General features: G+C 48.9%; 1 protein-coding gene and 5 non-coding genes across 6 annotated transcripts in view; 5 read left to right on the top strand and 1 right to left on the bottom strand.

The window, feature by feature from the left end:
• LOC148143052 (uncharacterized) overlaps positions 1 to 7104 on the bottom strand; it is a 15155-nt gene extending 8051 nt beyond the window's left edge. The window contains exon 1 of the mRNA XM_087975778.1: positions 7053 to 7104. The gene's annotated coding sequence lies outside the window, so the exon portion shown is untranslated. The remainder of the gene's footprint in view (positions 1 to 7052) is intronic.
• A 14310-nt stretch (positions 7105 to 21414) lies between these two features.
• trnam-cau (transfer RNA methionine (anticodon CAU)) lies at positions 21415 to 21486 on the top strand. The gene has a single exon. It is a non-coding gene; the product is annotated as a tRNA-Met (tRNA).
• A 2975-nt stretch (positions 21487 to 24461) lies between these two features.
• trnam-cau (transfer RNA methionine (anticodon CAU)) lies at positions 24462 to 24533 on the top strand. Its single transcript has one exon. It is a non-coding gene; the product is annotated as a tRNA-Met (tRNA).
• A 2975-nt stretch (positions 24534 to 27508) lies between these two features.
• trnam-cau (transfer RNA methionine (anticodon CAU)) lies at positions 27509 to 27580 on the top strand. Its single transcript has one exon. It is a non-coding gene; the product is annotated as a tRNA-Met (tRNA).
• A 2975-nt stretch (positions 27581 to 30555) lies between these two features.
• On the top strand, positions 30556 to 30627 carry trnam-cau (transfer RNA methionine (anticodon CAU)). The gene has a single exon. It is a non-coding gene; the product is annotated as a tRNA-Met (tRNA).
• A 15163-nt stretch (positions 30628 to 45790) lies between these two features.
• trnam-cau (transfer RNA methionine (anticodon CAU)) lies at positions 45791 to 45862 on the top strand. The gene has a single exon. It is a non-coding gene; the product is annotated as a tRNA-Met (tRNA).
• Positions 45863 to 71401: the final 25539 nt, after the last annotated feature.

Here is a 71401-nt window from a genome sequence, read left to right as displayed (position 1 = left end):
CAGTAAAAAACTATTTCTAAATAAAAAAAATATAAAACGTATCTAAGTGGAGACTTTCCCCCTTGTTCCCAGGGGGCATCACTTCCTCTCCAAAAATCCCTCATATCCTCTCCCAACCGATGCCCCACCCTTGACCCAGGCACTCCTCAATCAAATGAGGAAAATTCAAATATAATACAAAGCTAGAGTTAACAGTGAGCACCCCACCCCCACCCCTACCAACACCTGGGTATATTTGGTAATGTTAATACCATATATAAACATATAACTATAAAATTACCAGTTCAACAAATAATAATTAAATATGATAATACAAAATAACGAAGGGAAAAACAACCCCGCTCCTAAAGACAGAGGTAAAATCGAATAAGGTAACCACCTCCCCCCACCAACATTAACCAAATCCCCCAGCTTACATATACATATATATACACACACACACACACACATATACATACACCTCTCATATATACATAAAATAATAACAGAAAACAACTCCAAGGCGGGGGGGGGAGGGGATATAAACCAAAACGGGGGGGGGGAAGGCAGACCAACATCCATTATGTCCTACAGTTTATCTAAGAGAGTCCAAGAATTCCTTAGCCTTTTCTGGTGATCCAAAGTTATATACAGATCCTTCATGGTTAAAGCGTAACATCGCTGGGTAGCGTAAGGAGTACTGTACATTTAAGTCCCTGAAACGCTTCTTCGCCTCGTCGAATGCCTTCCTCTTTCGAACCAGAGCCGGGGAAAAGTCCTGAAATAGCATGATCTTGGATCCTTTGTAGATCATAGCTTGGGGGTCTTTTCCGAGATTTCTAGAGGCTTCTAGGAGTATCTGCCTCTCCTTGTAGCTCTGCAGCCGGAACAGGACCGGGCGTGGGCGCTGGTTCGAGCCGGGCCCGCGTATTGCTACCCGGTATGCCCATTCCACCCTTACCTGGCCTGATCCAGCTTGCAGATTTAAAAGTTGTGGCAGCCACTGCTCCAGGAATGCTGTAAGCTGGCCTTCCTCTTCCCGTTCGGGAAGGCCCAGCAAACGAATATTTTTTCGGCGACCTCGATTATCGAGGTCGTCAATATGATTTTCCAAGGTCCGGACTCGCTGCTCGAGAGTCCGGACCTGATCCACGGCCGATTGAGCGGTTGTCTCCGAGGTCGCGGCCTTTAGCTCCGCCCCTCCGACTCGGCGTTGAATTTCTTCAATTTCACGGTCGTGCTTCTTCAGCGCGGCCGACAACGACTCCCAACGATTTCTGGATTCGACGATAAAGGCATCGATCTTCGAGTCAAGCTTGGAAAGCATTTCTGCAAGGCTTGCTACTGTTGGTAAGTCCCCCGGGGCGGCTGTGGACGCCTCTGCTGCAGCTGGAGAGTGTGGGGGAGGGGTTCCTGCTTGCTGAGAGCTGCGGGCTCCCTTCCCTTTAGTCATTTTAACTTAGGATAAAGTTGCTTAAATATAATATTGCACAACTAATTGAGTTACTAAACTGTTAAAAATGATTTATAAATGATTTGGTGAGCTTGGTAGGGGGTAGGTGACCCACTGTGCCCAAGTCTTGGGAGGAGCACTATAGACTCAGTCTTACTGGGTCGCCGCCATCTTGGATCCCCCCGTTGAATGCCTTTCTGAAGTCCATGGAGATCATGTCGACTGCTCTGCCCTCGTCAATCCCTTGCTGCTTCTTCAAAAAATTCAATCAAGTTCGTGAGGCATGATTTCTCACGCATAAAGCCATGCTGACTATCCCTAATCAGTCCTTGCCTTTCCAAATACATGTAAATCCTGTCTCTCAGGATTACCTCCAACCACTTGCCCTCCGGCAATGTCAGGCTCACTGGTTGATAGTTCCCTGGCTTTTCCTTGCAATCTTTCTTAAATATTGGTACCACGTTAGACAACCTCCAGTCTTTCATCACCTCACTTGTGACTACCGATGGTACAAATACCTCAGCAAGGGACCCAGCAATCACTTCTCCAGCTTCCCACAGAGTTCTAGGGTACAACTGTTCAGGTTCTGGGGATTTATCCACTTGCATGCATTTCAAGACATCCAGCACCACCTCCTTTGTAGTATGGACATTTTTACATTTTTCAAGATATCATCATCTGTTTCCACACATTCTATTTCTTCCATGTCCTTCCCTACAGTAAACACTGATGCAAAATACTTGTTTATTATCACCCCCAACTCCTGCAGCTCCACACATCGGCTGTCTTGCTGATCTTTGAGGGGCCCTGTTCTCTCCCCAGTTACCCTTTTCTCCTTAATGTATTTATAAAAACCCTTTGGATTCTCCTTAACTCTACTTGTCGAAGCTATCTCACGTTCCCTTTTTGCCCTCCTGAGTTTACTCTTAAGTATAATCCAACTGCTTTGTACTGTCAGGATTCACTCGATCTCTCCTGTCTATACTTGTCATATGCTTCCTTCTTTTTCTGAACCAAAAGCTCAATTCCTCTCGTCATTCAGCATTCACTACACCTACCAGCCTCCCCTTTCACCCTGGGTTCCAGATGAGAGTGGTGCTGGAAAAACACAGCAGTTCAGGCAGCATCCAAGGAGCAGGAAAATCGATGTTTTGGGCAAAAGCCCTTCATCTAATCTAGAATCTGGTTTCCAGCATCTGCAGTCCTTGTTTTTACCTAGTTTTTCCCCTTTCACCCTAACAGGAATCTACTGTCTCTGGACTCTGTTTCTTATTTTTGAAGGCTTCCCATTTTCTAGCCATCCCTTTTCCTGCGAACATCTGCTCCCAGTTAGCTTTTGAAAGATCTTGCCTAATACCAAGTTAGCCATCCTCCAATTTAGATCTGGTCTATAGTTTATCATCACTCTTTTATAGCTCATAGAATTATGGTCACTGGCCCCAAAGTGCTCCTCCACTGACAGCTCAGTCACCTGCTCTGCCTTATTTCCCAAGAGTAGGTCACGGTTTGCACCTTCACTAGTCAGAACATCCACTTACTGAATCAGAAAATTTTCTTGTACACATTTAAATTCCTCCTTAACTCTACTTGTCGAAGCTATCTCATTTTCCCTTTTTGCCCTCCTGAGTTTACTCTTAAGTGTACTCCAACTGCCTTTGTACTGCCTTTAAACACTATAGCAGTCCCAGTCTATGTTTGGAAAGTTAAAATTCCTGACCATAACCACTCTATTATTATTACAGATAACTGAAATCTCCTTACAATTTTTTTCTCAATTTCCCTCTGACTATTAGGGAGTCAGTAATAAAATCCCAATAAGGTGATCATCCCTTTTCTTATTTCTCAGTTCCACCCAAATAAGCTTCCTGCATGTATTCCCAGGAATATCCTCCCTAAGCACAGTAATATATCCCTTCTCAAAAAAGCCACTCTCCCTCCTCTCCTGTCCCCCTTTCTATCCTTCCAATACCATGTGTGTTCTAGAACATTAAGCTGCCAGTGCTGTCCATCCTTGAGCCATGTTTCTGTAACTGCCATGATATCTCAGTCCCAAGTTCCTAACCATCATCTGCCTTCCCTGTTTGGCCTCTTGCAATTGAAATAAATGCAGTTTAATTTACCAGTCCTACCTTGTTCTCTGCTTTGTTACTTCCTGCTCTGATTGTTTAACTCAGTCCCTTTCCCAACTGGACCAGTCACAGACTGATCTCTTTCCTCACTATTTCTCTGGGTCCCAGCAATCCCTGCCCCCCACCCACCCTACCTTACTAGTTTAAATCCTCCTGAGCAGTTCTCGCAAATCTCGCCGCAAAATATTAGTCCCCTTCCAATTCGGGTGCAATCCATCCTTCTTGTCCAGGTCTTTTCTACCCCAGAAGAGATTCCAATATTCACATTTTTGGATCCTTTCTCCCATGCACCAGTTCCTCAGCCACGCATTCATCTGCCCTGTCCACCTATTCTCACCCTCAATAGGAACATTCACCATTAACTGGTTAAGTCCTGGATTGCTTTCCTAAAATGCAACACCTCACGTTCGTCTAAATTAAACTCCATCTGCCAATCCTCGGTCCATTATTCCATCCGATCGATTATAATTTATAGCAAACTCTCTTTCCTCCCTTATTCCCTAAAAGCTGAAAATCTCCATCCCACACACTCTCCTTTCATTCTCATTTTACTGAACCTAATCCCTGCTCTGCCTCATCCTGGAAAGTCTGGTTCATGCTGATTAACAGGCCTACACTCAGGGGGGATTTAATTGAAACATAAGAATGCTGAATGGCTTGGACAGAGTGCATGTTGGGGGAGATGTTTCCAGTGGTAGGAGAGATGGGGACTCGAGGGCACAGTCTTCGAGTAAACGGAAGATCTTTTCGAACGGAGATAAGGAGAAACTTCTTCAGCCAGACAGTGGCGAATCTATGAAATTTACTGCCACAGAAAGCTGCGGTAGCCAAGTCACTGAGTATATTTAAGACTGAAACAGATGATAGGTTCTTGAGTATCAAGGGGAGAAAGCTGGAGAATGGGGTTGAGAAATTTATCAGCCCTGATTGAATGGTGGAGCAGACCCAGTGGGCTGATTGGCCTAATTTCTGCTCCTGTGTCTTATGGTCTCTTGCTGTTCTGGACACAGTGAGAGAAACTTGGGAGCAGGAGTAGGCCATTTGGTCTTTCAAGCCTGCACCAGCGTTCAACAGATCATGACTGGACATTAATCTACCTACATCTAGGTGGATACACTGGGATTTTTTTTCACTGGAGCATAGAGGTGACCTCACAGAGGATTATAAAATCACGAAGGATAGAGATGTCCTTTCGCTCAGATGTGAGCATCAAGATTAGGGAGCACATTTTTAAGGCGAGAGGAGAAAGATTTTAAAAAGACATCAGAAGCACCCTTTTTTTAAGAGAGTAGTTTGTGTGTGGAATGAATGTCCAGAGAAAGCCCAGAGGTCAGATCAGTTTTCCTTCGTGTGAATCCAAGGAAAGCGATGGGATCAGACGTAGGACCAGGCCGTGCACTCAGAGCATGGGCAGATCAACTGACAGAGGTCTTCTCGCACACCTTCAACCTCTCCCTGCAGCAGGCCATTGTCCCTGCCTGTTTCAAGAGGGCCAACATCATCCCTGTGCCTCAGAAGACTCATGCAGCACGTCTCAATGACTACCGCCCAGTTGCCTTAACTTCGGTGGTCATGAATTGCTTTGAAAAGTTGGTCATGGCATTAATCAACTCCAGCCTTCCCACTACTCTTGCCCCACTCCAATTTGCCTATCGGGAAATTGGGATCCACGTCAGATGCCATATCATTTGCCCTTCCCTCCTCCCTAGAACATCTTGACACCAAGAACAGGTACGTAAGAATCCTACTTGACTACAGTTCAGCCTTCAACACTGTTATCCCCTCGAGACTGATTACTAAACTTAGTGATCTCGGACTAAGCCCCACTCTCTGCAACTAGATCCTCAGTTTCCTGACCCACAGGCCACAATCAGTGAAGACTGGGGACAATATTTGATCCTCACTAACACTGGAGTCCTCCAGGGGTGCATACTCAGCCCCCTACTGTACTCACTGTATACCCATGACTGCGTCACCAAATACAAGACTAATGCCATTTACAAGTTCACTGGCACCACTATAGTCAGTCAAATCTCAGATGGCAACAAAACAGACTGCAGACGGGAGATGGAAGACCTGGAAAAATGATGCACTGAAAACAAACTAGATCTCAATGCTAGCAAAATCAAGAAACTAGTTATTGACTTTTGGCAGGATGTTACTCATGCCCCCATACACATTAACAGCACAGAGGTGGAATGAGAGGAGAGTGTCAAGCTCCTGGGAGTGGTCATCCACAACAAGCTGTCTTGGATGTATCACGACCTGGTATGGCAACTGTACCATTGAAGATTGGAGACGGTTACAGAGAGTGGTGAACTCAGCCCGGAAAATCACAAAGGCCAACCTCCCATCTATAGAATCCATCTACCAGGCCTGCTGTCAAGGGAAGCCGCCAGCATTCTGAAAGATCCATCCCACTCTGGCAATGTTTGTCTACAACCTCTACCATCGAGGAGAAGGTACAGAAGCCTGAACAAACGCACCAGCCAGTTTTGTAACAGTTTCTACCCTACTATTGTTAGAACACTGAATGGACTCTCAAACTCTCAGGATTTGCCTGAACCTTTGTTTTTGTTTTTGCCGCTGTTTACCTATTATTTACTATGCTACTTAACTGTGTGATCGCAAGACAACGCTTTTCACTGTGCCGCAGTACATGTGACAATAAATAAATTCAATTCAGTTCAAGTGGTGGATGTAGTCCAGTTAAAAGGGTTAAAAAGCATTTGGATCAGCACATGAATAGGAATGGTTCGGAGAGATGTGGGCCAAACACTGGCAGGTGCAACTAGTTTAGTTTGAGAACATAGTCAGCATGGACTAGTTGGATAGAACAGTCTGTTTCTGCACTGTCTGACTGTCTAACTGTTCTATACTGGTCTTAAACCCATTTTCTTGCCTCCCCCCATGACCATCCACTTCCTTGTTGTCGAAAATTCAAATGACCTCAGCCTTGAATATATTCAATGAACTCCCCCCCCCAACTGCAGGAAGACATCGCCACCTCTGAATTCTTCTTGCTAATGTACCACTTGTCTTGCTCATTGCTTGCTGGTATAGAAGGACGCTGAGGCCTGTTTGTACATCAACACATCATTCCTGATGAAGGGCTCGAGCCTGAAATGTCGAATCTCCTGCTCCTCAGATGCTGCCTGTACCTGCTATGCTTTTCCAGCGCTACACTTTTCGACTCTGATCTCCAGCATATGCAGTCCTCACTTTCTTCACATCCCAAAATATCACTATTTAAGGAATGCGTCTCCTTTCTGCTTTTTTTTTTAAAAAACAGCAAATGCGATAACTTCAAATTGTGCTACTACATTTGCCACGTGTTTGCTAACTAAGACACAATCTTGGACCAACTTTTCCAGACTCTCTCCCCTCGCCGGGATTCACTCCCTTTCCTTTCAATTGCTGCAAAACAAAAATTGAACCCCAGAATGAAATCAAATGGAAACGGGGGTAAGAAAAGAGAGTGCCGTACTCACAAATGTTCGACAGAGGAAAGAAGTTGCAGTCTCGGGTGAAGCTCAATCTTCATTCAGAGAGGAACAACAGCAGTAGCAGCTTCAGAAGCTCATGGGCAAACTTCCGTATTCAGACAATAGCAAGGCTCTGATTGACAAAGGAACCAGGCTCCTTCCGGTCATCCCGAGCTCCCCATTGGCCCATCAAAAGAAGGTCGCGGTCCGTAATTGCGGACAGCGTGGGGCATGCGCAGTTCTTATTAACGCCTTTGAACATGCGCAGTACTTACTGACACCGAGGCGTATGCGCAGTGTGGTCTGTGGCGATGCTGACAAGATTTTGTACCCGAATGTCAAATGTCAACAGGAGTTTAAAAAAAGCTGAAGCCATATTTTTTTAAACCTGTAGCTCGACATTTTATTGTGTTTGCATTTTGTGTGACTCCTCAACTTTTGAATGTCTTTTCCCTAGAGTAGGGGAGTCCCCTCGAGCATAGATTTCGGTTGAGAGGGAAAAGATTTAAAGGGACTCAGGGTCAGAAAAAAACAGTTTGAAAGTTAATTCCCCTCAACAAATGCCCCCTCTTATGCCCTGAACAAGATAGATTGTTCACAGCCTATTAATCATGAGTAGCAATGATGTTGTGAAACTTAGAAGGGTTCAAAAACGATTTACAAATATGTTGCAAAGGTTGGAGGGGTTCAGTTGCAGGGAGAGGCTGAATAGGCTGGAGCTGTTTTTCATACAGCGTTGGATGCTGAGGGTTTATAAAACCTTATAGAGATTTATAAAATCATGAGGGGCATTGATAGGTTAAATAAACAAGATCTTTTCGCTGGGGTGGGAGAGTCCAGAACTAGAGGGCATTCATTTTGGGTGAGAGGGGAAAGATATTAAAAGGACCTAAGGGGCAAATTTTTCACGCAAAGGGTGGTGCATGTATTGAATTAGCTGCCAGAAGAAGTGGTGGAGGCTGGTACAATTACAAAATTTAAAAGACATTTGGATGGGTATATGGGCCAAGATTAATTTAAGATACCTGGTCAGCATGGACCGACGGGTTTGTACAACTCTATGGTTCTATTTCTGCATAGTCAGAATCAATTTCACAAGACTAGGAATGGGCCATCCACAAATTACACCCTGTCCTCAACTGTGGACTAACTGGACATATTTGAATGCAAGTTTCAGAAAGATGTCTGCAGCTTTTCTATAAAGTTGAACATGCTTTCATGATATTTCTGAATATATAATTTTAGCTATTCTCAATTTTAAAGATCAGTCATTTCTCGTGCAGCCGTGTCTACCAGGTAGAGTCATCAACATCCATTCTCTTTCTCTCTTCCTAGAAGGGTTTGATACAGCGATCGAAGAGGGTTTGAGGCTTCCGCAAGGACAGGGAGTGGGTGGAAGAGAAGGAGAGAGAATGGACAGAGGGGGCAGAGTGTCAAGGGGTGAGAGAGATAATTGACAGGGGGACAGAGGGTGGGAGGATGAGAACACTGGGGGGAACAAAGGGTGATGGGGATGGAGAAGATTGTGGGGACCGATGGTGAGGGAAAGAGAAAGACTGGTGGGCAGAGGTGGGGAGGAAGAGAATGCAGGGCAGAGGGTGGGGGTTGAGAGAGAATGGACGGGGACAGTGGGTGAGGAGAGATTGGACAGGGGGGCAGAGGGTGGAGGGGAGAGACTACCCAAATCCCACCTTCCCCAGGACCGGTGTTGATATCTCACGAACTGGAACCCACTCCTCCCACAGCAGACCTGTGTCAATCATTTCTCAATATATACGTGGCAAAAGCAGTAGAATCATAATTCTGACAGGCCATTCGGCCCATCGAATTCACAATGACATTCCAAATAGCATCCCATCCAGACCCATCTGCTGACCCTACAGCCCTGCAGTTCCTCATGGCTAACCCACTCTAATCTGCACACTTCAGCAAGGCCAATCCACCCTAAACTGCAGATCTTTGGACTGTGGGAGGAAACCAGAGCACTCGCAGGTAACCGACACAGACACAAGGAGGAGGACGTGCCAAAGTCCACACACACAGTTGCCCAAGGATGGAATCAAACATGAACCCCTGGCACTGTGAGGCAGCGGTACTAACCACTGAGCCACTGTGCCGTCCAGAGTTAGCTTTTAACTTTTCACGCAGCCTCAGCAGAGGCTCTCTCCTGACATTTGTGGACCACACCTGCTGTAACCTCCCTTTCCCACATCTTGGGGCGGCACGGTGGCACAGTGGTTAGCACTGCTGCCTCACAGCGCCAGAGACCCGGGTTCAATTCCCGCCTCAGGCGACTGACTGTGTGGAGTTTGCACGTTCTCCCCGTGTCTGCGTGGGTTTCCTCCGGGTGCTCCGGTTTCCTCCCACAGTCCAAAAATGTGCAGGTCAGGTGAATTGGCCATGCTAAATTGCCCATAGTGTTAGGTAGGGGGTAAATGTAGGGGTATGGGTGGGTTTCGCTTCGGCGGGTCGGTGTGGACTTGTTGGGCCGAAGGGCCTGTTTCTACACTGTAAGTAATCTAATCTAATCTTCAGCCCTGAACACATTGGTTCTCAAATCCTGGCACCAGATAGACACCGATGTCATCTGGCCTCCTGATACCAATTGCGGAGACCGGAGACAATCCCTGTCACTATTCTGTCCCTTACCACCACCTCCCCAATGTTGTTCGTACTCCCAGCACCCAGCCAGTTCGATCTTCCACTCCCTTGCAGCCCTCTCTCAGATCCCCTTTACCTGCCTCATCCACGCTCACACCTCCTGAGTCAGTGGACAGGGTCAATCAGAAGGGTCTGTCCGGAGAGGAATGACCAACTCCTGAAATAAAATGTCTGGTTATTTTTTTCATAAAAGGTCTGCAGCCTGGCTTTCAGCTCCATTCTCTGAGCCAAATGTCCACCAGCATGTGTTTGCCCTGGATCACAGCATCCAGAGCCTCCCACCTTCTGCAAATCAAAAGACAAGTCCCACCTTGCACTCTCCAATGTTTGATGTGTAACTGCTTAATCATTTCTGGTGGCCGAGCAGAGGCTAAGTTCTACTTGGATTCCAAACTTGGGTATCAATAGACATGAGGATGGCTTCAAATGGACCTTGGGTTGATGTCACACTATATGTGACTCCACTACACTATACAGTCTCTCTCTCTCACTCACACACACACACACACACACACACACACTCATACACACACACATGCACGTAAATCAATAGGGTGAATTTGCGGAATTATATTTGCAAATACATTGTATTTTGCTCAAAAAGTGCACAATCTGCAGGCAGTCAATGCATGTAATAATTTTATAAATTCCTACTTTGGAAATAGAACCAGTCTGACTCAAGATTAGGATGCTGACAGACTTGAACCTCACACCTTCCATGCATTGTCTGAGCTGTCACTTCTTTCTTTAAAATAGAGTCATAGAGTCTTAGAGATGTACAGCATGGAAATAGACCCTTTGGTCCAATCCGTCTACGCCGACCAGACATCCCAACCCAATCTAATCCCACCTGCCAGCACCCAGCCCATATCCCTCCAAACCCTTCCTATTCATATACCTATCCAAATGCCTCTTAAATGTTACAATTGTACCAGCCTCCACGACATCCTCTGGCAGCTCATTCCATACACGTACCACCCTCTGCGTGAAAAAGTTGCCCCTTAGGTTTCTTTTATATCTTTCCCCTCTCACCCAAACGGAATGTCCTCTAGTTCTGGACTCCCCGATCCCAGGGAAAATACTTTGTCTATTTATCCTGTCCATGCCCCTCATAATTTTGTAAACCTCTATAAGGTCACCCCTCAGCCTCCGATGCTCCAGGGAAAACAGCCCCAGCCTGTTCAGCCTCTCCCTATAACTCAAATCCTCCATCCCTGGAAACATCCTTGTAAATCTTTTCTGAACCCTTTCAAGTTTCACAGCATCTTATGGGTGGCACGGTGGCACAATGAGTAGCACTGCTGCCTCACAGTGCTAGAGACCCGGGTTCAATTCCCGCCTCTGGCGACTGACTGAGTGGAGTTTGCACGTTCTCCCCGTGTCTGCCTGGGTTTCCTCGTGTGCTCCAGTTTCCTCCCACAGTCCAAAGATGTGCAGGTCAGGTGAATTGGCCATGCTAAATTGCCCGTAGTGTTAGGTAAGGGGTAAATGGGTGGGTTGTGCTTCGGCGGGTTGGTGTGGACTTGTGTAGCTTGTTTCCACACTATAATGTAATCTGTAATCTTTCTGATAGGAAGGAGACCAGAATTCCATGCAATATTCCAACAGTGGCCTAACCAATGTCCTGAACAGCTGCAGCATGATCTCCCAATTCCTTTATTCAATACTCTGACCAATAAAGGAAAGCAAACCAAACGCCTTCTTCACTATCCTATCTCCCTTAACTTATCTCGAGGATATGACTTAAAAGAAGTTCTAGGATTTGCATATTAATGAACTGAAACCTGCAACCCATTCTAAAAGATGAAAGACTTAACAGCAATCTTGGTTTGTTCAATATATCATTTCAGTTGCATGATACTGATCTTTTGCGATAAATTCTGTGTCCTATGATCCTGCTCCACAGCTACCTGATGACGGAGCAGCGCTCCGAAAGCTAGTGCTCCCAAATAAACCTGTTGGACTATATCCTGGTGTTATGTGATTTTTAACGTTGTTTCTCGTGAACACAGCCACAACACTTCCTGCTGCTGCCAGTAAACATTACAATGCTGATGAAACGATGCAGTACCTGCAGAGATGAAAATCTTAACAGTTTCTAACGATACTTGCTACTGATTCACTGCTCCTTCTGATACACTTCTTTGGTAACGTAGTGCTGGAAGCTGAGTGAGCAGCTTTAAAACAGAAACCTGTTGGATTTTAAATCTTTCAATGTCTGAGTCCGAATTGAGGTAACCTTTATTGCGACCCAATTTTGTTACAGCTTCATGATCTCTCCAGCAAAAAAATTACAAAAAGTAGCTTTCCTTTTCTTCAACAGCTGAAGCTCAAAGCGCACACACACACCCCTGACCTCCCCTGCCACCCCAGTTGCTTTATTATTGGTAAGCACTGAGGCGTCCCTTTGTAACTGAATCCTTGATACAGTCTTAACCCGGAGGAAGTAATGCCTCACTCAGCAATTTCAACCCATATACTGTATCCAAGTAAGTTTCTCCCCATTCATTTTCCGGGGGCAGGGGTGGGGACGGGGTTTAAAGTCGACCATATTGCTGAGAGTCTGGAATCATGTGTAGGCCAGACCGGGTAAAGGATGCATCTGGGACGACTGAGTGAATCCTTTCCCACAACAGCAGTTTCCTTCCCTAAAAAAATCATGAGTGAATCAGATGAGGATGTTTTCCCCCTGAAAATGGTTTCATCACTAGATTCTGAACTCCAGATTTCTGACCAAATTCCAATCTGCCATGGCGGGATTCAAACCCGGGAGTTCCCAAAGTTGAGGTAGTGATCCAGTTGATAATACCACTCGGCCATTGCTCCTTCGATCCCAGTGATGACACATGAACTCACTAGTGCCTCTGGAAGTTGTCCACCCAACTAAATCCCTTCCTGCACTCAGGGCAGGAGAACAGCCTCTCCCAGTGTGGACCCACTGGTATGTCTGCAGGGTGGATGAACTCATGAACCTCTTCCTGCAGTGACAGTAGGTGAACGGCCTCTCCCCAGTGCGGACCCAAGGATATTTCAGCAGGCCAGGAGAATTGACGAATGTATTCCTGTACTTGGAGCAAGTGAATGGCTTCTCCCCGGTGTGAACATGCCAGTGCATCAGCTGATTGCACAGCCAACTGAATCCCTTCCCACACACAGAGCAGGAGAATGGCCTCTTCCCTGTGTGAATGCTTCTATGAGTCTCCAGCACTGACGGGGAAGTGAACCCTTTCCCACAGTCCCCACATTTCCACAGTTTCCCCATGGGGAGAGCTTTCCTTGTGTCCCTCTGGGTTTGAAATTACCAACAGAATGGGTACACAGTCTCTCTCCAGCGTGAGGGGTGAGACTTTGATTCCCCAAACTGAGTAACTGGTTTCAAGTGACTGCTTACCCAATCTGCTCAACTTCTCCTCATAAGACAATCCTCTTCATGCCAGGAATCAGTTGAGTGAACCTTCTCTGAACTGCTTCCAATACAAGTACATCCCTCCTTAAGGAAATGACCCAGAAATGCACAGAATATTTGAGCTGTGGTCTCACCAATACCATGAGCAGCTGGAAAAAGCCCTCTCATCCTATAAACTCTACCCCACTTTCATCTCCTGCAAAGTCAACAAGTTAACCTCAGAATGAGAAAATAAGTGGAAAAGGAGAGGCTGAGAAAAGAGTATGTGGTACTCATAGATATCATACAGAGGAAGGAAGTAGCAGTCTGGGGTGAAGCTCAATCTTCATTCAGAGAGAGAGGCGCAGCAGCAGCAGCTTCAGGAACTCATGATCCAACTTCTGCAATCAGACAATAGGGGGTTCTGATTTACAGGAAGACCTAAAAGCCTTCCGGTCCTCCAGGAATTCCAATTGGTCAATCTCCAACCACAGCTCACAATGGTCTTTGTGATGCGAGGGCGGTTGACCAATGCGAGACAGGCAGTTTAAAACACATGGACATCACTGGCTAGCACTGCGGCTCCAAGGCCTTCAAATTTCTTCCTCTCCTGGGGTCCCCACTGGTACCCCTCCAATTACACACATTCATTTGGCTGAACTGGTTCTCACCCTCAATAATTTCTCCTTTGAATCCTCCCACTTTCGCCAGACCAAAGGGGTAGCCATGGGCACAGACGTGGGCACCACCTATGCCTGTCTTTTCGTCGGGTACATAGAAAAGTCAGTCTTCTGGAGGTACACCGGGACCATTCCCCACCTTTTCGTCCGCTACATTGATGACTGTATCGGTGCCACCTCCTGCTCCCACGAGGAAGTTGAACACTTCATCAATTTCACCAACACATTCCACCTTTTGGTCGCTTCAATTAAACTTCGTGACTTTTCGGTTTAAAGAACCGCCGATTGCCTTCGTTACTTTTTGGGATCGTGTCGTTAAACTTCGTTACTTTTCGGGTTTTCCCGCCTCAGGCGACTGACTGTGTGGAGTTTGCACGTTCTCCCCGTGTCTGCGTGGGTTTCCTCCGGGTGCTCCGGTTTCCTCCCACAGTCCAAAGATGTGCAGGTCAGGTGAATTGGCCATGCTAAATTGCCCGTAGTGTTAGGTAAGTATGTGTAGGGGTAAAGGGTGGTTTGCGCTTCGGCGGGTCGGTGTGGACTCGTTGGGCCGAAGGGCCTATTTCCACACTGTAATGTAATCTAATCTAAAAAAAAAGAACTCCGATTGACTTAACTTCGTTTATTTTCGGATTCGTGTCATTTATACTGAGCAAGGCTTCGAGGAGTGGGGCGGTAGGCAAATGCCTGCTCTCTGCCTTGTTGGTCTAGGTGTATGATTCTCTCTTAGAATCCTTTACTGTACCTTTACAGAGGTCCTGGGTTCAAATCCCGGACGAGCCCACGTTTTTTAACTTGACTTGTGCAAAACTGCCTGATTAATTTTCTCAAAAAACACCTTCGTGAAACGAGCTTGGGCTGTCTGGAGTACGAATGAGGCGGAAAACAGGGAAGTGAAATGGCTGGAGATAGTGTTCAACAGGTTGACGTGAGTGGTGCGGTGTTTGAGGAATGTCAGCAATCAAGGTAGATTGGAAAATTGGGACAAATCTCCTCGGAGAAGCGAACTTTTCCAAGTCATGAGGGATCTAGAAACAGGAAATAATGTTGTGAAAATGCTCCCACACCTGAAAGGATCCACAACGATTCGGCAGAATTTTAAAGTCACGAGGTAAAGAAGGAAAAGTGACATGAGGAAGAACGTTTTCGTTACAGGGAGTGGTTAGGGTCAGTAAGTCCCTGTCTGACACTGACAAAGAGGAAGATTCAATGGACACAAAATGGAATTCGGTGGTCACGTTCAGATGTGCAGATTTACGCTGAGAAGGCGAGAGAATGAAACGAATAGAGACACACGTTTACTTAAGTGTAGAACCAGCAGAGCGAAGGTGGGCCGCATGGCCTCCGTCTGCGCTGTGACACATGTTGTGATTCAGTGTGAAATCACAGTTCGACCAACAGAGTGTGGGAATTTAGAAATAAGTTTATATTTACACAGCCTCCATACGTCTGCGAAACAGCATATTACACGACAGCAGTGGAGGTCTTTGACATCAGGCTCGAAGGTGCCTGCCGTGTGCCAGACGAAAACCTGAAGTGTTCTGTGGAAGGTGCGCCGTGTGCGGCAGCAGAGTGGCGCAGCGGGAGCGTGCTGGGCCCATAACCCAAAGGTCGATGGATCGAAACCTTCCTCTGCTATTGTTCAATGTCGCCTCGTGCTGCTCTCTTCTACAAACCGCCTTTGCATCTACTTAATGGCATTTAGCATATCGATGCACTCGCCAAATCCACTCAATTCAAGTGGCATGATTTTAGAGGTCTCAATGGTTTTCTGTCCTTCGTCTGTTTCCTCTGAACTGAATCGCAAACCCAGTTCTCTGCGATGCCAATCAGCTGGTAAAGTTGAAACACATGCCTTGCGGTTTCGTCCATTCCTTGCACTAATTCGCCACCCTGGTCCAGACGAGAATGACAAGCATGTCAGAAACCGCATCACGACTCAGACATAGTCCTCTACTATTAGGACGGATACCACCGATTGTGAATAACCTCAGAGAGAGAGACACGTGACAGACAGTCGCCGTGGACTCGATGGGCTGAACGGCTTCTGTCTGCGCGAGAATGATGCTACGTGTTTATGCCGTCCCACTGCCTGTCTCTGGGACAGAGAGGCTGAGGGAGCAAAACTGCTTCATTTTTAACCGTCCCTTCCGTGTTGGATGCCTGCAGTCCCTCAGCTCAGGGCCGTGGGGATGACTCTCAGTGAGTGAAGGTTTCACTCGGATTCTCTTCATCTGGGACACTTGGGGCTCAGATGTTAACTGCTGAGCGATCGCAGCAAAGAAAGCGATGCCCACTTTGCAATAGACTTTCCGTAAGATTGCTGGGTGAAGATGATTTCTGAACACCAAGAAGGCTGCACAACAATGTGAATTTACCTGGGAGAAGAGTTCTCGGTGTCCATTTCTTTCTGCCCTGCCAGCACAGCATCTTTCTATCTCTCCGATAACAGACCCTTGGACAAAGTTCACAATCAAAGTTGTTCATGTTCCCCGCATTAATGTAACTGACACCTCTCACCCCAAGGGTTTCAGAGAGAGACAGAGAGAGAGAGAGCAGAAGATCGAATGGACTCTACCCGCCCCCACCCCCCAGAACAACGTCCAAGTAGAAATAAAATGGTTTAATTATCCACCAGTGGGGGTAGGCCAGTTCCTGGGGATGAGACAAATATCAGCGCCCCGGGGACAGAATGACAAGCAGATGTTCTGGAAACGCTTTGCTGCTTGCAATTCTTGCAGCAACGTGGTATGTACTTCATACTGAGTAAGTTTCAGCTGGCTCAGAGTCTCCGATGGACATTGCTGTGTTTGCCGCCAGCTCACAGAGAGAACAATAGGAAGGACGTGGGAGTGAATAACGATCCGCGTGAGAGGGCGAATAACTGTTAATGGAGACTGTTAGCGGCTAACAATACGTAGTGTGTCATAGCAGACGAGGTGATAACAAGGAATCGTTTGTGTGGTAGGGGTCAAGGACATGGGGGAGTTCAGGCCCTAAAGTTATGGAACTCGATATTGAAGACCGGAGGGCTGTAAGGTCTCCAAGTGGAAAATGAGGTGTTGTTCTTTCATCTGGAGCGAGAACACTGCTGCAAGCCTGAGACAGAGATGTTGGCCAGGGAACAGGGTGATGTGTTAAAGTGGCAGGCAACCGCAAGGCCAGGGCCTTTTTCCTGCGGGCAAAACCGGGATGTTCTGCGAAGCAGTCACCCAGTTTATGCTTCATGCTACATTGGGGAAATGACACTGTGAGCAGCGAATGCAGCGGACTAGGTTGTGGCAAAAGTGCTGCTTCACCTGGCAGGTATGTTTGAGCCCTTGGATATTCAGGAGGGAGCAGGTAAATGGGCAGGTGTTACACATTCGGCGGTTGCAGGGGAAAGTGCCTTGGCACTATGGGAGGTGGGTATGGGGTGTTGCGAGTGAAGGAAGAGTGGAACCGAGGTGGAACCCCTGGCACAACGGGTGCGTGTTGGGACCATAACCCAGCTGAGAACGCATTCTCTCCTATTCATTCAATGTCGTCTTTAGCAGCTTTCCGGTATAACAGCGCTCTGTTCTGCACCTCGCCTTCTCATCTGCTTCCGAAAACAGCTTGGACATAAATATTTCCCAGTGATATACTGGCCCAATGTGCACAGTCGCGTTGATACACTATTGGAGGTTTGCGTGGTCTTCTCCTGTTCTCTGTATCCTTTGTTGAGGAGGGCAATGCTTGTCACTGGCCACTCGGGTGTCAGAGAAAAGTTTCGAAGCAAAATGGTTGAATTATCTGCCAGTGGAGAGAGCCCGGTTCCTGGGGACGGGGCAAACAGCAGCAGGGAGACTGAATGAGAAGCAGCTGTTCGGGAAACTCTTTGCCGCTTGCAATTCTCAGAGCAATCTCAAATGTATTTTATACTGAGCAAGTCTCAGGTCACGCAAGCGGTGTGGGTCGTCAGTGGCGCTCTGGCCCACTGGCTCGTTGGTCTAGGCGTATGATTCTCGCTTAGGGTCCTTTCCAGTGCCGACTTGCGAGAGGTCCCGGGTTCAAATCCCGGACGAGCCCGCGTTTTTTTAACTTGACAGGAAATAATGTTGTGAAAATGCTCCCACACCTGAAAGGATCCACAACGATTCGGCAGAATTTTAAAGTCACGAGGTAAAGAAGGAAAAGTGACATGAGGAAGAACGTTTTCGTTACAGGGAGTGGTTAGGGTCAGTAAGTCCCTGTCTGACACTGACAAAGAGGAAGATTCAATGGACACAAGAGGGAATTCGGTGGTCACGTTCAGATGTGCAGATTTACGCTGAGAAGGCGAGAGAATGAAACGAATAGAGACACACGTTTACTTAAGTGTAGAACCAGCAGAGCGAAGGTGGGCCGCATGGCCTCCGTCTGCGCTGTGACACATGTTGTGATTCAGTGTGAAATCACAGTTCGACCAACAGAGTGTGGGAATTTAGAAATAAGTTTATATTTACACAGCCTCCATACGTCTGCGAAACAGCATATTACACGACAGCAGTGGAGGTCTTTGACATCAGGCTCGAAGGTGCCTGCCGCGTGCCAGACGAAAACCTGAAGTGTTCTGTGGAAGGTGCGTCGCGTGCGGCAGCAGTGTGGCGCAGCGGGAGCGTGCTGGGCCCATAACCCAGAGGTCGATGGATCGAAACCATCCTCTGCTATTGTTCAATGTCGCCTCGTGCTGCTCTCTTCTACAAGCCGCCTTTGCATCTACTTAATGGCATTTAGTATATCGATGCACTCGCCAAATCCACTCAATTCAAGTGGCATGATTTTAGAGGTCTCAATGGTTTTCTGTCCTTCGTCTGTTTCCTCTGAACTGAATCGCAAACCCAGTTCTCTGCGATGCCAATCAGCTGGTAAAGTTGAAACACATGCCTTGCGGTTTCGTCCATTCCTTGCACTAATTCGCCACCCTGGTCCAGACGAGAATGACAAGCATGTCAGAAACCGCATCACGACTCAGACATAGTCCTCTACTATTAGGACGGATACCACCGATTGTGAATAACCTCAGAGAGAGAGACACGTGACAGACAGTCGCCGTGGACTCGATGGGCTGAACGGCTTCTGTCTGCGCGAGAATGATGCTACGTGTTTATGCCGTCCCACTGCCTGTCTCTGGGACAGAGAGGCTGAGGGAGCAAAACTGCTTCATTTTTAACCGTCCCTTCCGTGTTGGATGCCTGCAGTCCCTCAGCTCAGGGCCGTGGGGATGACTCTCAGTGAGTGAAGGTTTCACTCGGATTCTCTTCATCTGGGACACTTGGGGCTCAGATGTTAACTGCTGCGCGATCGCAGCAAAGAAAGCGATGCCCACTTTGCAATAGACTTTCCGTAAGATTGCTGGGTGAAGACGATTTCTGAACACCAAGAAGGCTGCACAACAATGTGAATTTACCTGGGCGAAGAGTTCTCGGTGTCCATTTCTTTCTGTCCTGCCAGCACAGCATCTTTCTATCTCTCCGATAACAGACCCTTGGACAAAGTTCACAATCAAAGTTGTTCATGTTCCCCGCATTAATGTAACTGACACCTCTCACCCCAAGGGTTTCAGAGAGAGACAGAGAGAGAGAGCAGAAGATCGAATGGACTCTACCCGCCCCCACCCTACACCCCGTCCCACCCCCCAGAACAACGTCCAAGTAGAAATAAAATGGTTTAATTATCCACCAGTGGGGGTAGTCCAGTTCCTGGGGATGAGACAAATATCAGCGCCCCGGGGACAGAATGACAAGCAGATGTTCTGGAAACGCTTTGCTGCTTGCAATTCTTGCAGCAACGTGGTATGTACTTCATACTGAGCAAGTTTCAGCTGGCTCAGAGTCTCCGATGGACATTGCTGTGTTTGCCGCCAGCTCAGAGAGAGAACAATAGGAAGGACGTGGGAGTGAATAACGATCCGCGTGAGAGGGCGAATAACTGTTAATGGAGACTGTTAGCGGCTAACAATACGTAGTGTGTCATAGCAGACGAGGTGATAACAAGGAGTCGTTTGTGTGGTAGGGGTCAAGGACATGGGGGAGTTCAGGCCCTAAAGTGATGGAACTCGATATTGAAGACCGGAGGGCTGTAAGGTCTCCAAGTGGAAAATGAGGTGTTGTTCTTTCATCTGGAGCGAGAACACTGCTGCAAGCCTGAGACAGAGATGTTGGCCAGGGAACAGGGTGATGTGTTAAAGTGGCAGGCAACCGCAAGGCCAGGGCCTTTTTCCTGCGGGCAAAACCGGGATGTTCTGCGAAGCAGTCACCCAGTTTATGCTTCATGCTACATTGGGGAAATGACACTGTGAGCAGCGAATGCAGCGGACTAGGTTGTGGCAAAAGTGCTGCTTCACCTGGCAGGTATGTTTGAGCCCTTGGATATTCAGGAGGGAGCAGGTAAATGGGCAGGTGTTACACATTCGGCGGTTGCAGGGGAAAGTGCCTTGGCACTATGGGAGGTGGGTGTGGGGTGTTGCGAGTGAAGGAAGAGTGGAACCGAGGTGGAACCCCTGGCACAACGGGTGCGTGTTGGGACCATAACCCAGCTGAGAACGCATTCTCTCCTATTCATTCAATGTCGTCTTTAGCAGCTTTCCGGTATAACAGCGCTCTGTTCTGCACCTCGCCTTCTCATCTGCTTCCGAAAACAGCTTGGACATAAATATTTCCCAGTGATATACTGGCCCAATGTGCACAGTCGCGTTGATACACTATTGGAGGTTTGCGTGGTCTTCTCCTGTTCTCTGTATCCTTTGTTGAGGAGGGCAATGCTTGTCACTGGCCACTCGGGTGTCAGAGAAAAGTTTCGAAGCAAATTGGTTGAATTATCTGCCAGTGGAGAGAGCCCGGTTCCTGGGGACGGGGCAAACAGCAGCAGGGAGACTGAATGAGAAGCAGCTGTTCGGGAAACTCTTTGCCGCTTGCAATTCTCAGAGCAATCTCAAATGTATTTTATACTGAGCAAGTCTCAGGTCACGCAAGCGGTGTGGGTCGTCAGTGGCGCTCTGGCCCACTGGCTCGTTGGTCTAGGCGTATGATTCTCGCTTAGGGTCCTTTCCAGTGCCGACTTGCGAGAGGTCCCGGGTTCAAATCCCGGACGAGCCCGCGTTTTTTTAACTTGACAGGAAATAATGTTGTGAAAATGCTCCCACACCTGAAAGGATCCACAACGATTCGGCAGAATTTTAAAGTCACGAGGTAAAGAAGGAAAAGTGACATGAGGAAGAACGTTTTCGTTACAGGGAGTGGTTAGGGTCAGTAAGTCCCTGTCTGACACTGACAAAGAGGAAGATTCAATGGACACAAGAGGGAATTCGGTGGTCACGTTCAGATGTGCAGATTTACGCTGAGAAGGCGAGAGAATGAAACGAATAGAGACACACGTTTACTTAAGTGTAGAACCAGCAGAGCGAAGGTGGGCCGCATGGCCTCCGTCTGCGCTGTGACACATGTTGTGATTCAGTGTGAAATCACAGTTCGACCAACAGAGTGTGGGAATTTAGAAATAAGTTTATATTTACACAGCCTCCATACGTCTGCGAAACAGCATATTACACGACAGCAGTGGAGGTCTTTGACATCAGGCTCGAAGGTGCCTGCCGCGTGCCAGACGAAAACCTGAAGTGTTCTGTGGAAGGTTCGCCGCGTGCGGCAGCAGAGTGGCGCAGCGGGAGCGTGCTGGGCCCATAACCCAGAGGTCGATGGATCGAAACCATCCTCTGCTATTGTTCAATGTCGCCTCGTGCTGCTCTCTTCTACAAGCCGCCTTTGCATCTACTTAATGGCATTTAGTATATCGATGCACTCGCCAAATCCACTCAATTCAAGTGGCATGATTTTAGAGGTCTCAATGGTTTTCTGTCCTTCGTCTGTTTCCTCTGAACTGAATCGCAAACCCAGTTCTCTGCGATGCCAATCAGCTGGTAAAGTTGAAACACATGCCTTGCGGTTTCGTCCATTCCTTGCACTAATTCGCCACCCTGGTCCAGACGAGAATGACAAGCATGTCAGAAACCGCATCACGACTCAGACATAGTCCTCTACTATTAGGACGGATACCACCGATTGTGAATAACCTCAGAGAGAGAGACACGTGACAGACAGTCGCCGTGGACTCGATGGGCTGAACGGCTTCTGTCTGCGCGAGAATGATGCTACGTGTTTATGCCGTCCCACTGCCTGTCTCTGGGACAGAGAGGCTGAGGGAGCAAAACTGCTTCATTTTTAACCGTCCCTTCCGTGTTGGATGCCTGCAGTCCCTCAGCTCAGGGCCGTGGGGATGACTCTCAGTGAGTGAAGGTTTCACTCGGATTCTCTTCATCTGGGACACTTGGGGCTCAGATGTTAACTGCTGCGCGATCGCAGCAAAGAAAGCGATGCCCACTTTGCAATAGACTTTCCGTAAGATTGCTGGGTGAAGACGATTTCTGAACACCAAGAAGGCTGCACAACAATGTGAATTTACCTGGGCGAAGAGTTCTCGGTGTCCATTTCTTTCTGTCCTGCCAGCACAGCATCTTTCTATCTCTCCGATAACAGACCCTTGGACAAAGTTCACAATCAAAGTTGTTCATGTTCCCCGCATTAATGTAACTGACACCTCTCACCCCAAGGGTTTCAGAGAGAGACAGAGAGAGAGAGCAGAAGATCGAATGGACTCTACCCGCCCCCACCCTACACCCCGTCCCACCCCCCAGAACAACGTCCAAGTAGAAATAAAATGGTTTAATTATCCACCAGTGGGGGTAGTCCAGTTCCTGGGGATGAGACAAATATCAGCGCCCCGGGGACAGAATGACAAGCAGATGTTCTGGAAACGCTTTGCTGCTTGCAATTCTTGCAGCAACGTGGTATGTACTTCATACTGAGCAAGTTTCAGCTGGCTCAGAGTCTCCGATGGACATTGCTGTGTTTGCCGCCAGCTCAGAGAGAGAACAATAGGAAGGACGTGGGAGTGAATAACGATCCGCGTGAGAGGGCGAATAACTGTTAATGGAGACTGTTAGCGGCTAACAATACGTAGTGTGTCATAGCAGACGAGGTGATAACAAGGAGTCGTTTGTGTGGTAGGGGTCAAGGACATGGGGGAGTTCAGGCCCTAAAGTGATGGAACTCGATATTGAAGACCGGAGGGCTGTAAGGTCTCCAAGTGGAAAATGAGGTGTTGTTCTTTCATCTGGAGCGAGAACACTGCTGCAAGCCTGAGACAGAGATGTTGGCCAGGGAACAGGGTGATGTGTTAAAGTGGCAGGCAACCGCAAGGCCAGGGCCTTTTTCCTGCGGGCAAAACCGGGATGTTCTGCGAAGCAGTCACCCAGTTTATGCTTCATGCTACATTGGGGAAATGACACTGTGAGCAGCGAATGCAGCGGACTAGGTTGTGGCAAAAGTGCTGCTTCACCTGGCAGGTATGTTTGAGCCCTTGGATATTCAGGAGGGAGCAGGTAAATGGGCAGGTGTTACACATTCGGCGGTTGCAGGGGAAAGTGCCTTGGCACTATGGGAGGTGGGTGTGGGGTGTTGCGAGTGAAGGAAGAGTGGAACCGAGGTGGAACCCCTGGCACAACGGGTGCGTGTTGGGACCATAACCCAGCTGAGAACGCATTCTCTCCTATTCATTCAATGTCGTCTTTAGCAGCTTTCCGGTATAACAGCGCTCTGTTCTGCACCTCGCCTTCTCATCTGCTTCCGAAAACAGCTTGGACATAAATATTTCCCAGTGATATACTGGCCCAATGTGCACAGTCGCGTTGATACACTATTGGAGGTTTGCGTGGTCTTCTCCTGTTCTCTGTATCCTTTGTTGAGGAGGGCAATGCTTGTCACTGGCCACTCGGGTGTCAGAGAAAAGTTTCGAAGCAAATTGGTTGAATTATCTGCCAGTGGAGAGAGCCCGGTTCCTGGGGACGGGGCAAACAGCAGCAGGGAGACTGAATGAGAAGCAGCTGTTCGGGAAACTCTTTGCCGCTTGCAATTCTCAGAGCAATCTCAAATGTATTTTATACTGAGCAAGTCTCAGGTCACGCAAGCGGTGTGGGTCGTCAGTGGCGCTCTGGCCCACTGGCTCGTTGGTCTAGGCGTATGATTCTCGCTTAGGGTCCTTTCCAGTGCCGACTTGCGAGAGGTCCCGGGTTCAAATCCCGGACGAGCCCGCGTTTTTTTAACTTGACAGGAAATAATGTTGTGAAAATGCTCCCACACCTGAAAGGATCCACAACGATTCGGCAGAATTTTAAAGTCACGAGGTAAAGAAGGAAAAGTGACATGAGGAAGAACGTTTTCGTTACAGGGAGTGGTTAGGGTCAGTAAGTCCCTGTCTGACACTGACAAAGAGGAAGATTCAATGGACACAAGAGGGAATTCGGTGGTCACGTTCAGATGTGCAGATTTACGCTGAGAAGGCGAGAGAATGAAACGAATAGAGACACACGTTTACTTAAGTGTAGAACCAGCAGAGCGAAGGTGGGCCGCATGGCCTCCGTCTGCGCTGTGACACATGTTGTGATTCAGTGTGAAATCACAGTTCGACCAACAGAGTGTGGGAATTTAGAAATAAGTTTATATTTACACAGCCTCCATACGTCTGCGAAACAGCATATTACACGACAGCAGTGGAGGTCTTTGACATCAGGCTCGAAGGTGCCTGCCGCGTGCCAGACGAAAACCTGAAGTGTTCTGTGGAAGGTTCGCCGCGTGCGGCAGCAGAGTGGCGCAGCGGGAGCGTGCTGGGCCCATAACCCAGAGGTCGATGGATCGAAACCATCCTCTGCTATTGTTCAATGTCGCCTCGTGCTGCTCTCTTCTACAAGCCGCCTTTGCATCTACTTAATGGCATTTAGTATATCGATGCACTCGCCAAATCCACTCAATTCAAGTGGCATGATTTTAGAGGTCTCAATGGTTTTCTGTCCTTCGTCTGTTTCCTCTGAACTGAATCGCAAACCCAGTTCTCTGCGATGCCAATCAGCTGGTAAAGTTGAAACACATGCCTTGCGGTTTCGTCCATTCCTTGCACTAATTCGCCACCCTGGTCCAGACGAGAATGACAAGCATGTCAGAAACCGCATCACGACTCAGACATAGTCCTCTACTATTAGGACGGATACCACCGATTGTGAATAACCTCAGAGAGAGAGACACGTGACAGACAGTCGCCGTGGACTCGATGGGCTGAACGGCTTCTGTCTGCGCGAGAATGATGCTACGTGTTTATGCCGTCCCACTGCCTGTCTCTGGGACAGAGAGGCTGAGGGAGCAAAACTGCTTCATTTTTAACCGTCCCTTCCGTGTTGGATGCCTGCAGTCCCTCAGCTCAGGGCCGTGGGGATGACTCTCAGTGAGTGAAGGTTTCACTCGGATTCTCTTCATCTGGGACACTTGGGGCTCAGATGTTAACTGCTGCGCGATCGCAGCAAAGAAAGCGATGCCCACTTTGCAATAGACTTTCCGTAAGATTGCTGGGTGAAGACGATTTCTGAACACCAAGAAGGCTGCACAACAATGTGAATTTACCTGGGCGAAGAGTTCTCGGTGTCCATTTCTTTCTGTCCTGCCAGCACAGCATCTTTCTATCTCTCCGATAACAGACCCTTGGACAAAGTTCACAATCAAAGTTGTTCATGTTCCCCGCATTAATGTAACTGACACCTCTCACCCCAAGGGTTTCAGAGAGAGACAGAGAGAGAGAGCAGAAGATCGAATGGACTCTACCCGCCCCCACCCTACACCCCGTCCCACCCCCCAGAACAACGTCCAAGTAGAAATAAAATGGTTTAATTATCCACCAGTGGGGGTAGTCCAGTTCCTGGGGATGAGACAAATATCAGCGCCCCGGGGACAGAATGACAAGCAGATGTTCTGGAAACGCTTTGCTGCTTGCAATTCTTGCAGCAACGTGGTATGTACTTCATACTGAGCAAGTTTCAGCTGGCTCAGAGTCTCCGATGGACATTGCTGTGTTTGCCGCCAGCTCAGAGAGAGAACAATAGGAAGGACGTGGGAGTGAATAACGATCCGCGTGAGAGGGCGAATAACTGTTAATGGAGACTGTTAGCGGCTAACAATACGTAGTGTGTCATAGCAGACGAGGTGATAACAAGGAGTCGTTTGTGTGGTAGGGGTCAAGGACATGGGGGAGTTCAGGCCCTAAAGTTATGGAACTCGATATTGAAGACCGGAGGGCTGTAAGGTCTCCAAGTGGAAAATGAGGTGTTGTTCTTTCATCTGGAGCGAGAACACTGCTGCAAGCCTGAGACAGAGATGTTGGCCAGGGAACAGGGTGATGTGTTAAAGTGGCAGGCAACCGCAAGGCCAGGGCCTTTTTCCTGCGGGCAAAACCGGGATGTTCTGCGAAGCAGTCACCCAGTTTATGCTTCATGCTACATTGGGGAAATGACACTGTGAGCAGCGAATGCAGCGGACTAGGTTGTGGCAAAAGTGCTGCTTCACCTGGCAGGTATGTTTGAGCCCTTGGATATTCAGGAGGGAGCAGGTAAATGGGCAGGTGTTACACATTCGGCGGTTGCAGGGGAAAGTGCCTTGGCACTATGGGAGGTGGGTGTGGGGTGTTGCGAGTGAAGGAAGAGTGGAACCGAGGTGGAACCCCTGGCACAACGGGTGCGTGTTGGGACCATAACCCAGCTGAGAACGCATTCTCTCCTATTCATTCAATGTCGTCTTTAGCAGCTTTCCGGTATAACAGCGCTCTGTTCTGCACCTCGCCTTCTCATCTGCTTCCGAAAACAGCTTGGACATAAATATTTCCCAGTGATATACTGGCCCAATGTGCACAGTCGCGTTGATACACTATTGGAGGTTTGCGTGGTCTTCTCCTGTTCTCTGTATCCTTTGTTGAGGAGGGCAATGCTTGTCACTGGCCACTCGGGTGTCAGAGAAAAGTTTCGAAGCAAAATGGTTGAATTATCTGCCAGTGGAGAGAGCCCGGTTCCTGGGGACGGGGCAAACAGCAGCAGGGAGACTGAATGAGAAGCAGCTGTTCGGGAAACTCTTTGCCGCTTGCAATTCTCAGAGCAATCTCAAATGTATTTTATACTGAGCAAGTCTCAGGTCACGCAAGCGGTGTGGGTCGTCAGTGGCGCTCTGGCCCACTGGCTCGTTGGTCTAGGCGTATGATTCTCGCTTAGGGTCCTTTCCAGTGCCGACTTGCGAGAGGTCCCGGGTTCAAATCCCGGACGAGCCCGCGTTTTTTTAACTTGACAGGAAATAATGTTGTGAAAATGCTCCCACACCTGAAAGGATCCACAACGATTCGGCAGAATTTTAAAGTCACGAGGTAAAGAAGGAAAAGTGACATGAGGAAGAACGTTTTCGTTACAGGGAGTGGTTAGGGTCAGTAAGTCCCTGTCTGACACTGACAAAGAGGAAGATTCAATGGACACAAGAGGGAATTCGGTGGTCACGTTCAGATGTGCAGATTTACGCTGAGAAGGCGAGAGAATGAAACGAATAGAGACACACGTTTACTTAAGTGTAGAACCAGCAGAGCGAAGGTGGGCCGCATGGCCTCCGTCTGCGCTGTGACACATGTTGTGATTCAGTGTGAAATCACAGTTCGACCAACAGAGTGTGGGAATTTAGAAATAAGTTTATATTTACACAGCCTCCATACGTCTGCGAAACAGCATATTACACGACAGCAGTGGAGGTCTTTGACATCAGGCTCGAAGGTGCCTGCCGCGTGCCAGACGAAAACCTGAAGTGTTCTGTGGAAGGTGCGCCGCGTGCGGCAGCAGAGTGGCGCAGCGGGAGCGTGCTGGGCCCATAACCCAGAGGTCGATGGATCGAAACCATCCTCTGCTATTGTTCAATGTCGCCTCGTGCTGCTCTCTTCTACAAGCCGCCTTTGCATCTACTTAATGGCATTTAGTATATCGATGCACTCGCCAAATCCACTCAATTCAAGTGGCATGATTTTAGAGGTCTCAATGGTTTTCTGTCCTTCGTCTGTTTCCTCTGAACTGAATCGCAAACCCAGTTCTCTGCGATGCCAATCAGCTGGTAAAGTTGAAACACATGCCTTGCGGTTTCGTCCATTCCTTGCACTAATTCGCCACCCTGGTCCAGACGAGAATGACAAGCATGTCAGAAACCGCATCACGACTCAGACATAGTCCTCTACTATTAGGACGGATACCACCGATTGTGAATAACCTCAGAGAGAGAGACACGTGACAGACAGTCGCCGTGGACTCGATGGGCTGAACGGCTTCTGTCTGCGCGAGAATGATGCTACGTGTTTATGCCGTCCCACTGCCTGTCTCTGGGACAGAGAGGCTGAGGGAGCAAAACTGCTTCATTTTTAACCGTCCCTTCCGTGTTGGATGCCTGCAGTCCCTCAGCTCAGGGCCGTGGGGATGACTCTCAGTGAGTGAAGGTTTCACTCGGATTCTCTTCATCTGGGACACTTGGGGCTCAGATGTTAACTGCTGCGCGATCGCAGCAAAGAAAGCGATGCCCACTTTGCAATAGACTTTCCGTAAGATTGCTGGGTGAAGACGATTTCTGAACACCAAGAAGGCTGCACAACAATGTGAATTTACCTGGGCGAAGAGTTCTCGGTGTCCATTTCTTTCTGTCCTGCCAGCACAGCATCTTTCTATCTCTCCGATAACAGACCCTTGGACAAAGTTCACAATCAAAGTTGTTCATGTTCCCCGCATTAATGTAACTGACACCTCTCACCCCAAGGGTTTCAGAGAGAGACAGAGAGAGAGAGCAGAAGATCGAATGGACTCTACCCGCCCCCACCCTACACCCCGTCCCACCCCCCAGAACAACGTCCAAGTAGAAATAAAATGGTTTAATTATCCACCAGTGGGGGTAGTCCAGTTCCTGGGGATGAGACAAATATCAGCGCCCCGGGGACAGAATGACAAGCAGATGTTCTGGAAACGCTTTGCTGCTTGCAATTCTTGCAGCAACGTGGTATGTACTTCATACTGAGCAAGTTTCAGCTGGCTCAGAGTCTCCGATGGACATTGCTGTGTTTGCCGCCAGCTCAGAGAGAGAACAATAGGAAGGACGTGGGAGTGAATAACGATCCGCGTGAGAGGGCGAATAACTGTTAATGGAGACTGTTAGCGGCTAACAATACGTAGTGTGTCATAGCAGACGAGGTGATAACAAGGAGTCGTTTGTGTGGTAGGGGTCAAGGACATGGGGGAGTTCAGGCCCTAAAGTGATGGAACTCGATATTGAAGACCGGAGGGCTGTAAGGTCTCCAAGTGGAAAATGAGGTGTTGTTCTTTCATCTGGAGCGAGAACACTGCTGCAAGCCTGAGACAGAGATGTTGGCCAGGGAACAGGGTGATGTGTTAAAGTGGCAGGCAACCGCAAGGCCAGGGCCTTTTTCCTGCGGGCAAAACCGGGATGTTCTGCGAAGCAGTCACCCAGTTTATGCTTCATGCTACATTGGGGAAATGACACTGTGAGCAGCGAATGCAGCGGACTAGGTTGTGGCAAAAGTGCTGCTTCACCTGGCAGGTATGTTTGAGCCCTTGGATATTCAGGAGGGAGCAGGTAAATGGGCAGGTGTTACACATTCGGCGGTTGCAGGGGAAAGTGCCTTGGCACTATGGGAGGTGGGTGTGGGGTGTTGCGAGTGAAGGAAGAGTGGAACCGAGGTGGAACCCCTGGCACAACGGGTGCGTGTTGGGACCATAACCCAGCTGAGAACGCATTCTCTCCTATTCATTCAATGTCGTCTTTAGCAGCTTTCCGGTATAACAGCGCTCTGTTCTGCACCTCGCCTTCTCATCTGCTTCCGAAAACAGCTTGGACATAAATATTTCCCAGTGATATACTGGCCCAATGTGCACAGTCGCGTTGATACACTATTGGAGGTTTGCGTGGTCTTCTCCTGTTCTCTGTATCCTTTGTTGAGGAGGGCAATGCTTGTCACTGGCCACTCGGGTGTCAGAGAAAAGTTTCGAAGCAAAATGGTTGAATTATCTGCCAGTGGAGAGAGCCCGGTTCCTGGGGACGGGGCAAACAGCAGCAGGGAGACTGAATGAGAAGCAGCTGTTCGGGAAACTCTTTGCCGCTTGCAATTCTCAGAGCAATCTCAAATGTATTTTATACTGAGCAAGTCTCAGGTCACGCAAGCGGTGTGGGTCGTCAGTGGCGCTCTGGCCCACTGGCTCGTTGGTCTAGGCGTATGATTCTCGCTTAGGGTCCTTTCCAGTGCCGACTTGCGAGAGGTCCCGGGTTCAAATCCCGGACGAGCCCGCGTTTTTTTAACTTGACAGGAAATAATGTTGTGAAAATGCTCCCACACCTGAAAGGATCCACAACGATTCGGCAGAATTTTAAAGTCACGAGGTAAAGAAGGAAAAGTGACATGAGGAAGAACGTTTTCGTTACAGGGAGTGGTTAGGGTCAGTAAGTCCCTGTCTGACACTGACAAAGAGGAAGATTCAATGGACACAAGAGGGAATTCGGTGGTCACGTTCAGATGTGCAGATTTACGCTGAGAAGGCGAGAGAATGAAACGAATAGAGACACACGTTTACTTAAGTGTAGAACCAGCAGAGCGAAGGTGGGCCGCATGGCCTCCGTCTGCGCTGTGACACATGTTGTGATTCAGTGTGAAATCACAGTTCGACCAACAGAGTGTGGGAATTTAGAAATAAGTTTATATTTACACAGCCTCCATACGTCTGCGAAACAGCATATTACACGACAGCAGTGGAGGTCTTTGACATCAGGCTCGAAGGTGCCTGCCGCGTGCCAGACGAAAACCTGAAGTGTTCTGTGGAAGGTGCGCCGCGTGCGGCAGCAGAGTGGCGCAGCGGGAGCGTGCTGGGCCCATAACCCAGAGGTCGATGGATCGAAACCATCCTCTGCTATTGTTCAATGTCGCCTCGTGCTGCTCTCTTCTACAAGCCGCCTTTGCATCTACTTAATGGCATTTAGTATATCGATGCACTCGCCAAATCCACTCAATTCAAGTGGCATGATTTTAGAGGTCTCAATGGTTTTCTGTCCTTCGTCTGTTTCCTCTGAACTGAATCGCAAACCCAGTTCTCTGCGATGCCAATCAGCTGGTAAAGTTGAAACACATGCCTTGCGGTTTCGTCCATTCCTTGCACTAATTCGCCACCCTGGTCCAGACGAGAATGACAAGCATGTCAGAAACCGCATCACGACTCAGACATAGTCCTCTACTATTAGGACGGATACCACCGATTGTGAATAACCTCAGAGAGAGAGACACGTGACAGACAGTCGCCGTGGACTCGATGGGCTGAACGGCTTCTGTCTGCGCGAGAATGATGCTACGTGTTTATGCCGTCCCACTGCCTGTCTCTGGGACAGAGAGGCTGAGGGAGCAAAACTGCTTCATTTTTAACCGTCCCTTCCGTGTTGGATGCCTGCAGTCCCTCAGCTCAGGGCCGTGGGGATGACTCTCAGTGAGTGAAGGTTTCACTCGGATTCTCTTCATCTGGGACACTTGGGGCTCAGATGTTAACTGCTGCGCGATCGCAGCAAAGAAAGCGATGCCCACTTTGCAATAGACTTTCCGTAAGATTGCTGGGTGAAGACGATTTCTGAACACCAAGAAGGCTGCACAACAATGTGAATTTACCTGGGCGAAGAGTTCTCGGTGTCCATTTCTTTCTGTCCTGCCAGCACAGCATCTTTCTATCTCTCCGATAACAGACCCTTGGACAAAGTTCACAATCAAAGTTGTTCATGTTCCCCGCATTAATGTAACTGACACCTCTCACCCCAAGGGTTTCAGAGAGAGACAGAGAGAGAGAGCAGAAGATCGAATGGACTCTACCCGCCCCCACCCTACACCCCGTCCCACCCCCCAGAACAACGTCCAAGTAGAAATAAAATGGTTTAATTATCCACCAGTGGGGGTAGTCCAGTTCCTGGGGATGAGACAAATATCAGCGCCCCGGGGACAGAATGACAAGCAGATGTTCTGGAAACGCTTTGCTGCTTGCAATTCTTGCAGCAACGTGGTATGTACTTCATACTGAGCAAGTTTCAGCTGGCTCAGAGTCTCCGATGGACATTGCTGTGTTTGCCGCCAGCTCACAGAGAGAACAATAGGAAGGACGTGGGAGTGAATAACGATCCGCGTGAGAGGGCGAATAACTGTTAATGGAGACTGTTAGCGGCTAACAATACGTAGTGTGTCATAGCAGACGAGGTGATAACAAGGAGTCGTTTGTGTGGTAGGGGTCAAGGACATGGGGGAGTTCAGGCCCTAAAGTGATGGAACTCGATATTGAAGACCGGAGGGCTGTAAGGTCTCCAAGTGGAAAATGAGGTGTTGTTCTTTCATCTGGAGCGAGAACACTGCTGCAAGCCTGAGACAGAGATGTTGGCCAGGGAACAGGGTGATGTGTTAAAGTGGCAGGCAACCGCAAGGCCAGGGCCTTTTTCCTGCGGGCAAAACCGGGATGTTCTGCGAAGCAGTCACCCAGTTTATGCTTCATGCTACATTGGGGAAATGACACTGTGAGCAGCGAATGCAGCGGACTAGGTTGTGGCAAAAGTGCTGCTTCACCTGGCAGGTATGTTTGAGCCCTTGGATATTCAGGAGGGAGCAGGTAAATGGGCAGGTGTTACACATTCGGCGGTTGCAGGGGAAAGTGCCTTGGCACTATGGGAGGTGGGTGTGGGGTGTTGCGAGTGAAGGAAGAGTGGAACCGAGGTGGAACCCCTGGCACAACGGGTGCGTGTTGGGACCATAACCCAGCTGAGAACGCATTCTCTCCTATTCATTCAATGTCGTCTTTAGCAGCTTTCCGGTATAACAGCGCTCTGTTCTGCACCTCGCCTTCTCATCTGCTTCCGAAAACAGCTTGGACATAAATATTTCCCAGTGATATACTGGCCCAATGTGCACAGTCGCGTTGATACACTATTGGAGGTTTGCGTGGTCTTCTCCTGTTCTCTGTATCCTTTGTTGAGGAGGGCAATGCTTGTCACTGGCCACTCGGGTGTCAGAGAAAAGTTTCGAAGCAAAATGGTTGAATTATCTGCCAGTGGAGAGAGCCCGGTTCCTGGGGACGGGGCAAACAGCAGCAGGGAGACTGAATGAGAAGCAGCTGTTCGGGAAACTCTTTGCCGCTTGCAATTCTCAGAGCAATCTCAAATGTATTTTATACTGAGCAGGTCTCAGGTCACGCAAGCGGTGTGGGTCGTCAGTGGCGCTCTGGCCCACTGGCTCGTGGGTCTAGGCGTATGATTCTCGCTTAGGGTCCTTTCCAGTGCCGACTTGCGAGAGGTCCCGGGTTCAAATCCCGGACGAGCCCGCGTTTTTTTAACTTGACAGGAAATAATGTTGTGAAAATGCTCCCACACCTGAAAGGATCCACAACGATTCGGCAGAATTTTAAAGTCACGAGGTAAAGAAGGAAAAGTGACATGAGGAAGAACGTTTTCGTTACAGGGAGTGGTTAGGGTCAGTAAGTCCCTGTCTGACACTGACAAAGAGGAAGATTCAATGGACACAAGAGGGAATTCGGTGGTCACGTTCAGATGTGCAGATTTACGCTGAGAAGGCGAGAGAATGAAACGAATAGAGACACACGTTTACTTAAGTGTAGAACCAGCAGAGCGAAGGTGGGCCGCATGGCCTCCGTCTGCGCTGTGACACATGTTGTGATTCAGTGTGAAATCACAGTTCGACCAACAGAGTGTGGGAATTTAGAAATAAGTTTATATTTACACAGCCTCCATACGTCTGCGAAACAGCATATTACACGACAGCAGTGGAGGTCTTTGACATCAGGCTCGAAGGTGCCTGCCGCGTGCCAGACGAAAACCTGAAGTGTTCTGTGGAAGGTGCGCCGCGTGCGGCAGCAGTGTGGCGCAGCGGGAGCGTGCTGGGCCCATAACCCCGAGGTCGATGGATCGAAACCATCCTCTGCTATTGTTCAATGTCGCCTCGTGCTGCTCTCTTCTACAAGCCGCCTTTGCATCTACTTAATGGCATTTAGTATATCGATGCACTCGCCAAATCCACTCAATTCAAGTGGCATGATTTTAGAGGTCTCAATGGTTTTCTGTCCTTCGTCTGTTTCCTCTGAACTGAATCGCAAACCCAGTTCTCTGCGATGCCAATCAGCTGGTAAAGTTGAAACACATGCCTTGCGGTTTCGTCCATTCCTTGCACTAATTCGCCACCCTGGTCCAGACGAGAATGACAAGCATGTCAGAAACCGCATCACGACTCAGACATAGTCCTCTACTATTAGGACGGATACCACCGATTGTGAATAACCTCAGAGAGAGAGACACGTGACAGACAGTCGCCGTGGACTCGATGGGCTGAACGGCTTCTGTCTGCGCGAGAATGATGCTACGTGTTTATGCCGTCCCACTGCCTGTCTCTGGGACAGAGAGGCTGAGGGAGCAAAACTGCTTCATTTTTAACCGTCCCTTCCGTGTTGGATGCCTGCAGTCCCTCAGCTCAGGGCCGTGGGGATGACTCTCAGTGAGTGAAGGTTTCACTCGGATTCTCTTCATCTGGGACACTTGGGGCTCAGATGTTAACTGCTGCGCGATCGCAGCAAAGAAAGCGATGCCCACTTTGCAATAGACTTTCCGTAAGATTGCTGGGTGAAGACGATTTCTGAACACCAAGAAGGCTGCACAACAATGTGAATTTACCTGGGCGAAGAGTTCTCGGTGTCCATTTCTTTCTGTCCTGCCAGCACAGCATCTTTCTATCTCTCCGATAACAGACCCTTGGACAAAGTTCACAATCAAAGTTGTTCATGTTCCCCGCATTAATGTAACTGACACCTCTCACCCCAAGGGTTTCAGAGAGAGACAGAGAGAGAGAGCAGAAGATCGAATGGACTCTACCCGCCCCCACCCTACACCCCGTCCCACCCCCCAGAACAACGTCCAAGTAGAAATAAAATGGTTTAATTATCCACCAGTGGGGGTAGTCCAGTTCCTGGGGATGAGACAAATATCAGCGCCCCGGGGACAGAATGACAAGCAGATGTTCTGGAAACGCTTTGCTGCTTGCAATTCTTGCAGCAACGTGGTATGTACTTCATACTGAGCAAGTTTCAGCTGGCTCAGAGTCTCCGATGGACATTGCTGTGTTTGCCGCCAGCTCACAGAGAGAACAATAGGAAGGACGTGGGAGTGAATAACGATCCGCGTGAGAGGGCGAATAACTGTTAATGGAGACTGTTAGCGGCTAACAATACGTAGTGTGTCATAGCAGACGAGGTGATAACAAGGAGTCGTTTGTGTGGTAGGGGTCAAGGACATGGGGGAGTTCAGGCCCTAAAGTGATGGAACTCGATATTGAAGACCGGAGGGCTGTAAGGTCTCCAAGTGGAAAATGAGGTGTTGTTCTTTCATCTGGAGCGAGAACACTGCTGCAAGCCTGAGACAGAGATGTTGGCCAGGGAACAGGGTGATGTGTTAAAGTGGCAGGCAACCGCAAGGCCAGGGCCTTTTTCCTGCGGGCAAAACCGGGATGTTCTGCGAAGCAGTCACCCAGTTTATGCTTCATGCTACATTGGGGAAATGACACTGTGAGCAGCGAATGCAGCGGACTAGGTTGTGGCAAAAGTGCTGCTTCACCTGGCAGGTATGTTTGAGCCCTTGGATATTCAGGAGGGAGCAGGTAAATGGGCAGGTGTTACACATTCGGCGGTTGCAGGGGAAAGTGCCTTGGCACTATGGGAGGTGGGTGTGGGGTGTTGCGAGTGAAGGAAGAGTGGAACCGAGGTGGAACCCCTGGCACAACGGGTGCGTGTTGGGACCATAACCCAGCTGAGAACGCATTCTCTCCTATTCATTCAATGTCGTCTTTAGCAGCTTTCCGGTATAACAGCGCTCTGTTCTGCACCTCGCCTTCTCATCTGCTTCCGAAAACAGCTTGGACATAAATATTTCCCAGTGATATACTGGCCCAATGTGCACAGTCGCGTTGATACACTATTGGAGGTTTGCGTGGTCTTCTCCTGTTCTCTGTATCCTTTGTTGAGGAGGGCAATGCTTGTCACTGGCCACTCGGGTGTCAGAGAAAAGTTTCGAAGCAAAATGGTTGAATTATCTGCCAGTGGAGAGAGCCCGGTTCCTGGGGACGGGGCAAACAGCAGCAGGGAGACTGAATGAGAAGCAGCTGTTCGGGAAACTCTTTGCCGCTTGCAATTCTCAGAGCAATCTCAAATGTATTTTATACTGAGCAAGTCTCAGGTCACGCAAGCGGTGTGGGTCGTCAGTGGCGCTCTGGCCCACTGGCTCGTTGGTCTAGGCGTATGATTCTCGCTTAGGGTCCTTTCCAGTGCCGACTTGCGAGAGGTCCCGGGTTCAAATCCCGGACGAGCCCGCGTTTTTTTAACTTGACAGGAAATAATGTTGTGAAAATGCTCCCACACCTGAAAGGATCCACAACGATTCGGCAGAATTTTAAAGTCACGAGGTAAAGAAGGAAAAGTGACATGAGGAAGAACGTTTTCGTTACAGGGAGTGGTTAGGGTCAGTAAGTCCCTGTCTGACACTGACAAAGAGGAAGATTCAATGGACACAAGAGGGAATTCGGTGGTCACGTTCAGATGTGCAGATTTACGCTGAGAAGGCGAGAGAATGAAACGAATAGAGACACACGTTTACTTAAGTGTAGAACCAGCAGAGCGAAGGTGGGCCGCATGGCCTCCGTCTGCGCTGTGACACATGTTGTGATTCAGTGTGAAATCACAGTTCGACCAACAGAGTGTGGGAATTTAGAAATAAGTTTATATTTACACAGCCTCCATACGTCTGCGAAACAGCATATTACACGACAGCAGTGGAAGTCTTTGACATCAGGCTCGAAGGTGCCTGCCGCGTGCCAGACGAAAACCTGAAGTGTTCTGTGGAAGGTGCGCCGCGTGCGGCAGCAGAGTGGCGCAGCGGGAGCGTGCTGGGCCCATAACCCAGAGGTCGATGGATCGAAACCATCCTCTGCGATTGTTCACTGTCGCCTCGTGCTGCTTTCTTCTACAAGCCGCCTTTGCATCTACTTAATGGCATTTAGTATATCGATGCACTCGCCAAATCCACTCAATTCAAGTGGCATGATTTTAGAGGTCTCAATGGTTTTCTGTCCTTCGTCTGTTTCCTCTGAACTGAATCGCAAACCCAGTTCTCTGCGATGCCAATCAGCTGGTAAAGTTGAAACACATGCCTTGCGGTTTCGTCCATTCCTTGCACTAATTCGCCACCCTGGTCCAGACGAGAATGACAAGCATGTCAGAAACCGCATCACGACTCAGACATAGTCCTCTACTATTAGGACGGATACCACCGATTGTGAATAACCTCAGAGAGAGAGACACGTGACAGACAGTCGCCGTGGACTCGATGGGCTGAACGGCTTCTGTCTGCGCGAGAATGATGCTACGTGTTTATGCCGTCCCACTGCCTGTCTCTGGGACAGAGAGGCTGAGGGAGCAAAACTGCTTCATTTTTAACCGTCCCTTCCGTGTTGGATGCCTGCAGTCCCTCAGCTCAGGGCCGTGGGGATGACTCTCAGTGAGTGAAGGTTTCACTCGGATTCTCTTCATCTGGGACACTTGGGGCTCAGATGTTAACTGCTGCGCGATCGCAGCAAAGAAAGCGATGCCCACTTTGCAATAGACTTTCCGTAAGATTGCTGGGTGAAGACGATTTCTGAACACCAAGAAGGCTGCACAACAATGTGAATTTACCTGGGCGAAGAGTTCTCGGTGTCCATTTCTTTCTGTCCTGCCAGCACAGCATCTTTCTATCTCTCCGATAACAGACCCTTGGACAAAGTTCACAATCAAAGTTGTTCATGTTCCCCGCATTAATGTAACTGACACCTCTCACCCCAAGGGTTTCAGAGAGAGACAGAGAGAGAGAGCAGAAGATCGAATGGACTCTACCCGCCCCCACCCTACACCCCGTCCCACCCCCCAGAACAACGTCCAAGTAGAAATAAAATGGTTTAATTATCCACCAGTGGGGGTAGTCCAGTTCCTGGGGATGAGACAAATATCAGCGCCCCGGGGACAGAATGACAAGCAGATGTTCTGGAAACGCTTTGCTGCTTGCAATTCTTGCAGCAACGTGGTATGTACTTCATACTGAGCAAGTTTCAGCTGGCTCAGAGTCTCCGATGGACATTGCTGTGTTTGCCGCCAGCTCACAGAGAGAACAATAGGAAGGACGTGGGAGTGAATAACGATCCGCGTGAGAGGGCGAATAACTGTTAATGGAGACTGTTAGCGGCTAACAATACGTAGTGTGTCATAGCAGACGAGGTGATAACAAGGAGTCGTTTGTGTGGTAGGGGTCAAGGACATGGGGGAGTTCAGGCCCTAAAGTGATGGAACTCGATATTGAAGACCGGAGGGCTGTAAGGTCTCCAAGTGGAAAATGAGGTGTTGTTCTTTCATCTGGAGCGAGAACACTGCTGCAAGCCTGAGACAGAGATGTTGGCCAGGGAACAGGGTGATGTGTTAAAGTGGCAGGCAACCGCAAGGCCAGGGCCTTTTTCCTGCGGGCAAAACCGGGATGTTCTGCGAAGCAGTCACCCAGTTTATGCTTCATGCTACATTGGGGAAATGACACTGTGAGCAGCGAATGCAGCGGACTAGGTTGTGGCAAAAGTGCTGCTTCACCTGGCAGGTATGTTTGAGCCCTTGGATATTCAGGAGGGAGCAGGTAAATGGGCAGGTGTTACACATTCGGCGGTTGCAGGGGAAAGTGCCTTGGCACTATGGGAGGTGGGTGTGGGGTGTTGCGAGTGAAGGAAGAGTGGAACCGAGGTGGAACCCCTGGCACAACGGGTGCGTGTTGGGACCATAACCCAGCTGAGAACGCATTCTCTCCTATTCATTCAATGTCGTCTTTAGCAGCTTTCCGGTATAACAGCGCTCTGTTCTGCACCTCGCCTTCTCATCTGCTTCCGAAAACAGCTTGGACATAAATATTTCCCAGTGATATACTGGCCCAATGTGCACAGTCGCGTTGATACACTATTGGAGGTTTGCGTGGTCTTCTCCTGTTCTCTGTATCCTTTGTTGAGGAGGGCAATGCTTGTCACTGGCCACTCGGGTGTCAGAGAAAAGTTTCGAAGCAAAATGGTTGAATTATCTGCCAGTGGAGAGAGCCCGGTTCCTGGGGACGGGGCAAACAGCAGCAGGGAGACTGAATGAGAAGCAGCTGTTCGGGAAACTCTTTGCCGCTTGCAATTCTCAGAGCAATCTCAAATGTATTTTATACTGAGCAAGTCTCAGGTCACGCAAGCGGTGTGGGTCGTCAGTGGCGCTCTGGCCCACTGGCTCGTTGGTCTAGGCGTATGATTCTCGCTTAGGGTCCTTTCCAGTGCCGACTTGCGAGAGGTCCCGGGTTCAAATCCCGGACGAGCCCGCGTTTTTTTAACTTGACAGGAAATAATGTTGTGAAAATGCTCCCACACCTGAAAGGATCCACAACGATTCGGCAGAATTTTAAAGTCACGAGGTAAAGAAGGAAAAGTGACATGAGGAAGAACGTTTTCGTTACAGGGAGTGGTTAGGGTCAGTAAGTCCCTGTCTGACACTGACAAAGAGGAAGATTCAATGGACACAAGAGGGAATTCGGTGGTCACGTTCAGATGTGCAGATTTACGCTGAGAAGGCGAGAGAATGAAACGAATAGAGACACACGTTTACTTAAGTGTAGAACCAGCAGAGCGAAGGTGGGCCGCATGGCCTCCGTCTGCGCTGTGACACATGTTGTGATTCAGTGTGAAATCACAGTTCGACCAACAGAGTGTGGGAATTTAGAAATAAGTTTATATTTACACAGCCTCCATACGTCTGCGAAACAGCATATTACACGACAGCAGTGGAGGTCTTTGACATCAGGCTCGAAGGTGCCTGCCGCGTGCCAGACGAAAACCTGAAGTGTTCTGTGGAAGGTGCGCCGCGTGCGGCAGCAGTGTGGCGCAGCGGGAGCGTGCTGGGCCCATAACCCCGAGGTCGATGGATCGAAACCATCCTCTGCTATTGTTCAATGTCGCCTCGTGCTGCTCTCTTCTACAAGCCGCCTTTGCATCTACTTAATGGCATTTAGTATATCGATGCACTCGCCAAATCCACTCAATTCAAGTGGCATGATTTTAGAGGTCTCAATGGTTTTCTGTCCTTCGTCTGTTTCCTCTGAACTGAATCGCAAACCCAGTTCTCTGCGATGCCAATCAGCTGGTAAAGTTGAAACACATGCCTTGCGGTTTCGTCCATTCCTTGCACTAATTCGCCACCCTGGTCCAGACGAGAATGACAAGCATGTCAGAAACCGCATCACGACTCAGACATAGTCCTCTACTATTAGGACGGATACCACCGATTGTGAATAACCTCAGAGAGAGAGACACGTGACAGACAGTCGCCGTGGACTCGATGGGCTGAACGGCTTCTGTCTGCGCGAGAATGATGCTACGTGTTTATGCCGTCCCACTGCCTGTCTCTGGGACAGAGAGGCTGAGGGAGCAAAACTGCTTCATTTTTAACCGTCCCTTCCGTGTTGGATGCCTGCAGTCCCTCAGCTCAGGGCCGTGGGGATGACTCTCAGTGAGTGAAGGTTTCACTCGGATTCTCTTCATCTGGGACACTTGGGGCTCAGATGTTAACTGCTGCGCGATCGCAGCAAAGAAAGCGATGCCCACTTTGCAATAGACTTTCCGTAAGATTGCTGGGTGAAGACGATTTCTGAACACCAAGAAGGCTGCACAACAATGTGAATTTACCTGGGCGAAGAGTTCTCGGTGTCCATTTCTTTCTGTCCTGCCAGCACAGCATCTTTCTATCTCTCCGATAACAGACCCTTGGACAAAGTTCACAATCAAAGTTGTTCATGTTCCCCGCATTAATGTAACTGACACCTCTCACCCCAAGGGTTTCAGAGAGAGACAGAGAGAGAGAGCAGAAGATCGAATGGACTCTACCCGCCCCCACCCTACACCCCGTCCCACCCCCCAGAACAACGTCCAAGTAGAAATAAAATGGTTTAATTATCCACCAGTGGGGGTAGTCCAGTTCCTGGGGATGAGACAAATATCAGCGCCCCGGGGACAGAATGACAAGCAGATGTTCTGGAAACGCTTTGCTGCTTGCAATTCTTGCAGCAACGTGGTATGTACTTCATACTGAGCAAGTTTCAGCTGGCTCAGAGTCTCCGATGGACATTGCTGTGTTTGCCGCCAGCTCAGAGAGAGAACAATAGGAAGGACGTGGGAGTGAATAACGATCCGCGTGAGAGGGCGAATAACTGTTAATGGAGACTGTTAGCGGCTAACAATACGTAGTGTGTCATAGCAGACGAGGTGATAACAAGGAATCGTTTGTGTGGTAGGGGTCAAGGACATGGGGGAGTTCAGGCCCTAAAGTTATGGAACTCGATATTGAAGACCGGAGGGCTGTAAGGTCTCCAAGTGGAAAATGAGGTGTTGTTCTTTCATCTGGAGCGAGAACACTGCTGCAAGCCTGAGACAGAGATGTTGGCCAGGGAACAGGGTGATGTGTTAAAGTGGCAGGCAACCGCAAGGCCAGGGCCTTTTTCCTGCGGGCAAAACCGGGATGTTCTGCGAAGCAGTCACCCAGTTTATGCTTCATGCTACATTGGGGAAATGACACTGTGAGCAGCGAATGCAGCGGACTAGGTTGTGGCAAAAGTGCTGCTTCACCTGGCAGGTATGTTTGAGCCCTTGGATATTCAGGAGGGAGCAGGTAAATGGGCAGGTGTTACACATTCGGCGGTTGCAGGGGAAAGTGCCTTGGCACTATGGGAGGTGGGTGTGGGGTGTTGCGAGTGAAGGAAGAGTGGAACCGAGGTGGAACCCCTGGCACAACGGGTGCGTGTTGGGACCATAACCCAGCTGAGAACGCATTCTCTCCTATTCATTCAATGTCGTCTTTAGCAGCTTTCCGGTATAACAGCGCTCTGTTCTGCACCTCGCCTTCTCATCTGCTTCCGAAAACAGCTTGGACATAAATATTTCCCAGTGATATACTGGCCCAATGTGCACAGTCGCGTTGATACACTATTGGAGGTTTGCGTGGTCTTCTCCTGTTCTCTGTATCCTTTGTTGAGGAGGGCAATGCTTGTCACTGGCCACTCGGGTGTCAGAGAAAAGTTTCGAAGCAAAATGGTTGAATTATCTGCCAGTGGAGAGAGCCCGGTTCCTGGGGACGGGGCAAACAGCAGCAGGGAGACTGAATGAGAAGCAGCTGTTCGGGAAACTCTTTGCCGCTTGCAATTCTCAGAGCAATCTCAAATGTATTTTATACTGAGCAGGTCTCAGGTCACGCAAGCGGTGTGGGTCGTCAGTGGCGCTCTGGCCCACTGGCTCGTTGGTCTAGGCGTATGATTCTCGCTTAGGGTCCTTTCCAGTGCCGACTTGCGAGAGGTCCCGGGTTCAAATCCCGGACGAGCCCGCGTTTTTTTAACTTGACAGGAAATAATGTTGTGAAAATGCTCCCACACCTGAAAGGATCCACAACGATTCGGCAGAATTTTAAAGTCACGAGGTAAAGAAGGAAAAGTGACATGAGGAAGAACGTTTTCGTTACAGGGAGTGGTTAGGGTCAGTAAGTCCCTGTCTGACACTGACAAAGAGGAAGATTCAATGGACACAAGAGGGAATTCGGTGGTCACGTTCAGATGTGCAGATTTACGCTGAGAAGGCGAGAGAATGAAACGAATAGAGACACACGTTTACTTAAGTGTAGAACCAGCAGAGCGAAGGTGGGCCGCATGGCCTCCGTCTGCGCTGTGACACATGTTGTGATTCAGTGTGAAATCACAGTTCGACCAACAGAGTGTGGGAATTTAGAAATAAGTTTATATTTACACAGCCTCCATACGTCTGCGAAACAGCATATTACACGACAGCAGTGGAGGTCTTTGACATCAGGCTCGAAGGTGCCTGCCGCGTGCCAGACGAAAACCTGAAGTGTTCTGTGGAAGGTGCGCCGCGTGCGGCAGCAGTGTGGCGCAGCGGGAGCGTGCTGGGCCCATAACCCCGAGGTCGATGGATCGAAACCATCCTCTGCTATTGTTCAATGTCGCCTCGTGCTGCTCTCTTCTACAAGCCGCCTTTGCATCTACTTAATGGCATTTAGTATATCGATGCACTCGCCAAATCCACTCAATTCAAGTGGCATGATTTTAGAGGTCTCAATGGTTTTCTGTCCTTCGTCTGTTTCCTCTGAACTGAATCGCAAACCCAGTTCTCTGCGATGCCAATCAGCTGGTAAAGTTGAAACACATGCCTTGCGGTTTCGTCCATTCCTTGCACTAATTCGCCACCCTGGTCCAGACGAGAATGACAAGCATGTCAGAAACCGCATCACGACTCAGACATAGTCCTCTACTATTAGGACGGATACCACCGATTGTGAATAACCTCAGAGAGAGAGACACGTGACAGACAGTCGCCGTGGACTCGATGGGCTGAACGGCTTCTGTCTGCGCGAGAATGATGCTACGTGTTTATGCCGTCCCACTGCCTGTCTCTGGGACAGAGAGGCTGAGGGAGCAAAACTGCTTCATTTTTAACCGTCCCTTCCGTGTTGGATGCCTGCAGTCCCTCAGCTCAGGGCCGTGGGGATGACTCTCAGTGAGTGAAGGTTTCACTCGGATTCTCTTCATCTGGGACACTTGGGGCTCAGATGTTAACTGCTGCGCGATCGCAGCAAAGAAAGCGATGCCCACTTTGCAATAGACTTTCCGTAAGATTGCTGGGTGAAGACGATTTCTGAACACCAAGAAGGCTGCACAACAATGTGAATTTACCTGGGCGAAGAGTTCTCGGTGTCCATTTCTTTCTGTCCTGCCAGCACAGCATCTTTCTATCTCTCCGATAACAGACCCTTGGACAAAGTTCACAATCAAAGTTGTTCATGTTCCCCGCATTAATGTAACTGACACCTCTCACCCCAAGGGTTTCAGAGAGAGACAGAGAGAGAGAGCAGAAGATCGAATGGACTCTACCCGCCCCCACCCTACACCCCGTCCCACCCCCCAGAACAACGTCCAAGTAGAAATAAAATGGTTTAATTATCCACCAGTGGGGGTAGTCCAGTTCCTGGGGATGAGACAAATATCAGCGCCCCGGGGACAGAATGACAAGCAGATGTTCTGGAAACGCTTTGCTGCTTGCAATTCTTGCAGCAACGTGGTATGTACTTCATACTGAGCAAGTTTCAGCTGGCTCAGAGTCTCCGATGGACATTGCTGTGTTTGCCGCCAGCTCACAGAGAGAACAATAGGAAGGACGTGGGAGTGAATAACGATCCGCGTGAGAGGGCGAATAACTGTTAATGGAGACTGTTAGCGGCTAACAATACGTAGTGTGTCATAGCAGACGAGGTGATAACAAGGAGTCGTTTGTGTGGTAGGGGTCAAGGACATGGGGGAGTTCAGGCCCTAAAGTGATGGAACTCGATATTGAAGACCGGAGGGCTGTAAGGTCTCCAAGTGGAAAATGAGGTGTTGTTCTTTCATCTGGAGCGAGAACACTGCTGCAAGCCTGAGACAGAGATGTTGGCCAGGGAACAGGGTGATGTGTTAAAGTGGCAGGCAACCGCAAGGCCAGGGCCTTTTTCCTGCGGGCAAAACCGGGATGTTCTGCGAAGCAGTCACCCAGTTTATGCTTCATGCTACATTGGGGAAATGACACTGTGAGCAGCGAATGCAGCGGACTAGGTTGTGGCAAAAGTGCTGCTTCACCTGGCAGGTATGTTTGAGCCCTTGGATATTCAGGAGGGAGCAGGTAAATGGGCAGGTGTTACACATTCGGCGGTTGCAGGGGAAAGTGCCTTGGCACTATGGGAGGTGGGTGTGGGGTGTTGCGAGTGAAGGAAGAGTGGAACCGAGGTGGAACCCCTGGCACAACGGGTGCGTGTTGGGACCATAACCCAGCTGAGAACGCATTCTCTCCTATTCATTCAATGTCGTCTTTAGCAGCTTTCCGGTATAACAGCGCTCTGTTCTGCACCTCGCCTTCTCATCTGCTTCCGAAAACAGCTTGGACATAAATATTTCCCAGTGATATACTGGCCCAATGTGCACAGTCGCGTTGATACACTATTGGAGGTTTGCGTGGTCTTCTCCTGTTCTCTGTATCCTTTGTTGAGGAGGGCAATGCTTGTCACTGGCCACTCGGGTGTCAGAGAAAAGTTTCGAAGCAAAATGGTTGAATTATCTGCCAGTGGAGAGAGCCCGGTTCCTGGGGACGGGGCAAACAGCAGCAGGGAGACTGAATGAGAAGCAGCTGTTCGGGAAACTCTTTGCCGCTTGCAATTCTCAGAGCAATCTCAAATGTATTTTATACTGAGCAAGTCTCAGGTCACGCAAGCGGTGTGGGTCGTCAGTGGCGCTCTGGCCCACTGGCTCGTTGGTCTAGGCGTATGATTCTCGCTTAGGGTCCTTTCCAGTGCCGACTTGCGAGAGGTCCCGGGTTCAAATCCCGGACGAGCCCGCGTTTTTTTAACTTGACAGGAAATAATGTTGTGAAAATGCTCCCACACCTGAAAGGATCCACAACGATTCGGCAGAATTTTAAAGTCACGAGGTAAAGAAGGAAAAGTGACATGAGGAAGAACGTTTTCGTTACAGGGAGTGGTTAGGGTCAGTAAGTCCCTGTCTGACACTGACAAAGAGGAAGATTCAATGGACACAAGAGGGAATTCGGTGGTCACGTTCAGATGTGCAGATTTACGCTGAGAAGGCGAGAGAATGAAACGAATAGAGACACACGTTTACTTAAGTGTAGAACCAGCAGAGCGAAGGTGGGCCGCATGGCCTCCGTCTGCGCTGTGACACATGTTGTGATTCAGTGTGAAATCACAGTTCGACCAACAGAGTGTGGGAATTTAGAAATAAGTTTATATTTACACAGCCTCCATACGTCTGCGAAACAGCATATTACACGACAGCAGTGGAGGTCTTTGACATCAGGCTCGAAGGTGCCTGCCGCGTGCCAGACGGAAACCTGAAGTGTTCTGTGGAAGGGGCGCCGCGTGTGTCAGCAGAGTGGCGCAGCGGGAGCGTGCTGGGCCCATAACCCAGAGGTCGATGGATCGAAACCATCCTCTGCTATTGTTCACTGTCGTCTCGTGCTGCTCTCTTCTACAAGCCGCCTTTGCATCTACTTAATGGCATTTAGTATATCGATGCACTCGCCAAATCCACTCAATTCAAGTGGCATGATTTTAGAGGTCTCAATGGTTTTCTGTCCTTCGTCTGTTTCCTCTGAACTGAATCGCAAACCCAGTTCTCTGCGATGCCAATCAGCTGGTAAAGTTGAAACACATGCCTTGCGGTTTCGTCCATTCCTTGCACTAATTCGCCACCCTGGTCCAGACGAGAATGACAAGCATGTCAGAAACCGCATCACGACTCAGACATAGTCCTCTACTATTAGGACGGATACCACCGATTGTGAATAACCTCAGAGAGAGAGACACGTGACAGACAGTCGCCGTGGACTCGATGGGCTGAACGGCTTCTGTCTGCGCGAGAATGATGCTACGTGTTTATGCCGTCCCACTGCCTGTCTCTGGGACAGAGAGGCTGAGGGAGCAAAACTGCTTCATTTTTAACCGTCCCTTCCGTGTTGGATGCCTGCAGTCCCTCAGCTCAGGGCCGTGGGGATGACTCTCAGTGAGTGAAGGTTTCACTCGGATTCTCTTCATCTGGGACACTTGGGGCTCAGATGTTAACTGCTGCGCGATCGCAGCAAAGAAAGCGATGCCCACTTTGCAATAGACTTTCCGTAAGATTGCTGGGTGAAGACGATTTCTGAACACCAAGGAGGCTGCACAACAATGTGAATTTACCTGGGCGAAGAGTTCTCGGTGTCCATTTCTTTCTGTCCTGCCAGCACAGCATCTTTCTATCTCTCCGATAACAGACCCTTGGACAAAGTTCACAATCAAAGTTGTTCATGTTCCCCGCATTAATGTAACTGACACCTCTCACCCCAAGGGTTTCAGAGAGAGACAGAGAGAGAGAGCAGAAGATCGAATGGACTCTACCCGCCCCCACCCTACACCCCGTCCCACCCCCCAGAACAACGTGCAAGTAGAAATAAAATGGTTTAATTATCCACCAGTGGGGGTAGTCCAGTTCCTGGGGATGAGACAAATATCAGCGCCCCGGGGACAGAATGACAAGCAGATGTTCTGGAAACGCTTTGCTGCTTGCAATTCTTGCAGCAACGTGGTATGTACTTCATACTGAGCAAGTTTCAGCTGGCTCAGAGTCTCCGATGGACATTGCTGTGTTTGCCGCCAGCTCAGAGAGAGAACAATAGGAAGGACGTGGGAGTGAATAACGATCCGCGTGAGAGGGCGAATAACTGTTAATGGAGACTGTTAGCGGCTAACAATACGTAGTGTGTCATAGCAGACGAGGTGATAACAAGGAATCGTTTGTGTGGTAGGGGTCAAGGACATGGGGGAGTTCAGGCCCTAAAGTTATGGAACTCGATATTGAAGACCGGAGGGCTGTAAGGTCTCCAAGTGGAAAATGAGGTGTTGTTCTTTCATCTGGAGCGAGAACACTGCTGCAAGCCTGAGACAGAGATGTTGGCCAGGGAACAGGGTGATGTGTTAAAGTGGCAGGCAACCGCAAGGCCAGGGCCTTTTTCCTGCGGGCAAAACCGGGATGTTCTGCGAAGCAGTCACCCAGTTTATGCTTCATGCTACATTGGGGAAATGACACTGTGAGCAGCGAATGCAGCGGACTAGGTTGTGGCAAAAGTGCTGCTTCACCTGGCAGGTATGTTTGAGCCCTTGGATATTCAGGAGGGAGCAGGTAAATGGGCAGGTGTTACACATTCGGCGGTTGCAGGGGAAAGTGCCTTGGCACTATGGGAGGTGGGTGTGGGGTGTTGCGAGTGAAGGAAGAGTGGAACCGAGGTGGAACCCCTGGCACAACGGGTGCGTGTTGGGACCATAACCCAGCTGAGAACGCATTCTCTCCTATTCATTCAATGTCGTCTTTAGCAGCTTTCCGGTATAACAGCGCTCTGTTCTGCACCTCGCCTTCTCATCTGCTTCCGAAAACAGCTTGGACATAAATATTTCCCAGTGATATACTGGCCCAATGTGCACAGTCGCGTTGATACACTATTGGAGGTTTGCGTGGTCTTCTCCTGTTCTCTGTATCCTTTGTTGAGGAGGGCAATGCTTGTCACTGGCCACTCGGGTGTCAGAGAAAAGTTTCGAAGCAAAATGGTTGAATTATCTGCCAGTGGAGAGAGCCCGGTTCCTGGGGACGGGGCAAACAGCAGCAGGGAGACTGAATGAGAAGCAGCTGTTCGGGAAACTCTTTGCCGCTTGCAATTCTCAGAGCAATCTCAAATGTATTTTATACTGAGCAGGTCTCAGGTCACGCAAGCGGTGTGGGTCGTCAGTGGCGCTCTGGCCCACTGGCTCGTTGGTCTAGGCGTATGATTCTCGCTTTGGGTCCTTTCCAGTGCCGACTTGCGAGAGGTCCCGGGTTCAAATCCCGGACGAGCCCGCGTTTTTTTAACTTGACAGGAAATAATGTTGTGAAAATGCTCCCACACCTGAAAGGATCCACAACGATTCGGCAGAATTTTAAAGTCACGAGGTAAAGAAGGAAAAGTGACATGAGGAAGAACGTTTTCGTTACAGGGAGTGGTTAGGGTCAGTAAGTCCCTGTCTGACACTGACAAAGAGGAAGATTCAATGGACACAAGAGGGAATTCGGTGGTCACGTTCAGATGTGCAGATTTACGCTGAGAAGGCGAGAGAATGAAACGAATAGAGACACACGTTTACTTAAGTGTAGAACCAGCAGAGCGAAGGTGGGCCGCATGGCCTCCGTCTGCGCTGTGACACATGTTGTGATTCAGTGTGAAATCACAGTTCGACCAACAGAGTGTGGGAATTTAGAAATAAGTTTATATTTACACAGCCTCCATACGTCTGCGAAACAGCATATTACACGACAGCAGTGGAGGTCTTTGACATCAGGCTCGAAGGTGCCTGCCGCGTGCCAGACGAAAACCTGAAGTGTTCTGTGGAAGGTGCGCCGCGTGCGGCAGCAGTGTGGCGCAGCGGGAGCGTGCTGGGCCCATAACCCCGAGGTCGATGGATCGAAACCATCCTCTGCTATTGTTCAATGTCGCCTCGTGCTGCTCTCTTCTACAAGCCGCCTTTGCATCTACTTAATGGCATTTAGTATATCGATGCACTCGCCAAATCCACTCAATTCAAGTGGCATGATTTTAGAGGTCTCAATGGTTTTCTGTCCTTCGTCTGTTTCCTCTGAACTGAATCGCAAACCCAGTTCTCTGCGATGCCAATCAGCTGGTAAAGTTGAAACACATGCCTTGCGGTTTCGTCCATTCCTTGCACTAATTCGCCACCCTGGTCCAGACGAGAATGACAAGCATGTCAGAAACCGCATCACGACTCAGACATAGTCCTCTACTATTAGGACGGATACCACCGATTGTGAATAACCTCAGAGAGAGAGACACGTGACAGACAGTCGCCGTGGACTCGATGGGCTGAACGGCTTCTGTCTGCGCGAGAATGATGCTACGTGTTTATGCCGTCCCACTGCCTGTCTCTGGGACAGAGAGGCTGAGGGAGCAAAACTGCTTCATTTTTAACCGTCCCTTCCGTGTTGGATGCCTGCAGTCCCTCAGCTCAGGGCCGTGGGGATGACTCTCAGTGAGTGAAGGTTTCACTCGGATTCTCTTCATCTGGGACACTTGGGGCTCAGATGTTAACTGCTGCGCGATCGCAGCAAAGAAAGCGATGCCCACTTTGCAATAGACTTTCCGTAAGATTGCTGGGTGAAGACGATTTCTGAACACCAAGAAGGCTGCACAACAATGTGAATTTACCTGGGCGAAGAGTTCTCGGTGTCCATTTCTTTCTGTCCTGCCAGCACAGCATCTTTCTATCTCTCCGATAACAGACCCTTGGACAAAGTTCACAATCAAAGTTGTTCATGTTCCCCGCATTAATGTAACTGACACCTCTCACCCCAAGGGTTTCAGAGAGAGACAGAGAGAGAGAGCAGAAGATCGAATGGACTCTACCCGCCCCCACCCTACACCCCGTCCCACCCCCCAGAACAACGTCCAAGTAGAAATAAAATGGTTTAATTATCCACCAGTGGGGGTAGTCCAGTTCCTGGGGATGAGACAAATATCAGCGCCCCGGGGACAGAATGACAAGCAGATGTTCTGGAAACGCTTTGCTGCTTGCAATTCTTGCAGCAACGTGGTATGTACTTCATACTGAGCAAGTTTCAGCTGGCTCAGAGTCTCCGATGGACATTGCTGTGTTTGCCGCCAGCTCACAGAGAGAACAATAGGAAGGACGTGGGAGTGAATAACGATCCGCGTGAGAGGGCGAATAACTGTTAATGGAGACTGTTAGCGGCTAACAATACGTAGTGTGTCATAGCAGACGAGGTGATAACAAGGAGTCGTTTGTGTGGTAGGGGTCAAGGACATGGGGGAGTTCAGGCCCTAAAGTGATGGAACTCGATATTGAAGACCGGAGGGCTGTAAGGTCTCCAAGTGGAAAATGAGGTGTTGTTCTTTCATCTGGAGCGAGAACACTGCTGCAAGCCTGAGACAGAGATGTTGGCCAGGGAACAGGGTGATGTGTTAAAGTGGCAGGCAACCGCAAGGCCAGGGCCTTTTTCCTGCGGGCAAAACCGGGATGTTCTGCGAAGCAGTCACCCAGTTTATGCTTCATGCTACATTGGGGAAATGACACTGTGAGCAGCGAATGCAGCGGACTAGGTTGTGGCAAAAGTGCTGCTTCACCTGGCAGGTATGTTTGAGCCCTTGGATATTCAGGAGGGAGCAGGTAAATGGGCAGGTGTTACACATTCGGCGGTTGCAGGGGAAAGTGCCTTGGCACTATGGGAGGTGGGTGTGGGGTGTTGCGAGTGAAGGAAGAGTGGAACCGAGGTGGAACCCCTGGCACAACGGGTGCGTGTTGGGACCATAACCCAGCTGAGAACGCATTCTCTCCTATTCATTCAATGTCGTCTTTAGCAGCTTTCCGGTATAACAGCGCTCTGTTCTGCACCTCGCCTTCTCATCTGCTTCCGAAAACAGCTTGGACATAAATATTTCCCAGTGATATACTGGCCCAATGTGCACAGTCGCGTTGATACACTATTGGAGGTTTGCGTGGTCTTCTCCTGTTCTCTGTATCCTTTGTTGAGGAGGGCAATGCTTGTCACTGGCCACTCGGGTGTCAGAGAAAAGTTTCGAAGCAAAATGGTTGAATTATCTGCCAGTGGAGAGAGCCCGGTTCCTGGGGACGGGGCAAACAGCAGCAGGGAGACTGAATGAGAAGCAGCTGTTCGGGAAACTCTTTGCCGCTTGCAATTCTCAGAGCAATCTCAAATGTATTTTATACTGAGCAGGTCTCAGGTCACGCAAGCGGTGTGGGTCGTCAGTGGCGCTCTGGCCCACTGGCTCGTTGGTCTAGGCGTATGATTCTCGCTTAGGGTCCTTTCCAGTGCCGACTTGCGAGAGGTCCCGGGTTCAAATCCCGGACGAGCCCGCGTTTTTTTAACTTGACAGGAAATAATGTTGTGAAAATGCTCCCACACCTGAAAGGATCCACAACGATTCGGCAGAATTTTAAAGTCACGAGGTAAAGAAGGAAAAGTGACATGAGGAAGAACGTTTTCGTTACAGGGAGTGGTTAGGGTCAGTAAGTCCCTGTCTGACACTGACAAAGAGGAAGATTCAATGGACACAAGAGGGAATTCGGTGGTCACGTTCAGATGTGCAGATTTACGCTGAGAAGGCGAGAGAATGAAACGAATAGAGACACACGTTTACTTAAGTGTAGAACCAGCAGAGCGAAGGTGGGCCGCATGGCCTCCGTCTGCGCTGTGACACATGTTGTGATTCAGTGTGAAATCACAGTTCGACCAACAGAGTGTGGGAATTTAGAAATAAGTTTATATTTACACAGCCTCCATACGTCTGCGAAACAGCATATTACACGACAGCAGTGGAGGTCTTTGACATCAGGCTCGAAGGTGCCTGCCGCGTGCCAGACGAAAACCTGAAGTGTTCTGTGGAAGGTGCGCTGCGTGCGGCAGCAGTGTGGCGCAGCGGGAGCGTGCTGGGCCCATAACCCCGAGGTCGATGGATCGAAACCATCCTCTGCTATTGTTCAATGTCGCCTCGTGCTGCTCTCTTCTACAAGCCGCCTTTGCATCTACTTAATGGCATTTAGTATATCGATGCACTCGCCAAATCCACTCAATTCAAGTGGCATGATTTTAGAGGTCTCAATGGTTTTCTGTCCTTCGTCTGTTTCCTCTGAACTGAATCGCAAACCCAGTTCTCTGCGATGCCAATCAGCTGGTAAAGTTGAAACACATGCCTTGCGGTTTCGTCCATTCCTTGCACTAATTCGCCACCCTGGTCCAGACGAGAATGACAAGCATGTCAGAAACCGCATCACGACTCAGACATAGTCCTCTACTATTAGGACGGATACCACCGATTGTGAATAACCTCAGAGAGAGAGACACGTGACAGACAGTCGCCGTGGACTCGATGGGCTGAACGGCTTCTGTCTGCGCGAGAATGATGCTACGTGTTTATGCCGTCCCACTGCCTGTCTCTGGGACAGAGAGGCTGAGGGAGCAAAACTGCTTCATTTTTAACCGTCCCTTCCGTGTTGGATGCCTGCAGTCCCTCAGCTCAGGGCCGTGGGGATGACTCTCAGTGAGTGAAGGTTTCACTCGGATTCTCTTCATCTGGGACACTTGGGGCTCAGATGTTAACTGCTGCGCGATCGCAGCAAAGAAAGCGATGCCCACTTTGCAATAGACTTTCCGTAAGATTGCTGGGTGAAGACGATTTCTGAACACCAAGAAGGCTGCACAACAATGTGAATTTACCTGGGCGAAGAGTTCTCGGTGTCCATTTCTTTCTGTCCTGCCAGCACAGCATCTTTCTATCTCTCCGATAACAGACCCTTGGACAAAGTTCACAATCAAAGTTGTTCATGTTCCCCGCATTAATGTAACTGACACCTCTCACCCCAAGGGTTTCAGAGAGAGACAGAGAGAGAGAGCAGAAGATCGAATGGACTCTACCCGCCCCCACCCTACACCCCGTCCCACCCCCCAGAACAACGTCCAAGTAGAAATAAAATGGTTTAATTATCCACCAGTGGGGGTAGTCCAGTTCCTGGGGATGAGACAAATATCAGCGCCCCGGGGACAGAATGACAAGCAGATGTTCTGGAAACGCTTTGCTGCTTGCAATTCTTGCAGCAACGTGGTATGTACTTCATACTGAGCAAGTTTCAGCTGGCTCAGAGTCTCCGATGGACATTGCTGTGTTTGCCGCCAGCTCAGAGAGAGAACAATAGGAAGGACGTGGGAGTGAATAACGATCCGCGTGAGAGGGCGAATAACTGTTAATGGAGACTGTTAGCGGCTAACAATACGTAGTGTGTCATAGCAGACGAGGTGATAACAAGGAATCGTTTGTGTGGTAGGGGTCAAGGACATGGGGGAGTTCAGGCCCTAAAGTTATGGAACTCGATATTGAAGACCGGAGGGCTGTAAGGTCTCCAAGTGGAAAATGAGGTGTTGTTCTTTCATCTGGAGCGAGAACACTGCTGCAAGCCTGAGACAGAGATGTTGGCCAGGGAACAGGGTGATGTGTTAAAGTGGCAGGCAACCGCAAGGCCAGGGCCTTTTTCCTGCGGGCAAAACCGGGATGTTCTGCGAAGCAGTCACCCAGTTTATGCTTCATGCTACATTGGGGAAATGACACTGTGAGCAGCGAATGCAGCGGACTAGGTTGTGGCAAAAGTGCTGCTTCACCTGGCAGGTATGTTTGAGCCCTTGGATATTCAGGAGGGAGCAGGTAAATGGGCAGGTGTTACACATTCGGCGGTTGCAGGGGAAAGTGCCTTGGCACTATGGGAGGTGGGTGTGGGGTGTTGCGAGTGAAGGAAGAGTGGAACCGAGGTGGAACCCCTGGCACAACGGGTGCGTGTTGGGACCATAACCCAGCTGAGAACGCATTCTCTCCTATTCATTCAATGTCGTCTTTAGCAGCTTTCCGGTATAACAGCGCTCTGTTCTGCACCTCGCCTTCTCATCTGCTTCCGAAAACAGCTTGGACATAAATATTTCCCAGTGATATACTGGCCCAATGTGCACAGTCGCGTTGATACACTATTGGAGGTTTGCGTGGTCTTCTCCTGTTCTCTGTATCCTTTGTTGAGGAGGGCAATGCTTGTCACTGGCCACTCGGGTGTCAGAGAAAAGTTTCGAAGCAAAATGGTTGAATTATCTGCCAGTGGAGAGAGCCCGGTTCCTGGGGACGGGGCAAACAGCAGCAGGGAGACTGAATGAGAAGCAGCTGTTCGGGAAACTCTTTGCCGCTTGCAATTCTCAGAGCAATCTCAAATGTATTTTATACTGAGCAGGTCTCAGGTCACGCAAGCGGTGTGGGTCGTCAGTGGCGCTCTGGCCCACTGGCTCGTTGGTCTAGGCGTATGATTCTCGCTTAGGGTCCTTTCCAGTGCCGACTTGCGAGAGGTCCCGGGTTCAAATCCCGGACGAGCCCGCGTTTTTTTAACTTGACAGGAAATAATGTTGTGAAAATGCTCCCACACCTGAAAGGATCCACAACGATTCGGCAGAATTTTAAAGTCACGAGGTAAAGAAGGAAAAGTGACATGAGGAAGAACGTTTTCGTTACAGGGAGTGGTTAGGGTCAGTAAGTCCCTGTCTGACACTGACAAAGAGGAAGATTCAATGGACACAAGAGGGAATTCGGTGGTCACGTTCAGATGTGCAGATTTACGCTGAGAAGGCGAGAGAATGAAACGAATAGAGACACACGTTTACTTAAGTGTAGAACCAGCAGAGCGAAGGTGGGCCGCATGGCCTCCGTCTGCGCTGTGACACATGTTGTGATTCAGTGTGAAATCACAGTTCGACCAACAGAGTGTGGGAATTTAGAAATAAGTTTATATTTACACAGCCTCCATACGTCTGCGAAACAGCATATTACACGACAGCAGTGGAGGTCTTTGACATCAGGCTCGAAGGTGCCTGCCGCGTGCCAGACGAAAACCTGAAGTGTTCTGTGGAAGGTGCGCCGCGTGCGGCAGCAGTGTGGCGCAGCGGGAGCGTGCTGGGCCCATAACCCCGAGGTCGATGGATCGAAACCATCCTCTGCTATTGTTCAATGTCGCCTCGTGCTGCTCTCTTCTACAAGCCGCCTTTGCATCTACTTAATGGCATTTAGTATATCGATGCACTCGCCAAATCCACTCAATTCAAGTGGCATGATTTTAGAGGTCTCAATGGTTTTCTGTCCTTCGTCTGTTTCCTCTGAACTGAATCGCAAACCCAGTTCTCTGCGATGCCAATCAGCTGGTAAAGTTGAAACACATGCCTTGCGGTTTCGTCCATTCCTTGCACTAATTCGCCACCCTGGTCCAGACGAGAATGACAAGCATGTCAGAAACCGCATCACGACTCAGACATAGTCCTCTACTATTAGGACGGATACCACCGATTGTGAATAACCTCAGAGAGAGAGACACGTGACAGACAGTCGCCGTGGACTCGATGGGCTGAACGGCTTCTGTCTGCGCGAGAATGATGCTACGTGTTTATGCCGTCCCACTGCCTGTCTCTGGGACAGAGAGGCTGAGGGAGCAAAACTGCTTCATTTTTAACCGTCCCTTCCGTGTTGGATGCCTGCAGTCCCTCAGCTCAGGGCCGTGGGGATGACTCTCAGTGAGTGAAGGTTTCACTCGGATTCTCTTCATCTGGGACACTTGGGGCTCAGATGTTAACTGCTGCGCGATCGCAGCAAAGAAAGCGATGCCCACTTTGCAATAGACTTTCCGTAAGATTGCTGGGTGAAGACGATTTCTGAACACCAAGAAGGCTGCACAACAATGTGAATTTACCTGGGCGAAGAGTTCTCGGTGTCCATTTCTTTCTGTCCTGCCAGCACAGCATCTTTCTATCTCTCCGATAACAGACCCTTGGACAAAGTTCACAATCAAAGTTGTTCATGTTCCCCGCATTAATGTAACTGACACCTCTCACCCCAAGGGTTTCAGAGAGAGACAGAGAGAGAGAGCAGAAGATCGAATGGACTCTACCCGCCCCCACCCTACACCCCGTCCCACCCCCCAGAACAACGTCCAAGTAGAAATAAAATGGTTTAATTATCCACCAGTGGGGGTAGTCCAGTTCCTGGGGATGAGACAAATATCAGCGCCCCGGGGACAGAATGACAAGCAGATGTTCTGGAAACGCTTTGCTGCTTGCAATTCTTGCAGCAACGTGGTATGTACTTCATACTGAGCAAGTTTCAGCTGGCTCAGAGTCTCCGATGGACATTGCTGTGTTTGCCGCCAGCTCACAGAGAGAACAATAGGAAGGACGTGGGAGTGAATAACGATCCGCGTGAGAGGGCGAATAACTGTTAATGGAGACTGTTAGCGGCTAACAATACGTAGTGTGTCATAGCAGACGAGGTGATAACAAGGAATCGTTTGTGTGGTAGGGGTCAAGGACATGGGGGAGTTCAGGCCCTAAAGTTATGGAACTCGATATTGAAGACCGGAGGGCTGTAAGGTCTCCAAGTGGAAAATGAGGTGTTGTTCTTTCATCTGGAGCGAGAACACTGCTGCAAGCCTGAGACAGAGATATTGGCCAGGGAACAGGGTGATGTGTTAAAGTGGCAGGCAACCGCAAGGCCAGGGCCTTTTTCCTGCGGGCAAAACCGGGATGTTCTGCGAAGCAGTCACCCAGTTTATGCTTCATGCTACATTGGGGAAATGACACTGTGAGCAGCGAATGCAGCGGACTAGGTTGTGGCAAAAGTGCTGCTTCACCTGGCAGGTATGTTTGAGCCCTTGGATATTCAGGAGGGAGCAGGTAAATGGGCAGGTGTTACACATTCGGCGGTTGCAGGGGAAAGTGCCTTGGCACTATGGGAGGTGGGTGTGGGGTGTTGCGAGTGAAGGAAGAGTGGAACCGAGGTGGAACCCCTGGCACAACGGGTGCGTGTTGGGACCATAACCCAGCTGAGAACGCATTCTCTCCTATTCATTCAATGTCGTCTTTAGCAGCTTTCCGGTATAACAGCGCTCTGTTCTGCACCTCGCCTTCTCATCTGCTTCCGAAAACAGCTTGGACATAAATATTTCCCAGTGATATACTGGCCCAATGTGCACAGTCGCGTTGATACACTATTGGAGGTTTGCGTGGTCTTCTCCTGTTCTCTGTATCCTTTGTTGAGGAGGGCAATGCTTGTCACTGGCCACTCGGGTGTCAGAGAAAAGTTTCGAAGCAAAATGGTTGAATTATCTGCCAGTGGAGAGAGCCCGGTTCCTGGGGACGGGGCAAACAGCAGCAGGGAGACTGAATGAGAAGCAGCTGTTCGGGAAACTCTTTGCCGCTTGCAATTCTCAGAGCAATCTCAAATGTATTTTATACTGAGCAGGTCTCAGGTCACGCAAGCGGTGTGGGTCGTCAGTGGCGCTCTGGCCCACTGGCTCGTTGGTCTAGGCGTATGATTCTCGCTTAGGGTCCTTTCCAGTGCCGAGTTGCGAGAGGTCCCGGGTTCAAATCCCGGACGAGCCCGCGTTTTTTAACTTGACTTGTGCAAAACTGCCTGATTAATTTTCTCAAAAAACGCCTTCGTGAAACGAGGTTGGGCTGTCTGGAGTACGAATGAGGCAGCAGACAGGGAAGTGAAATGGTTGGAGATAGTGTTCAACAGGTTGACGTGAGTGGTGCGGTGTTTGAGGAATGTCAGCAATCAAGGTAGATTGGAAAATTGGGACAGCTCTCCTCGGAGAAGCGAACTTTTCCAAGTCATGAGGGATCTAGAAACAGGAAATAATGTTGTGAAAATGCTCCCACACCTGAAAGGATCCACAACGATTCGGCAGAATTTTAAAGTCACGAGGTAAAGAAGGAAAAGTGACATGAGGAAGAACGTTTTCGTTACAGGGAGTGGTTAGGGTCAGTAAGTCCCTGTCTGACACTGACAAAGAGGAAGAGTCAATGGACACAAAAGGGAATTCGGTGGTCACGTTCAGATGTGCAGATTGACGCTGAGAAGGCGAGAGAATGAAACGAATAGAGACACACGTTTACTTAAGTGTAGAACCAGCAGAGCGAAGGTGGGCCGCATGGCCTCCGTCTGCGCTGTGACACATGTTGTGATTCAGTGTGAAATCACAGTTCGACCAACAGAATGTGGGAATTTAGAAATAAGTTTATATTTACACAGCCTCCATACGTCTGCGAAACAGCATATTACACGACAGCAGTGGAGGTCTTTGACATCAGGCTCGAAGGTGCCTGCCGTGTGCCAGACGAAAACCTGAAGTGTTCTGTGGAAGGTGCGCCGCGTGCGGCAGCAGCGTGGCGCAGCGGCAGCGTGCTGGGCCCATAACCCAGAGGGCGATGGATCGAAACCATCCTCTGCTATTGTTCAATATCGCCTCGTGCTGCTCTCTTCTACAAGCCGCCTTTGCATCTACTTAATGGCATTTAGTATATCGATGCACTCGCCAAATCCACTCAATTCAAGTGGCATGATTTTAGAGGTCTCAATGGTTTTCTGTCCTTCGTCTGTTTCCTCTGAACTGAATCGCAAACCCAGTTCTCTGCGATGCCAATCAGCTGGTAAAGTTGAAACACATGCCTTGCGGTTTCGTCCATTCCTTGCACTAATTCGCCACCCTGGTCCAGACGAGAATGACAAGCATGTCAGAAACCGCATCACGACTCAGACATAGTCCTCTACTATTAGGACGGATACCACCGATTGTGAATAACCTCAGAGAGAGAGACACGTGACAGACAGTCGCCGTGGACTCGATGGGCTGAACGGCTTCTGTCTGCGCGAGAATGATGCTACGTGTTTATGCCGTCCCACTGCCTGTCTCTGGGACAGAGAGGCTGAGGGAGCAAAACTGCTTCATTTTTAACCGTCCCTTCCGTGTTGGATGCCTGCAGTCCCTCAGCTCAGGGCCGTGGGGATGACTCTCAGTGAGTGAAGGTTTCACTCGGATTCTCTTCATCTGGGACACTTGGGGCTCAGATGTTAACTGCTGCGCGATCGCAGCAAAGAAAGCGATGCCCACTTTGCAATAGACTTTCCGTAAGATTGCTGGGTGAAGACGATTTCTGAACACCAAGGAGGCTGCACAACAATGTGAATTTACCTGGGCGAAGAGTTCTCGGTGTCCATTTCTTTCTGTCCTGCCAGCACAGCATCTTTCTATCTCTCCGATAACAGACCCTTGGACAAAGTTCACAATCAAAGTTGTTCATGTTCCCCGCATTAATGTAACTGACACCTCTCACCCCAAGGGTTTCAGAGAGAGACAGAGAGAGAGAGCAGAAGATCGAATGGACTCTACCCGCCCCCACCCTACACCCCGTCCCACCCCCCAGAACAACGTGCAAGTAGAAATAAAATGGTTTAATTATCCACCAGTGGAGGTAGTCCAGTTCCTGGGGATGAGACAAATATCAGCGCCCCGGGGACAGAATGACAAGCAGATGTTCTGGAAACGCTTTGCTGCTTGCAATTCTTGCAGCAACGTGGTATGTACTTCATACTGAGCAAGTTTCAGCTGGCTCAGAGTCTCCGATGTACATTGCTGTGTTTGCCGCCAGCTCAGAGAGAGAACAATAGGAAGGACGTAGGAGTGAATAACGATCCGCGTGAGAGGGCGAATAACTGTTAATGGAGACTGTTAGCGGCTAACAATACGTAGTGTGTCATAGCAGACGAGGTGATAACAAGGAGTCGTTTGTGTGGTAGGGGTCAAGGACATGGGGGAGTTCAGGCCCTAAAGTTATGGAACTCGATATTGAAGACCGGAGGGCTGTAAGGTCTCCAAGTGGAAAATGAGGTGTTGTTCTTTCATCTGGAGCGAGAACACTGCTGCAAGCCTGAGACAGAGATGTTGGCCAGGGAACAGGGTGATGTGTTAAAGTGGCAGGCAACCGCAAGGTCAGGGCCTTTTTCCTGCGGGCAGAACCGGGATGTTCTGCGAAGCAGTCACCCAGTTTATGCTTCATGCTACATTGGGGAAATGACACTGTGAGCAGCGAATGCAGCGGACTAGGTTGTGGCAAAAGTGCTGCTTCACCTGGCAGTATGTTTGAGCCCTTGGATATTCAGGAGGGAGCAGGTAAATGGGCAGGTGTTACACATTCGGCGGTTGCAGGGGAAAGTGCCTTGGCACTATGGGAGGTGGGTGTGGGGTGTTGCGAGTGAAGGAAGAGTGGAACCGAGGTGGAACCCCTGGCACAACGGGTGCGTGTTGGGACCATAACCCAGCTGAGAACGCATTCTCTCCTATTCATTCAATGTCGTCTTTAGCAGCTTTCCGGTATAACAGCGCTCTGTTCTGCACCTCGCCTTCTCATCTGCTTCCGAAACCAGCTTGGACATAAATATTTCCCAGTGATATACTGGCCCAATGTGCACAGTCGCGTTGATACACTCGTGGAGGTTTGCGTGGTCTTCTCCTGTTCTCTGTATCCTATGTTGAGGAGGGCAATGCTTGTCACTGGCCACTCGGGTGTCAGAGAAAAGTTTCGAAGCAAAATGGTTGAATTATCTGCCAGTGGAGAGAGCCCGGTTCCTGGGGACGGGGCAAACAGCAGCAGTGAGACTGAATGAGAAGCAGGCTGTTCGGGAAACTCTTTGCCGCTTGCAATTCTCAGAGCAATCTCAAATGTATTTTATACTGAGCAAGTCTCAGGTCACGCAAGCGGCGTGGGTCGTCAGTAGCGCTTTGGCCCTCTGGCTCGTTGGTCTAGGCGTATAATCCTCGCTTAGGGTCCTTTCCAGTGCCGAGTTGCGAGAGGTCCCGGGTTCAAATCCCGGACGAGCCCGCGTTTTTTAACTTGACTTGTGCAAAACTGCCTGATTAATTTTCTCAAAAAACGCCTTCGTGAAACGAGGTTGGGCTGTCTGGAGTACGAATGAGGCAGCAGACAGGGAAGTGAAATGGTTGGAGATAGTGTTCAACAGGTTGACGTGAGTGGTGCGGTGTTTGAGGAATGTCAGCAATCAAGGTAGATTGGAAAATTGGGACAGCTCTCCTCGGAGAACCGAACTTTTCCAAGTCATGAGGGGCCTAGAAACAGGAAATAATGTTGTGAAAATGCTCCCACACCTGAAAGGATCCACAACGATTCGGCAAGTGGAAAATGAGGTGTTGTTCTTTCATCTGGAGCTAGAACATTGCTCCAAGCCTGAGACAGAGATGTTGGCCAGGGAACAGGGTGATTTGTTGAAGTGTCAGGCAACCGCAAGGTCAGGGCCTTTTTAGTGAAACTGACACCTCTCACCCAAGTGATTCAGAGAGAGGGAGACAGCAGAAGAGCAGGTGATTGGAGACAGCGCTGAACAGGTTGTCGTGAATTGTGCCGTGTATGAGGAATGTCAATAATGAAGGCAGATTGGAAAGTTGGGACAGCTCTCCTTGGAGACAGAAGTTTGAAATCTGGCCCAGTTGACATTTTCCAAGACATGAGGGGTTTAGACAGAGAAAATAATATAGTGAAAATGGTACCACGCCTGAAAGGATCGCGAACAATTAGGCAGAGTCTTGAGGAGAGGAAGTAAAAATAACATTATGAAGAACGTTTTCGTGCAGAGAGTGGTTAGGGTCAGATTTACACAGTTGCGCTGGCACCCTTGTGGAGCTCTGAGTTGTCTCGTCCTGTTCTGTCGGTGTGTTCTGATCTCAAGTGTGAAACCTCTTCCCTCAGATGGTAATGAACTGGTGAAGTTGAAACACATGACTTGCTTTTCTTTGTCCATTTCCTGCGGTAAAGAATCAGACACCCGTGTAACAAAAGACTTTCTGCAGGATTGCTGTGTCAAGGCAAATTCTGAACACCAAACAGGCTGCACAAGAAGGCACTCATATCAATTTACCTGAGGGAAGAGTCTCCGGTGTCCATTTCTGTCTGTCCCGATAGCACATCACCTTGCCATTTCTCCGATAACAGACCTTTGGAACAAGTTCAAAGTTGTCATTTGATGCATTCGTGTCAATGACGGCTCCTACCCCAAGTGATAGTGAGAGAGAGCAGAAGAGCGAATGGGCTCTGCCTTCCACCAGCACAGCTTGCAAGCAGAAACAAAATGGTTCAATTATCCGCTAGTGCAGAGAGCCCGGTCCCTGGGGACAGGACAAACAGCAGTGTTCTGGGAGCAGGAGACAGACTGAGAAGCAGATGTTCTTGAAACTCGTTGCGGCTTGAAATTCTGGGAGCAATGTACAATGTATTTCGTACTGAGCAAGTCTCAGCTGCTTCTGGAGCTGGCTACGCCCACGGAATGTGGCTCGTTGGTCTCAGGGTAGGAACAGGTTGACGTGAATGGTGCCGTGCCTGAGGAGTGTCAGTTCTGAAGGTAGATTGGAAAGTTGGGACAGTTCTCCTTGGACCTGTAGTTGCTGTGGAGGAGGATCATAAGACACAGAATATAGAATAAAAGATTATAGTGTCATGTAACATAAATGATATATTGAAGAAACCTAGATTGCTGTTGAGTCTTTCATCTTTTAAAACGGGTTGTAGATTTCGGTTCATTAATCTGTAAATCCCAGAACTTTTTAAAAATCACATTCTCCAGGTAACTTAAGGTTCTATAAAAGGAGGTGACACCTCAGGTCAGACAATGCATGAAAGCTGTGAGGGTAGGGTCTATCTGTATCCTAATCTTGAGTGAGACTGGTTCTATTTCCAAGTATATAATTCTGCAAACGCAGATTCACCCCAAAGACTTCTATATGTGAGTGCATGCATGAGAGAGAGCGTGTGTGTGCGTGTGCATGCTGGGTACAGTGTGTGTGTGTGTGATGGAGTATTAGTATGTGAGATGGTGTATGCGTCGGGTTGAGTGTGGGGATGTATTACTGTGTGTCTGAGAGAGAGCATGTCTATCAGAGAGGGTCTGCACGAGCGTGTGAGTATGTAAGAGAGTGTGCTTGTGTGTGTGAGAGTGTATTGTGTAGCTGGGTCTCCTGTAGTGTGATGTGAACCCAGGGTCTCGGCTGAGGCCATTATCATGTGTTCTAAACTTGGCTATCAGCCTCTGCTCGGCCACTAGATCAAAGAGGGCTGAGGCACGAGAAAGGACGGGCGGGGGCACTGGTGGTGGTGAAGAAGGGAGAGAAATGGAGAGGGGACAGAGGTTGGGGAGTAGAGAATGACTGGGGTTCAGAGGGTTGGGGATAGAATCGGGGTGCAGTGTGAAGAAGGGAGAAAGGGCGGGGCAGTGGGTGGGGAGAAAATGGACTAGGGGCAGAATGGGAAGCGAAAGACAGCACAAATCCCACCTTCCCCAGGACTGGTGTCAGTGTCCCACGAACTGGAACCCACTCGTCCCACAGCAGATTTGGGGTAACCATTTCTCAATATAAGCATGGCTAAGGCATATCATCCCTGCAGACCATTCACACTGACCTTCCCAACAGCATCCCAACCAGACCCACTCGATTACGCTACAGCCCTGCAGTTCCCCATGGCTATTTTCTGATGAAGAGTTTTGCCCAAAACGTCGATTCTCCTGCTCCTCAGATGCTGCCTGACCTGCTGTGCTTTTCCAGCACACACTCTCGACCCTAATTTTCAGCATCTGCAGTCCTCACTTTCGCCCTGTAAGGGGTGAATGTTATATTCCGAGTCTTTTAAATATTTTAAAATCTTTTCCCCTCACCCTAAACCTATACCCTGTAGTTTTGCAATACCTCTACCCTGGGGAAACGACAGAAACGTTGAGCAGCCAGACAAAATGCAAAAGGAATAACATGTCTAGGCACAGGGAAAAAACATTTCGACAAAATTTGCTTCGGCATTTTTCTCTCGTCTTCGCATTTGGACACTTAAGATTTGTCATGATGTGGAGGTGCCCGTGTTGGACTGGGGTGTACGAAGTTAAAAATCACACAACACCAGGTTACAGTCCAATCGGCTTGTTTGGAAGCACTAGCTTTCGGAGCGCTGCTCCTTCATCAGGCGGTTGTGGAGTATACGATCATAAATTCTGTGTCTTACGATCTTATACTCCACAACCACCTGATGGAGGAGCAGCGCTGTGAAAGCTAGTGCTTCTAAATAAGTCTGTTGGACTATAACCAGGTGTTTTGTGATTTTTAACTTTAAAATTTGTAATAAATTCCTGCACACTGAGCATGCTCCGCGGTGTCAGCAAGCACTGCGCATGACCGCCAGTGTCAGCAAAGCACTGCGCATATTCCTTGGTGTCCGCAGAAACTTCGCGTTAGCTCCTTTCCATGGACCAATGGAGAACCTTGGAGGACCGGAAGGAGACTGGTCCTCCTGCCAACCAGAGCCGGCCATTGTTGGACCGTGAGCTCTGAAGCTGCTGCTGCTCCTTTCTCTGTGAACTTCACCCCAGACTTTAACTTCCTTCCTCTGTCTAACTTTTGTGAGTACAACAGTCTGTTTCTCACCACTTTTTCCATTTTTTGTTTCATTCTGGGGTTCAATTGTTAACTTGCAGCAACTGAAAGGAAAGAGTGAATCGAGGGAGGGGTCAGACTCCGGAAAAGTTGATCCAGGTCTGTCTCAATTTACAAACACATGGCAAATGCAGTGACACAATCTATAGCCTTTGATGTTAAAAAAAGCGCAGAGAGGAGGCGCATTGTTTAAATGGTGATCTGTTGAGATGTGGTGAAAGTGAGATGATGGAGATCAGAGTTGAAAAGTGTGGCGCTGGAAAAGCATAGCAGGTTAGGCAGCAACGGAGGAGGAGAGTTAATGTTTTAGGCACGAACCCTTCATCAGGAATGATGTGTGAATGTGCAAAGGGGCCTCAGCGTCCTTCTACACCAGTCACTGCCAGTTGTCAGACAGGAGCAGCAAGCCAAGTGGTATATTAGCAAGAGAAGTTGAGGTCAGAAGTGGGGATGTCTTCCTGCAGTTAGGTCAGTCATTGAATGTATTCAAAGCTGAGTTCATTTGACTTTGAAGAACAAAGAAGTGATGGGTATTGTGGGGAGGGGGGTGGGGGGGCGGGTAAGAAAATGGTTTTAAGACCAGTATAGAACAGTTACAGTCATACAGCACAGAAACAGACCATTAAATCCAACTAGTCCATGCTGACTGTGTTCTGAAACTAAACTAGTCCCACCTGCCAGTATTTGGTCCAGACTCTCTGAACCTTTCCTATTACAATTGCAACATTTAAGAGGCATTTGGATGGGTATATGAATAGGAAGGGTTTGGAGGGATATGGGCCGGGTGCTGGCAGGTGGGATTAGATTGGGTTGGGATATCTGGTCGGCATGGATGCGTTGGACCGAAGGGTCTGATTCCATGCTGTACATCTCTATGACTCTATGTACTTATCCAAATGTCTTTTAAAAACTGTAACTGTACCTGCATCCACCACCTCCTCTGGACATTGATACCACATGAGAACCATTCTCTGTCTTAAAATAAAAAGGTGCCCCTCATGTCTTTTTAAAATATTTCTCCTCTCATCTTCAAAGTTTGCTCCCTAACCTTGAAACACCCATCCCAGGGAAAGAATACCTGCTGTTCACCTCATCGATACCCCTGAAGATTTTATAATCCTCTCTAAGGTCATCTCTCAACCTCCGATGCTGCAGTGAAAAAAATCCCACCCTGTTCACCGAGATGCCGGTATATTTATATCCAGTTATGAACTGTTCAATGCTGGTGCCGACTGGAAAGACCAAATGACCTATTCCTGCTCCCAATTCTCTCACTCTGTGTCCAGGACAGCAAGAGACCATTTGACATAGGTGCAGAAATTAGGCCATTCAGCCCATCAGATCTACTCCACCATTCAATCACAACTGATACGTTTCTCAACCCCATTTTGAAATTTTGATTTTGGAAAGGCAGATCAGGGCAGGATCTGCAAAGTTAATGGGGAGTGTTGTTGACCAAAGATACCTTGGAGTGCCGGTTCATAGTTTCTTGAAAGTGGAGTCGCAGGTAGACAGGACAGTGAAGGAGGTGTTTGGTATGCTTTCCTTTATAGGTCAGTGCATTTCAGTACAGATGTTGGGAGGTCATGTTGCCCCTGTACTGGACATTGATTAGGCTACTTTTGGAATACTGTGTTCAGTTCTGGTTATCCTGCTACAGGAAAAGTGTTGTGAAAGTTTGAAAGGGTTTGGCAAAGATTTACAAGGCTATTGCCAGAGTTGGAGGGTTTGAGCTAAAGGGAGAGGCTGAATAGGCCGGGGCTGTTTTCCCTGGAGCATTGGAGGCTGAGGGGTGACTTTATAGAAGTTCATATGGAGCATGGATAGGGTGAATATCCAAAAACATTTCCACATAGTAGGGGAGTCCAAAACTAGAGGGCATAGATTGGAGGTGAGAGGGGAAAGATTTAAAAGGAACCTTATGGACAACTTTCTCACACAGAGAGTGATGCAAGCATGGAATGAGCTGCCAGAGGAAGTGGTGGAGGCTGGTATAATTACAGCATTTTAAATGGCATCTGGTAACAGGGTGAATTGAGAGGGATATAGGCTAAGTGCTGACAAATGGGACTATGTTAATTTGGGATATCTGGTCAGCACAGACAATTTGGACTGAAGGAAAGCAGAAGTATTGTTGTGAAGACTGGAATTTCAGAGCAGCTTTCAAAGATATTTTGTCCTTACTGGGAGCAGAAGCTACAATGAAATCTTTCATTTGAGAGACAGCAACTGAGTAAGTGAGGACTTCCAGGATTTTGATGGAACGTGGGAATTTGTTGCAATGTGGGGTTGAAGTGTTTTAAGTAAAGTGTCCTGAGTGGGAAGCCTAGAGAAGGGTTTCGGTGGGTTTTTGTTTTAAACTGCTCATTTCTTTCAGCCCCCAACAATGTACTTCCAATGCTGTGCATCAGAAGGAGCGGTGAATCAGTAACTGGTATCATCAGAAGCCTTACGGTTTTCAGTATTGCAGGTATTGCATTGTTGCATCAGCATTGTAAAGGTTATCGGCAGTAATGGGAGGTGTGGGCTGTATTCACTGGAAGCGATGAAGCAATTAGATAACACACATATGAGAGGGCAGGGTGGGACTTGTCTTTCAATTTGCAGAAGTTGGGAGGTCCTGGGAGTCGTGGTTCTGGGCAAACACAACTGCAGTAAATCATATAAGCCCTACAGTGTGGAAGGAGGCCATTCAACCCATCAAGTCCACACTGACCCGTCGAACAGCATGCCACCCAGACCCACCCTATCTCGTCGTTTCTGCTTGTGGGTTAGACTAGGTAACAAGATTATATGGCTAGGTTTAAGGCAGAGGAGGAGGGACTACGTTTCCTGGAGAGTGGTGAATCTATGGAATTCTTTGCCCAAGGAAGCAATAGAAGCAGGCATATTCAAGACACAGTTCGATGGGATTTTGGATGGTAGGTGAATTTAGGGTAGTCAGGATAATGCAGGTAAGTGGAGCTGAGATGATGGATAGATCAGCCATGATCTTAAAGAATGGCGGAGTAGGCTCGATGGGCTAAATGGCCTCTTTCTGCACTGCAGGGATTTTATGATTGCTTCATATGGTGTATATCTGATATTCGCTGTTGTACAAGCTGCATGGCTATGATTTTTCACCTTCTAATATAGTAATGGAATTACGTCCTGTATTTCTTGTATTCATTTTTATTGAACAGGTCAGCAGGAAGTCTTTCGGCAACTTTACTGGCTTTCTTTCCTGAAGCAGCCTTGACATTTCATTTTCATATCCTTCATTCAGCTCCATTTCCAGCACCTTTGTAGGAAGGTTGTTCCAGGTCATTGTCACCTAAATGAAGTTTTCCTCTTTATATACTTAATGCTATCTGGCTGAATGAGGGTTTTCAGGTTTCTGTGTCATGAATAATATATGATCAGCAGGTATCTGGCAATCTAAGGAATTGTCACCGATGTTATGTTCATTTGACTGTACTGACCGTGACTTATTTCATGGTTTCTTTTGCAGGAAGACATGGGGAAAGAAATCTGAAACCAAAAGATACATCAGCTTCTGACAGAGCCACTTGATTCATTGGGACTTGAATATCAGCAGCCATTCCAGTCGAGAAGAAATGTTTGCTTCTGTCTGCTTGGACACTGGTGTGGCAGGAAGAATACTGATACACCCGAATGAGGGAGATTCATTGCGGTGACTGTGAAAAGTACAGTACTTCACACTATTTACTCAGCTTGGAGGATCAAAGAGGCCGTTCACTTGCTCTCTGTGCGGGAAGGGCTTCACCTGCTCCTCCCACCTGCAGAGACATCAGTGAGTTCACCTCCATCGCAGGGGGATTGAAGGAGCTTCGGCCGAGTGCCATTATCGACTGCATTAATAGCCCAGTTCTGGGGACTCCCGGGTTTGAATCTCACCATAGCAGATGGCGGATTTGGAGTTCAGTCAGAAATCTGGAGTTCAGAATCTCATTATGAAACCATTTTCGGGGAACAAACACCCCAATCTGATTCACTCATGCTTTAGGGAAGGAACCTGCCATTGTGGGAAAGGATTCACTCAGTCGTCCCAGCTGCATCCTTTCCCTGGTCTGGCCTATATGTGACTCCAGACCACAGCAGTGTGGTTGACTCTTGACAGCCCATCTGCAAATGCGCGGGGGGAATCTTACTTGCATACAGGCTATGGGTTGCAATTGCTGAGTGAAGCAATACTTCCTCCAGGCTGAGGCTGCACCAAGGATCGAATTACAAAGGGACAACTCAGCTGACCAATAGTGAAGAAAGTGGGATGCAGGGAAGTGTGTGTATGTGTGTATGTGTGTGTTTAAAAAAAATCTACTTTTTGTGCACCTTTTTGCTGGGACGATCTGAAGCTGCAACAAAGTTGGGTCCCAACAAAAGTTACCTGAACTTACTATCGGACTCAGACATTGAAGGCTATGAGATCCAGCAGGTTTTTCTTTTAAAGCTGCTAATTTCTTTCAATCTCCGGCGCGAGGTTTCCAATGTCTTATATCAGAAGGACCAGTCAATGTGTAGCTTGTATTATTAGATTTGTACATTTTTCAGGACTGACGGTTCATTGTTTCCTCAGCTTTGTAAAGTTTACTGGCAGCAGTGGGAGGGGTGGGCTGTTTTCACTGGAAACAAAGTTAAAATCCAGTTATAGTCCAACAGGTTTATTTGGAAGCACTCGCTTTCGGAGTGTTGCTCCTTCGTGCAGCAGGATCATAAGACACAGAATTTGTAGCAAAATGATATATTGAACAAACCTCGACTGCTTTTAAGTGTTTCATCTTTAGAATGGGTTGCAGGTTTCAGTTCATTAGTATGTAAATCCCAAAACTTATTTTAAGTCACAGTCTCGAGATAACTTCAGGTTTTACAAAGAGGTGCCATCTCAGCTCAGACAATGCATGAAAGATGTGAAGTTCGAGTCTGTCTTGAGTCATACTGGTTCTGTTTCCAAAGTAGGAATTTATAAAATATTACATGGATTGACTGTCTGCAGATTGTGCACTTTTTGAGCAAAATAGAATGAATCTACAAACATAATTCTGCAAATGCAAATTCATCCCATGGTCTTATCTATGTGTGAATGCATGAGAGTGAGTGAGTGTGTGCATACACGTGAGTCTGGCTGAGAGAGTGTGTGTTTGAGTGTGTGCATGCTTGGTAAAGTGAGAGTGTGCAGGAGGATGTGTGTGTGGGTGAGAGTGTGGGTGGGTACATGTGTGTGCATCTGAGAGAGCGCGTATATCTGAGAGAGTGCCTGCCTTAGTATGTGAGAATGTATGGCTGTGTGTGAGAGACAGAGAGACAGAATGTGTACAGTGTAGTGGGGTCACCTGTAATGTAACATGAAACCAAGATCCTAGTGGAGGCCATCTTCATGGGTTCCAAACTTGGCTATCAGTCTCTGCTCGGCCACAAGAAATGATTAAGCAGTTACACAATAGACACTGGAGAGGGCAGGGTGAGACTTGTCTTTTAATTTGCAAAAGGTGGAAGGCTCTGGATGATGTGATCTAGGGCAAACATAACTTGGAGGGCCTTCGGATCAGAGAGGTGGAACTGGAAGCCAGGTTGCTGACATGCTGGGAAGGCAAGGTGGAAAGTTAATCAGATGTTTTTTTTATTCCGGGAGATGGTCTTTCCCTCCGTAGAGAGCCTTCTGATGGGGTCAGTGGACAGGGTCAGGAGGGTGTGAGCCCGGTCAGGCAGGTAAAGGGGATCTGACAGAGGGCTGCAGGGGGGAGGAGCTAACTGTGGTGTGGTGGGAGTAAGAACAACTTTGGTGAGGGGGAGGTAAGGGACAGAATAGTGACGGGGATTGCCTCCGTTCTCTGCAGTTGGCAGCAGGAGCACAGATGGTATCGGAATCTGGTGCCAGGATTCAGGAACCGATGCGTTCAGGGCTGGAGAAGTGGGAAAGGGAGGTGCAATGGGTGTGGTCCAACGATGTCAGCAGGACACAGCCTCTGCTGAGGGCGCATGAGAAGTTAAAAGCTGCAAAGACAAAGCAGAACCTCAAAGCACTGGGTGGGATGGTGGCTCAGTGGTTAGCAATGCTGCTTAATAACGCCAGGAGCCTGGGTTTGATTCCATCCTTGGGTGACTGTCTGTGTGAAGCTTGGCATGTTCTCCCCCTTGTGTCTGTGTTGGTTACCTCTGGGTGTTCTGGCTTCCTCCCACAGTCCAAAGATCTGCACTTTAGGGTGGATCAGCTGTGCTAAAGTGTGCAGGTGAGCTTGCATCTTTTAGGATGACCATGTTAGTTTCGATTTCTTCATTTGTAAATCCCAGAACTTTTTTAAACTTACATTCTCAAGATAGCTTTTAACAATAGGTGTCACCTCAGCTCAGATAATGCATTGAAGGTGAGACATTAAAGTCTGTCTGTGTCCCAATGTTAGGTCAGACTGATTCTACTTCTAAAGTGGGAGCTACAGAATCTTACATGGATTTATGCAGTTTTTGAGTAATTCGGAATAGAATGGACTTCTGCAAGGAAGTGTACAAACAACTGACCAGGAACACAACAGGCAACTACCAGCTGATCTGACCAAAGAGCACAACCGTGAACTGACAGCATTCATCAAGACTTCTGATCCAATCCTTCCAGAAGTTCAGCATCCACGGATTAGTTGCATCCGTGGACATGTCAGTACTCTACACCAGCATTCCTCACGATGATGGCATCACGGTAACAGCCTCAGTACTCAATACCAACAACTGCCAATCTCTGAGCACTGTCCTACAACTCATCCGCTTAATTCTCAACCACAACATTTTCACCTTTGGCAACCAGTTCTTCATCCAGACACATGGAACAGCCATGGGGACCAAACTTCCACCCCAGTATGCCGACATTTTCATGCACAGGTTCGAACAAGGCTTCTTTTCTGCACAGGACCTCCAACCAACACTATACACCAGATATATTGATGACATTTCTTCCTCTGGACCCATGGTGAGGAGTCACTGAAACAACAATACTCTTTAGTATCTGTCTCATTTTTGAACACATGCAGCTCTATCAAGGATGTGTATATCAGCACTTCCCTGGACCGCAAACCCACGGATAACCTGACAGTGCTAC

This window comes from Chiloscyllium plagiosum, unplaced genomic scaffold, assembly GCF_037043375.1.
Source record: "Chiloscyllium plagiosum isolate Xiang-an unplaced genomic scaffold, Cpla_swu_hap1 HiC_scaffold_27, whole genome shotgun sequence".
Classification (NCBI taxonomy): domain Eukaryota; kingdom Metazoa; phylum Chordata; class Chondrichthyes; order Orectolobiformes; family Hemiscylliidae; genus Chiloscyllium; species Chiloscyllium plagiosum.
This window is presented reverse-complemented; position numbering and strand designations above follow the sequence as displayed.